The sequence below is a fragment of the Juglans regia genome, chromosome 11 (genome assembly GCF_001411555.2).
Source record: "Juglans regia cultivar Chandler chromosome 11, Walnut 2.0, whole genome shotgun sequence".
NCBI lineage: Eukaryota > Viridiplantae > Streptophyta > Magnoliopsida > Fagales > Juglandaceae > Juglans > Juglans regia.
This window is the reverse complement of record NC_049911.1, coordinates 33,842,942-33,912,864: the sequence shown is the minus strand read 5'-3', so window position 1 is coordinate 33,912,864 and position 69,923 is coordinate 33,842,942. Positions and strand designations below refer to the sequence as shown.

The window sequence follows — 69,923 nt, the reverse complement described above, 5'->3', positions numbered from 1 at the left end:
GGTGGCAATCATTTAGTACATGCTAAAGAGTTTGATTCACTCCTCCCAGCCGATAAAGGTGTGCCAGGTTGCCAGGTTACCTCATTATCCAATTATGGCCTCTCAAAACAAGGTAGATACTAAATTAGCAACAAAGAAATATTCTAGCAAAATATTTCTAATAAAGAGTCCCAAAAAGAGTTAAAGCATGAATGCAGCATACCGTAGGCACAGCACTGGCAACACATGCAATGGAAGCTGCCCTGAATCCGGCACGAACACCTTCTGCATATGCATATATATGCTAAGTGATGTAAATCATATACCAATATTCAAAAAAAAAAAAAGAAAAAAAAAAAAAGAGGATAATATGTGCGTGTACGTATATAATGGCGTACGTGATTGCAGAATAAAAGTAAAAAGAATAGAGAAAGAAATTGACATTAGGGATTTCAAAGTTCTCATTAATTAGGATCCAAGAAAAGAGATATTCCATCCATCAAAACTTAGATGCAGCTAACTTGATTTTTCTTACAAACAAACAAACACTCAAAAGAACACACATGCATGCCACAGGCCTCACACGCATTTCCAACTTGAAATCACAGGCCAAAGGGGAAATTGACCCTCTTTAACTGATGTTGCAAAAACTTTTAATTTTATAAGTAAATAGATAGCTTTATTGAATAGAATGAAACTAGGCAATGCCAAAGTACACAGGAAGTATACAAAGTGAGACACCTAATTACATTCTAGTGAGCTGAAAAGAAGATAGAAACTCATGGACACTCCTACCCTTCAGTACAATAGCAGAAAACCACTGTAAAAGAGATAATACAAAAAAATTCAATATTTCCCCCACTGCACGCTCCTTGTTGTTAAAGCACCTATCATTCCTTTCTGACCATAAACATCACATTAAGCACAAATGTATCATACGCCACGCTGCTGCCAATTGTGCATTGTTATGCCTCATGTTCCAACACGCTAGTAGTTCCACCACACTCTTAGACATTACCCAACTCAGTCCGGCTCTATCAAAATACCAGCCCATAATTCCCCCGCCACCTCACAATGTAAAAGCAAATGATCTATTGATTCTCCATTCCTTTTGCACATGTAGCACCACTCCATGACCACCATACCCCGCTTCCTTAAGTTATCAACTGTCAATATCTTTCCAAGCGTGGCTGTCCAAGTAAAAAACGTAACTTTAGGCAGAACTTGTGCTTTCCAAATACTCTTCCACAGAAAAAAGATGGGTTGTAGTGTTGTCAAAGCCTTGTAAAAAGATTTAATAGTAAAATTTTTTCTCCCTGTGCGAATCCACAAAATACGGTCTCCCCCATTTCCTCCTACCTTTGCTGAATACAAGTGGCTAAAAAAGGTTGTCATCTCATCAAACTCCCAATCCTGAGCATTTCTAGTAAATGTGACGTTCCAAGTTACCGTCTCATTGGTACAACATAGTACATCAAAAACTACCGCTTGATGATTTCCAGCCATGTTAAAAGCGACTAGAAAGATAATGGAAAGAGGACTCTCCCCACTCCAAGTATCGTGCCAAAAACGAAGTCTTGCTCCATCACCCACTCCGAACTTAATATGTTTTTCAAAAGTGTTCCACCCCTTGCTAATAAATTTCCATAAGCTCACTCCATATGACCCCCTACCCTCCTTAGAACACCATCCCCCCCACTCACTACCATACTTGTGTTCGATTACCTCTCTCCACAACGAGTTCCCTTATATTTGATACCTCCAACCACTTACCAAGAAGAGACTTGTTGAAGATGCTCAAGTTTCGTACCCCGAATCCGTCGTTCGCAATCGGACAGCACACCCTTTGCCAACTTATGAGGTGGAATTTAGTTTCCTCCCACATGTCCCCCCACAAGAAAGTTCTAAACAACTTTTCCATACGATTAGCCACTCCCACCGGCAAAGGAAATAGGGAAAGATAGTAAGTAGGAAGGTTGGAAATGGTACTTTTAATAAGTGCTAATCTCTCCCCTTTTGATAAATATAGTTGCTTCAACCCCGATAGTCTTTTCCCAATCTTCTCTACCACCCCATTCCAAATGCTCTTTGCTTTAAATGACGCCTCCAAGGAGAGTCCAAGATATTTCATAGGAAGTGAAGCAATGTTACAACCCAACAACTCAGCTAGAGAAGCAATATTACTCACAACCCCCACCGGTACCAACTCCAACTTCCCCAAGTTCACCTTAAGTCCCGAAATAGTTTCAAAACACAACAAGACCGCCCTTAGAGCTCGAATTTGGTCACTAGCAGCATCACAGAAGATAAGCGTGTCATCCGTAAATAATAAGTGAGAAATGGAACTGACACCATTGCTATTGTTGCCCACAGAAAAACCCATAATAAAACCCCCCCTAACGGCAGCCTCCACCATGCGACTCAAAGTCTCCATAACTAAAAGAAAGAGGAATGGTGATAATGGATCCCCTTGTTGCAAACCCCTCAAAGGCTTAAAAAAACCACAAGATTTTCCATTAACTAAAACTGAGAATCGAGTGGTCGAAACACAATGTTTAATCCATTCGCACCACTTGCTTCCAAAACCACATCTTCTCAACATATAAATGAGGAAATCCCAACACACATGATCATAGGCCTTTTCTATGTCCAACTTGCATGGGACCTCCGGAATGCCGTCTCTTAACCGGCTGTCCAAACACTCATTTGCTATCAAAACAGAGTCCAAAATTTGCCTCCCCCAAACGAAAGCATTTTGAGGTTTGGAGATGAGTTTGTCCATCACCAAACTCATGCGATTAGCTAACACCTTTGAAACAATCTTGTAGATCCCACCTATCAAGCTAATTGGCCAGAAATCTTTCAAATTATGGGCACCAACTATCTTGGGGATAAGAGCAATACAAGTAGCATTTAATGACTTCTCAAACTTAAGATTAGAATGAACCGCATGGAAAATCTACATCACTTCCTCCTTCACTATCTCCCAACATTCTTGAAAAAAAGCCATAGAAAATCCATCCGGGCCCGGGGCTTTATTCTTGCACATGCCTCTCACCACTAGATGCATCTCCTTTTCAACAAACGACCTTTCCAACCAACTTGCTACCTCCGAATCTAGCTAGTCAAACAATAAACCATCCAGTTTGGGGGCGCCACTCAACTGCTTCAGCTAGGAGCTCCTCATAATACTGCACTATATGGTCTTGGATCTCTTCGGGAGATTGCAACACATTCGAGCCTGAATGAAGGACTTCAATAGCATTGTGGTGCCTATGGGATTTGGCCACCTTGTGAAAGAACTTAGTGCATTTATCTCCCTCCTTCAACCAAAGCGCCCTTGATTTCTGCCTCCAAGATATTTCCTCCAACAACAACACTTTCTCTATTTCGGTTACCACCACTTTCTGTCTTGACAAAGAATCCTCATTCACCTCTCCTTCCTCCAATACTTGCAACTCATCCCAAAGAATATTTTCTGCAATTCCGTATGTCAAAATACATCTTCATTCCACTTCTTTAAGTCAGCCTTTAGAGCTTTGAGTTTGCCCGCCACTATGAAACTAGGTATTCCATCAAAAGAATAAGCTTCCCACCAAGCCCTTACCTTATCCACAAATCCATCAACTTCTAACCACATATTCTCAAATTTGAATGGGCGCCTACTCCCATGAATGCCACCACAATCAAGTAAAATTGGAAAATGATAAGAACATACCCGTGACAACCTTTTCTGACATAGTTCCGAAAAGTGCGTCTCCTATGAAGGGGATACTAGAAATCTATTCAACCTTGACCACCCTCGGCTATTGGACCAAGTAAAACGCCCCCCCCCCCTCCCCCAAACACCAAAGGAAGATCCACGAGATTCAGCTCAAAAATCAATTCAGAAAAGTTTTCCATTGCTCTTGTTGACGTAGATGTCCCCGCCCTCTCACTATGGAACCGAATAACGTTGAAATCACCACAAAAAATCCAAAATAAATCCCATAAAGAATTTAGACCCGCCAATTCCTCCCACAATAATCTTTTATCACAATCCACATTAGGCCCATACACACCCGCAAGATCCCACCTCCACCCATCCTCAGTATTCCTACAAGATACAGCCATGGAAAAGGACCCGATGCAGTCCTCTACCATCTCCACCACTCTTCTGTCCCACATCACCAACACACCTCCCGAAGCCCTCGACGAAGCTAAATAGCACCACCCCACAAAGGAACAACTCCACAAACTGCGAATTATGCTTCTATCAATACCACACAATTTAGTCTCTTGCAAACAAACAATATCACCTTTCCAACTTCGTAAAAGAGATCTAATGCGAAGACGTTTATTCATATCATTGATCTATCTTACGTTCCAGGACAATATTTTAGGCTTCATTAACAAAAATGGAGTCCTTCCCTTTTGATCTATCACTTCCCGAAGTTCCCTCCTTGTTATCATAATTGATAGAACATTCTAATCGTTTCAGTTCTCTCTCCTTTCTAACAGCTGACTTCATGGCCGTGGAACGGCCCGCTTCCATGGCTATTAGGAGAGCTATAAATTGTTCTTCGTATCCTTCACATGTTAATCCCACCCAATCTTGAAGTTTCCCGACTTTTTTTAACACACAATCTGATGCTCTAGGTGCGATCTGAGGAGGAAGTGTCTGTAGAGGAGACAGACTACCCATCTCCTCCTCCTCACTATCTTCAAAAATCAGAGACTGCTTCCACGGTATCCCCTCCTCCACTGACCTTACTTCGTCCACCGTATCCCCTACCTCCATTACCGGCACATAGGACACCATCTCCAATCCACCCGAATCTTCCCCAGAAACTGACAGAGCTTTTTGTGCCTGAGGTGAGGTAAAAAAATTGGGAACAGTGGCCAAAATCTCATCATGGGGACCAGCCGTGACAAGCTCGAGGACAACGGCCTTGTCGCTGCTCTCAGACACCTTATCTGACTTCTTTGTCGTTGTCTGTGCACCGGAAAGCTCCAGCGAAGTGGTCTGATCAAAAATCAAAACATCGTGACCCCACGACGCAGAGTTAAGCCCTCCACCAGCTTCGAATAGAACAAACTCTAGCGCCGGGACCTCCGTCGGAGCTTCTAACACCTTCTCTGAATTCTTCGCCGTTGTCTGTGCACCGGAATGCTCCGGCTAAGTGGTCTGAGCAGAAATCAAAACCTTGTGACCCCACGACGCAGTGTTAAGCCCTCCACCAGCTTTGAATACAACAAACTCCGATGCTAGGACCTTCGTCGGGGCTTCTACGGTCTTCGGCGGTGTCGTCTGTGGTATTGCCGGCGACGGCGACGCGGGCCAAGACGTTGATGGGCCACCAAGGTACAACGGCTTCTTCCTCCAGACAGGCTTCTCTGCCTGGGCCTGGGAAGCAAACAGGGCCTGGTGCTCCACCCGGGCCTGCATAGAAGGCCATTGGCCCGCTTGAAATCCCATCAAGGCCACTGGGCCATCAGAGGCCATTGCCTTTCCTTTACCCGGCCCATTACGTGAGCCTTCATCCTGGCCCATACCCCAGTCCTTCATCCCCTCTTCAACGCAGCGTTTCATTATCTCCATATTAATCTGCAAGCAACCCACTTGCTTTTCCATTTTCAGTCAAAGCGTGCAACAGAGATGCCACATTTGTCTCCGACACCTTCCTGCCATTCCCTTCACAAAACTGCGCTTTCACCAAAAAAGAAGAACCGGCTGGCCTCTCTGCATGTTTTGGGGCTCGAGACAAGACCTCCCTATAGGAAGAGGAGGCTTGGTGGTACTACGACGGAGGAGAAGGCATCAGTGGATAAGTCCCTCTGTTATTCCCTCCCAAAACAGAGGATTTTGCATAGAGCTCCTCCAACAAGTCTCCAAAATTAACCCCTTCCTCCCTTCCGGTATCACTAGCATCCCATGCCGCCTTGCTTGGCCAAACTCCGATAAGGTGAAAAAACTCCCATGAGAGTTTTGCTGCCTTTGCACCACCCAAACCTGAGACCCATATCTTGGTGTTCTAAGAAACACAGAAGGACCCCCAAAAGTTGCACCTTCCTTCACCATGGCAGCCAACCACCCCAAAGATGCTTAATCAATGGAAATATGATTTACCGCACGACAACTACTCTCCGTGATTCTCCACCACCCTTCATTAACCTTCTTAAACTCAAAGCACTTTTGATCAATGATAACATTCCTACTCGACCCCATGATGCAAACACTCATAACGCAATGAAGAAATACTAAGCTAATCACAAAATTATGTATTTTGTATACATACTTTTGCGAAAACTTATGATGAACATGCAAGCAAAAATTTAACATTTATTTTAACATAATTACCTCAACTTAACCAATCAACTGTATCAAACTTGCCAAAGGCCTGACCTGATTGGCATAACCTCATCATTCAAAATAGAGGTCTGGTCTGGAATTCGAAACTCCTCCCCAAAATAAATAAATAAATAAAACTGTATCAAACTTATTTTATGGACTCTGAATTTTTCTCTAAATTATCAGGTTCCAAAATATAAAAAACAAGGTAATAAAAAAACCACGATTCTTTTTCGGTTACAAACTTTTTCCAAGCAACCAACCAGATGATAAAGACAATTCCACGCATCCGGCTTCAGAATTTATGAGCTTCAGAATCTCGATTCCTTTGAATAATGAACAAGTCAGACTACGACCGGAATCAAAAGGAGAATATAAGATAACCAAACAAGACGATGCCGAGTTTCTTTTTCGACCATCTTTCATCAAGCAAGCCGAGTATTTTGGGGAGAGAGACAGAGAGATGACCCTCTTAATCAACAATGAAACAATTAATCAAATCATTGGCGCAACAACCAGACAAAGCATAGACCTCATTCAATGATATAAATTTTCCCTTATTTTCTTCCTGAACTAAGAAAAGAAAAGCTAAGTCCGAACCATTTGTGCAATTTCTGGCGTTCAAGATCTTCTGCTCTTCAACAGGAGAAGCAATCAGGAATCCGTTTCTTTTATTCACCCATGCGTCCCTCATTTCCAAGGGGATTCCCATTGCTCCGTGCCCGCCGTTCTTCAGACTTCACAGGAAGATAGAAAGGGTGGGGGAGAGAGTCGTGTTGTCGTTGTAATTCGCGACCCATTTTTTAAAGGAAATAATTGTTGAAGTTTTAAGGCTGGCAAGTGGCAAACTGCCAAGGTAGACAAACTTATAATTTACATAAAAAATAATTTTTTAACAATTGATATTGAATTTTACATTTTTTTAAAAAAAACATGCACTAGTAAAATAGATCATATTATAATAAGAAAAAATCAAGATATAAATCTCACACTCTTATACACCGTTTAAAAATATATAATTATATTCATTTATCCTCATATTTAATTAAATATGAAATATAAAGATAAAAAAATAAAATTATATGTTTTTTAAGTGGTATGCAGAGTGTGAAATTTTTGTGTAGCACTTCTTTTATAATAATATAGCATTTAATTGAAAATGATATTTATATTATAATATTATTATAATATAACATCTTTTTTAAAGTCTTCTTTTTATTCACAAAATATTTCAATATATCTTATCTCATATTATTTAATTATTATAATTTTTAAAAAATTTTAAACAAAATATAATAAAATATTTAATTTTTTAAATTCTAAAATCTGAATAATATTAATAAATAATATTTTTTTCTAATATTTATTTCATCTTATCTCAACAAACAGAATAAACCTCCACTAAAAGTATATATTGTCAGTTGTGTAAATTTACTTTGATTTACGCGTAATTGGTAAATAAGTACCATCATCCAACACTTGCAAGAGGTGATCAGACAAAACTCAAACCGGAACTCCCAGCATATTCCACCCCAAGATGGAAGTGTTGGTTTGCAGAGTCTAGTTTATTCTTATATCGGCTCAATTTAATGACCAAATCTGACATGGACTTATCACAATTTTTTTGTGAGATTTCAATGAGATTTTGGTTGATGTCGATCCTATTTGTGATTTGAAAATTGCTAGATAAAAAATTCGTTTGATACTCAATCGACTTATTATTCGAATGAATGTCAGATAGAGAGTTCATTCGAATAAACAACTCAATAATTATGAAATCATGATTTTCTTTATATAAACGTGTGTATATATATATATATATAAACATTATAATCATTTCGAGTAGTGTATTTTACCTTGCAATGTATTTATCACTCATGAAGATAATAAAATTATAAAATTCTTTATAATTTTGTGAATATAAACACATTAACGAATCATATAAATATTTATTTCGTGTGATTGAGTATTTGTTTTACTTTATTTTCTTACATTGTTTTTCACAACTGGAAGCACTCCTTTTACATTGCCAATAACCTTGGCAAAATAAATCATCGTATTCATTGCATTTAGAACCTTTATCTTATCTTTTAAACAATGTAATTCATATTTGCTAACAAAAGAACTTTATCTCAAGGCAAAGCTCTCTCTCTTCCAAGCGATTTGTCTTTCTTCACCGTATCCGTATAACCCTCCCATATCTGTCCAGTGGGAGCCCACCCTCCCCCTGTTCGGCCAATGTCGGACTTGTCTATTGATTTGTTTTCTTGATTTTTCTTTAATTTTTTGTCCATAGCATAAAGATGCACTAATCTATTGTTTGTCGGCCTCCTACAACCGCCATGCGCCCCATTACTAGATTATATAATTGTCGATCTATTCGATGCTAAAAAAAATGATCAAAAAAGTGGTGCGTATGTCTCATACGTTGCTCACACTGCACGTGAGCCTCACACGTCATGGGAAGTCTGTAGTTGACATGCACGAAACCATCGGGATAAGCGGCTTTAGATCTCTTTGTCCTCCGACTTTTACATTCTTTCCAATAATGGCGCACGAGCCACACGTGTCTCTACAACCAATGACAATCGTTTCTCAACGAATTGACCCATATTTCAGTTGCTACTTCTCTTTGTTCCTATTTTTCCTAAATAAGGATCAATATAAAAGTAGTTATGAAAGTCTCTTTTAGCTGATCCAAACTAGCAAAATGCAGCACACATCAATTCACTACAACTTTTAGTTATAGTTTGTTTATCAGACAATGTAAAAATTGTTTCAAACGATTTACTCTTTGTAGAAAATGGGTGGGAGCCAAATCTCTAGCTCAAAATCTATCTGTAATATTTATCTTGAGTTGTAGTTGTTTGTTTTATGATAATTGTTGGGAGCTCTCACTCCATTTAATCTTGTATATTATAATCGCTTAGTTTATCTAAGAAATGTTTTCTTGCTTACAAAAAAAAAAAAAATTTACCTTATTCATAATCATTGCATTTATAACTTACTTTCAGGAAGAATTATATGCACCAGTCACTGTTTATTTTTATACTCTACATCTATATTTTTTTTCGTAGGGTGTGAGAGTATTTTTCATAGGAAGTGGGTATATTTTTTATAAAATGTAAAATGTGAGATAGTAAATAATAACTGATAAGAATAATTCATCATAATTAGAATTATATTTCTAGTTCTTGGATTCACATGAGTCTCGAATAAATAACATCATAATTAATTTTTAGAAGTATTTATCATTTTATTTGTTAATAATGCACTCAAATAATTATAAAATATTCTATCTCTAAAGACTCGGGAGAGAACCTAAAGAAAAAAGTTCGAGTATGCAATAAAACACTAATGTATGATTTGGATAGAGAGACATTTTTATCTCGTTTAATCTCATAACATTTTATTTTAATATCTAAATATTATAAATATAAATATTTTTCAGCTTTAAAATCTTAAAATTTGTATCTAATTATTACATAATTATTATAATTTTTTCAAATTTATAAACAAAACACAACAAATAATTCAACTTCATCAAATATCAAAATAAAGTTAAAATTAAAAAATCATATTCCAACAATATTTTAACTTTATAATATTTGTATTCAATTTTTTTGTTCTCACTTCTCAAAATTTTATAAAATATTTTAACTTAAACTATTTATAACTCATCTCATTAGACTTATTTCATCTAAATTCAAATATTTAATTATTATTTATAGATCATCATAATTCATCTCATCTTAATTTAGTATCCAAACCAGTCATAAAACATTTAATTGGCCTGATGCATTGCTATTTTCGACTGTTAGAAAAATAAAACAACGTCGTCAAATTACAAAATCAAATAAATTTTTTTCATTTATGTGGAGAAAAAAAGTTAATTGAATTACATCATATCAATAAAATACGAAATAAGGGAAACATTTTCTTAATCTAAAAGAGAGAACGCGACAACATCAAATAATATTTACGTATTTTAGAAAAATTGTCGGTTTGATTTCTATATCGTTTGTTTGATTATTCTCAGTCCGCGGTCAACGAGAGTTTGCGTTGGGCATGGTCGCACGGATTCAAAAGTTCAAAACCACGACCCCCTTTCTCGTATTCCAGCAGTAGCCAGGCCACCTGTTTCAGCAAACCAGGACACGTGTAAAGAACAACGAATCTCAGTGAGTATCAGCTACGAGAAGAGTCTCGGTAAGCCTACTAAGAAACGATGATCTCCGCGGCGATCATCGACACGTGTTCGGATCGGCTGACGTCGCTTTCCATCATCAGACGCAGACTACCGAATTATGCTCCCAACATTTTCTTCAATTTGGAAATTTCTGCCGAATCAAAGATAGCACTGTAGTTAGTATTGGGATCACGCTATCCACGCTGAATCTACGGACTGTCTCGCTCTCTCCAAAATTGTATAAAAGCATTTGTGGTTGTGGAACACCAGATCTTACACTTGGCGTGATAGCACTTCGTCACTTCCTCAAATAGCGCCCTGCTATCATTATTCATAATTGTCCCAGACACGAATTTCACGGGGTCTCCGGTGCGGTACGGTTTCTGATACCAGTTTCTTCACGAGACGAGCGGGGATGAGTTGCTCTGAAAATTCGCAGTTGAAAATCGTTACCGGCGAGGCTGGTTACGTGCTCGAAGATGTCCCTCACCTCACTGACTACATTACCGATCTTCCTGTAGCTCTCTCTCTCATCTCGTTTTTTTTTTTTTTTTTTAATGTTTTAAGTTCCTTTAAATTATTGTTGGATCCATGTCGTTTCGGTGATTTCCAATATTTTCTGAGGATTTTTTAAATCCATCAATATAATTATCATTCCCGTTTCAATTTGTAGGATAGGTATAGCATTCCTTTCCTTTTTTTTTATTTGATAAGTACATTCCTTTCCTTTTTAAAAATACTTACTATCGTTATATCGTCTTCTAATGGGTGGTGGGTTATATGGCAGACTTATCCGAATCCACTGCGATTTAATCCTGCTTACTCGGTGGTTAAGTAAGTAAAAGAAGTTTTCTAGATGATGATTGTTTTTATTTTTGTGGATTTTTTAATGGTTTTCATTTTATGATATCATAATTATTGCGCGGATTTTTCCGTCTTCAGGCAGTATTTTGTTCACGTGGACGATACCGTTCCTCAGAAGGTCAATTCTGCTCTCTAACCTGATTGCATTCCTATATGTCATTGTGTGTGTGTGTGTGTATGCTTATATTTTGTGTATATCCAACATACTATAGCTTATCTGTTAGAGAAATTGGTATTATATTTGTGTGTGAGACTATAAGCGTTAGATGTACGAGAAACTTCATCAAATGCACGCCCATTTTCTATGTAACTGAATTCATTTTCACACGGGTTTGAGAGATTGGCATTCGATCGATATTACCAGTGACAATAATTTTAAAATTGGTGCGAACAAGTTTCATAAGAAAGCTTGCTTCCCCCCCTTTTAGGGTATTAATAATCCAAGCCAAGGTGTCTTTGGCATGCATTAAGCAGATTTCCTACGCTATTTCCTTCGTTAAGATTAACTACCAGAAAAAAATGTTGGCTTTTTCTATACAAGTAAAGATTTGTTGGTTTTACATGTTTTTAGATCGTTGTTCACAAGAATAGCCCAAGAGGGACACACTTTCGGCGTGCAGGACCTCGACAAAAGGTAATTCGTCCTATCTGAATGGTGTTGAAGTGATTTTAAATCATGTTCATGTTAGTAACATACACTTTTATGCCACTCAGGTCTATTTTGAGTCAGAGGAAGTGCACGCGTGTATTGTAACATGTGGTGGTCTATGCCCTGGGCTCAACACTGTGATCAGGGAAATTGTGTGCGGTCTCTATCACATGTATGGTGTTTCTAGAATCCTTGGGATAGATGTGAGTGTCTGCATCCACTGATACTATGCTAGAAGAAAACTGAGTTATTTTTGTGATTTTTTATTTGTTTTGGATGTGTATCTATGTTGCTTCTAGTTTTCATAATAAGAATTGCATAGGTTACTTATCAACAAAGAAGTTCAATAGGTTAATCTTTAAGTCAATTTAACAGAGAGTTTCTGACCTCCTACCCCTCCCCCTTTCTGCCTTAAAAAGGGAGAAAGAAAAGAAACAAAAATGGTTTATCTGCATGCCATGATGCCATCTATCAATATATTTATGTAGATATTTTGTTTGACAATAACAAACAACAACACACAACAACACAGGGATTAGTGGTTCTAATCAAGTCTGCATTTCCTATCAATCCAAATCATCCGGACGAAGTTTTGCTATTTCTTAACGTGCAATGTTTCTGCTGCATGATTTGAGACTCACTTCGTGATTCAGTGGCTTACAAAATTTTTTGTTTGCTATGTATTTAGGGAGGATACAAGGGCTTTTATGCTCGAAATACCATTACTTTAACACCTAAGGTTGTCAATGATATTCATAAACGTGGTGGTACCATCCTTGGGACATCACGAGGAGGCCATGATACCTCGAAGATTGTTGACAGCATTCAGGATCGTGGAATTAATCAGGTGTGTAAAGGGTTGCTTTATTCTGACTAATTGTTACGTGATGATTTTTGTATAGATCAATAAACTGAGAGTTCAGCTTATCTGTTTGTTAGAGCCAGGCACCATTCCCATGGTTTAAATATTCCATACTGCTTTTACTTATCCAGGTTTATATAATTGGAGGAGATGGAACTCAAAAAGGAGCTGCTGTCATATATGAGGTAATTTTATTGTAAATAGGAGGGAATAAGAGATCCAGGATCAAATTGATTTGATCCCACAAAATGGCCTTCTCAATTAGTGGAGATGTTGAATGTGAAAGTTAGATCCAAGTCCACTTAGCCCACCCCATTCTCTCTCTGTTGCTCTACACAACCCAACCAACGAACCTGCCCATTTTTGTTAAAGGGATCAGCTTGCAAAGGGTCAAGCTGACCCTCCTCTCCTTACCTGATAGATCATTGTGCAACTGATTATTGTAAGTGATATTGTGAACAAAATTTGAAAAATATCTTGATAATTTCATAATTTGATTTTATCTTTAGGAGTTCAAAGTGTTAATCATAAGGAAGAGGCGATCATAATTTTTTTTATCCTCTAGCTTTATTTTTGCAGAAATATTGGCTTCTTTAATCAATATATTATGAAATCTGAGATAATAATAAGACAACAGGTTATATCTGTTGGGTCCCATGTTGATGGTATCATAAACGGGTTGATTTTGAGTTTAGGCTGAATGACCAGCTCACTAAACAGGTCAGATCAAACATTTTTCTATATACATATAAATTGGTCGGTGTATAGTATATTCAGTTATTGTTGGTGATTGACCTGACCTGACCTGTAACCATGCTTTAGCCGACCATTTTACAGGTGTCTTAGTTATTCAAACAGTTTTGTTCCTACTGTGCGTGCAGGAAATTAGACGGCGTGGACTCAAAGTTGCAGTTGCCGGAATTCCTAAAACCATAGATAATGACATTCCTGTACTTATTTATCAACACTGAACTGGATTTAATGAATCTAATTTTTCCTCGACTTTTTTATTGCATTCTCTCTTCGACTAACTTATTCGGGACTTTCCATTAATTCAGGTTATTGACAAGTCCTTTGGTTTTGATACTGCGGTTGAGGAAGCCCAACGTGCCATTAATGCAGCTCATGTTGAAGCTGAAAGTATCGAGAATGGAATTGGTGTTGTAAAATTAATGGGACGCTACAGTGGTAAGCTCTGCATTTTTGTTTTTCATAAAGATCATAATGTAAATTACATAGCATTTCCATGTTTGAAACAATTATCATGATGCAGGTTTCATTGCAATGTATGCTACTCTTGCCAGCCGTGATGTGGACTGTTGCTTGATTCCCGAGTCTCCCTTCTATCTTGAAGGAAAAGGTGGACTTTTTGATTATATTGAAAAACGACTCAAAGAAAATGGACATATGGTTATTGTGATAGCCGAGGGAGCAGGACAGGATCTTCTTTCAGAGAGTTTGCAATCCATGAACTTGAAAGATGCTTCAGGGAACAAGCTACTACAAGATGTTGGGCTGTGGATATCTCAGAGGATCAAGGTATCTTTGTAAACGGGAAAATGTCCCACTTCTTTAATGACTTTGGTCTTAAACCTCTCATACTGAGACATGCACATCTTATCTATGTCTGCAGCATAGGTGTAAATATATTAACTTTTAGGTTTAGTGGATCGAGATAAAATCTGTGTCATCCGTATGTGGCCGATGCATGCACATCTTATCGATGTCCACACAAGGGGTGTAGAAAATATTCCATCTTTTTTTTTTTTTTTTACATAATTAACTTATTATGTCATCGCCATCAAGAGAAACTATTTGACATCTTTCCAAGTAGAAATTCTCCAAGAAGTTTCACCGTCTCATAAACTTTAGCCATTGAGTGATAGCTGATATGCATTTAAAAGTAGATAGTTTATTGTCTTATCATGTTGTGTTGTATTCTGCCTTGAAGAATTGCTGTATCAGCAGCATACCCTTATCCCATACCTGTAACCATGCTTCATCTACTGTCCTCCTATAAAGCAATATTTCATAAAGCTTTGCTTGGGCGAGACCTTCTTGCTTGGATTACTAACCCAAGCTGCTGCATCTGTTTAAAATTTGTTGAAGTAAAATCCTCAAAGTGGTTGAACTTGTACTGAGTTGTATTTTTTCCTCATATGGCATGCCATGTAATTGATACGAGTTTTCTGCAGCAAGATCTTTTTGTTCAACCACCTAGTCGCAGCCAGACTGCTAATTTTAGTTTTGGCAAAAGACATTGTTTTATTATCCTCCAATTTGAGAAACCATTTTACCTATTCTCATGGAGACAGTTTTTTATTAAGCAATCTAGTTAGTGTAAGATATGAGATGTTTTGGTCATTATGTGTTTTTTAAAGTGACATTTGTTTAATGTGTAACTTGGAACTGAACTAAAGCCAAAGACTCAAAAGAAGTATTAGATTGATTAAGTGTAATGAGCGAAATATCTCATATTTTGTACTAAATGGTCAAGATATATTAGTTGTATAGGGGGTCAAATATAAAATTCTTTTGGTTATTAACAGTCTCTTTTTTGGTTTGCAGGATCATTTTGCTAGACAGCATAATAAGATGGTTATTAATCTTAAATATATAGGTCAGTGGCCTCAAATTTGTCCTCCTTTTTGGGTTGATATGTGTGTCTGTGTTTCCTTTATTTTTAAATGGTTATTAATATGACATGATATACATATAACTATCCTAATCTAACCAATTGGTCTTGCAGATCCGACATACATGATCCGGGCAATTCCAAGCAATGCTTCCGACAATGTCTACTGCACGCTTCTTGCTCAAAGTGCAGTTCACGGAGCAATGGCTGGTTACACCGGCTTCACAAGTGGGCTTGTCAATGGCAGGCAGACATATATTCCTTTCAACGTAAGTAATTTGGGTGATTATAAGTAATTTGGGTCCTTAGATAATCACTATGGTACTTTTAAGACTGTCACAATCAACTCTCATTTTTACTAAACTCATATTTTGGTTAATAACACTTTCAAATCTAGGACTCGGAGGAAATCATGGAAAGAAATGACTTCTGCAAGAAAATATAAAGGAGTGGATTAAATGTAGAAGGAACACTTTTTAAGTGCTATACGTTATATCTTTTTAAATCCTCTCAATCTCTGATTATAGATATACCCATAATGTATACTTCTATTTTCCTTCAAATGGACAGGCATTCCATTTCCAGTGTGAAGCCAATAATTTCTTTAGACTTATTTTCTAATTTTGTGGTACACAGCGTGTCACTGAGAGGCAGAACAAGGTCGTGATTACAGATAGGATGTGGGCAAGACTCCTTGCTTCGACCAACCAGCCTAGCTTTCTGGACCCCAAAGATGTAACTGAAGTCAAGAAAGAGGAAGAACCTCAAACCCAATTGTTGGACGGGGAGAATTGTAAAGATCCATTGGCTAAAGACATTCCCAGTTTGACATAAAATGTAGGAGTGGACTCTGTTTTGTCCAACATCTTCTTTTAAAACCAGTAGCCAAGCTTAGTTGATGCCAACACCCAAATATTGGGTGATAGGAATTTGTATTTGACTAAATAATGACTTTGCTCAAATTATTTATGCTTGACGCTTGATATGATAATGGCATGTTTGAATGCTTATGGTATCTTGAAATTTTGGGAATGGTAATGAAATAATTTGAGTAAAGATGTTTTATCGAGTTTTGAGAAATGAGAGAAAAAGTTAATATAAAAATATGTATTATATTGAAGTTTGTGAGAGTTAATAAAGTTATATTGATTTTACATTTGCGTAATAATTTAGATGAAAAAAATTAAAAATTTGAAATTAAAGAGTGTTTTTTATTTGAGTAATGTTTGAAAATGAAGTTAAGAAAAATTTTGAGAATTTTGAAAAGAAAAATTCTGCTCATTATCCTCATACATAATTTCTTAATTTTTTAATTCTTTTTATCTTATCAAATGTGTGGTGGTGTATTGATGATGAGTACCGAAACTCTTTTGAAAATTATCATGTTTGCCAAACAGGTACATCCGAGAGGAAGGTTTAAGTTTGGTAAGTGAGAATTTTTTAACATTATAAAACTCAAATACATCCGAGAATTCATATTCTTTTCTGCAGAGCTAACAGACACTGCAATGAACTTGCATGGCAGGATTCAAATAAATAAGGTTTCAAATAAATATGCTTAAAATAATTATTTACCCCAAAAACAATTCATATTATGAACTGTTTTATGTCACAAATACAATGAAAAAGACAGAATCAAAAAGTTATGATACTCCAAAGAACCTGCTAGAATGCCAATGCCTTTGATAAGAAAATTACCAACATCCGACAAGGGATTTAAAGCCTATATACACCCGAGGGCTCAGCGTTCTGAACAATCCATGGATGTTCAAGAAGCTTGTGTAGTGGCAGGCGCTGAGAAGAATCCTTGACAAGCATCTGTTATTTTATTATTATTATTTTTTTTTTTTTTGGGAGAGAATCAAGAATTATTAAATGAATCTTTTTTTTTTTTTAAATATTATGCAACATAGAGTAGTTAAGCAAAAAAGTAAAACCTGACTAATGAGGTCCTTTGCGGAAGAAGAGACAATTGGTTTAGGAGGGAACTTGAGATCAACTTGCACAATCCTGTAAGCAATTTGAAAAACCTATAATATATACGATACTGATCAAATGCAAATCACTCTTCACTCTTCAGATGCACTATATATGTTCCTCATTTAGGAGTAACTTGCATCTTATAAGGGAAAAGACTCTCTTAAAAGAAAAAAAGAATCATCACTTCAAAAAACTTTGCATCTCCAGGAAAGAGATCACCAATTCTTTATGAAAAATTTACCATTCCATGCCTCTTTGAGCAAAAAGCGTTAAAAGGGGTAGTGAAACTTCTAAAGTCATGCTTACCTTCTATATGTATCTGAGTGCTCCTTAGCCTCAAAAGGTGGGACCCCATAAAGGAACTCATAACAAAGGACACCGAGACTCCAAATATCCACATTTGCATCATGCTCCACGCTCTCCACTGTTAAGGCACCACTGAAGTATTACTAAAAAAATTACCTTGCGTCAAGTAATTCTCGGCATTTGTTTTCTATGATATAATAACACATTTTTTACAAACAAAATCAATTTGAACCAGCATTGATTTAAAGAGATGAAACCAAACATTTGAGAAAAAAGAAATTGGAAATCATTGAAGCAACTCCATTGGAGCATTCACCATCTATTGATACATACCCATCTCAGGGGGGAGGTAATCCAGTGTACCACACATGGTTCGCCTACGATTGAATGTATGCACTGACCACCCAAAATCAGCAATTTTAAGTTCACCCTGACAAAGAGAACCCACAATGAGATCATAAATAAAAAAGTTCATCATATAAGTCAAAGGACCAAGAAACAGATAGTGGTCTAGATATTGGTCATCACCTGTGCACCAATTAGAAGGTTCTCTGGTTTAATATCTCTGTGTATCACATGCTTTCCATGACAATATATGAGGGCACGGGCTAATGATGCAACATACTGTCTTGTAACCCATATTGCACAATAACTTGTAATCAGTTTCAAATAAAAATATGTGCTGAAAAGCTTAGTTAGTCCCCACGCAATTTCACCAAAAAGACTAACAGTAAACACTACCATATATCCTCAAAAGTGAAATAATATTTTAGGAACTACACTTAATTGGTACTTAAATAAGAAAGGGAATCAAAAATCAGGTAACTAGCAAGAACCTTAACACCTATGACTTCAGAATTAATGGGGTGGGGGAAACAAATGAAGTATGAGAGCCTGCTGGCATAAATAAAACTTACAGTAGCAGCACGTCTTTCACTAAAGTATTTGCACTTCTGTAGTTCCTTGTAAAGTTCACCTTTGGCTGCATATTCTAATATCAAATAAACTCTTTTCTGCCATCACCACATTGAAATAACAAATGGTTAATAGCAGCCTATTTCCCCCACTTCAGCAATTCATGATTTTGGACAAGACTCGGTAAGAAAACATGACATTTTACCTGATCATAGAAGTATCCATAGAGACGTAAAATATTGGGATGTCGCAGATGACTTTGTATTTCAACTTCCCGGCGAAGCTGATGCTCAACCTGAGACTGTTGCAGCTGGCTCTTAAAGAGGACTTTCAGTGCCACAATATGATTGCTCTGTTTCAGAAATACCAAAGAGCAAATTAGGTTCCATAATCTCAAATAAGTAACCAAGAAGTATCAAAACCATGAGGTGATTTACACTAGAAAATAACTGAACAACTACTATGACAAAAAGTCATCCTTCCATCTCCTAGTTTGTGGCAAAAGAAAAAAGTGGAGCTGGTTCTGTGTTTTTTTTGAAAGACATTTTGGAAATTTAAATGCGAAATCCGGAAATTAATTATGGTAAAGGAGGAACCAGATACCATCATACCACGCTTATTACTGGGCTCACTGGAAAAAAGTCTGAACATTCTATTAAATGATTATGCGTTTTCATTTGCTCAATTTTTGTTAGCAACAACAAAAAGGACAAAATAAAGAACTAAAGTGTGCTCAGAATAGGACCCAAAATCCTTGACTACCAGAACCCAATATCAACTTGAAAGTTCTAAAATTCCACAATCAATGAATCACATGCTTAACAGATCTATCTATTTATTTGATTGGCACCAGGTGTCTAGAAACAACATCCCGACTAATCCCAAGGGTGCAAAGACCCTCGACAAGGAGTTTTCTACAAGTACACCTCTGGTAATTCAAGGAGAAGTTCTCCTAATCCGATGACCCCTATAAATTGTTTGCACCTAAGAGGATTCAAACATTGAACCTGGAGGGAGGATACCGCAAGGACCAACAAGGTCTTTACCACTTGAGCCAACCCCTAGGGGTTAACTTAACACATTTATTGAACCAATGTTATTGGAAAAAAGCAGAAGTGTCAACACTTACTCTCTTTTCTCTTGCCAAATAGACGTGACCAAACTTCCCACGTCCGAGGGGTTTTCCAATGTCAAAGTCATCAAGTGTCCATCTTCTTTTCTCCACTCCAGAAACATCTGAAGAAGCCTATACAAATAAAATACGGAAACCAAATTTCTAGTAATTGCCAATGAGGATAAGAGATAAGAAAAAATAGCAGATACTTTTGCAGAAACACAATAGACCGTTGAAAATGGAAGTTCCTGCAGACTCAAAATTAAAAATCAACATCCCAGAACCTCAGTATGAAAACCGTAAACCCTAATAGTCCGAAAACAAGGGAGCTCATATTTTTATAGATTGGATAAACCAGAGCCCCCCTCCGATGAGTAACCAACAGATAAAAGAGAGTCCTAGACAAGAGAAACCCTAAATCCGTTTGGGAGGTGGTTTCACAGTTCAAGCAAAGAACGAATTCGACTATTAAAAAGATCTCGGGAAGAAATTTTGGCTTTCAGATCAGGGGGCTCAAAATCTCCGAATATTGCAATTCCAACCTAAATTTATTCCCAATTTGGACAATAAAACTCTTCACATTTCACTAAAGAAACAACGATACCCGTTAATCTAACAAATCAAGCAAATGACGCATTATAAAATTCGAGAAAGAAAACATCGAAAAAGAGACCCTAACTTCCAGATCTGAGAAATCAAGTAACGCAATGAATACCCTATCTTAAAAGTACTTTCCATTCAGTTTACCTTCTCTTGTGGTTGGGTCTCCGCAGCGATCGCCATGAGAGATGATTCTAGACAGAGGGAGAGACAACGAGGGAGATGGCAAACAAGGAGATTATGAAGTAAAGGCTGGCATGCTTGAATAAGGAGCACGTTACAACGGTCGAGTTTGCAGGGGACGCCACGTGGTCCAATGCCGCCCGCAACGCTTTTCAAATTTTTTTTTGGCATTTTGTGTTTTTCTTGGAGGAAAGGACTAAGGAGCGTCCAGTAGGGTCCGTCCTATAAATAAAGGAAACTTAAAAAGAAAATGGTAAAGTTAAGGATACCGTAAATATTAATATAATTTTAATTCATCTTATTTTATTATTATAATTTTTATAAAATTTTATATAAAATATAATAAATAATTTAACATTTTAATCTTAAAATAATAATAATAATATTATTAAATTTTCATCTAAAATTATCTCATTATCTAAACCAATATTTTGAATACCGTTTCGATCGAGACATTAAAATAAAATATTTCAATACTAATACGATTTCATTTCAAAATAGTTTATATAAGAATAAATTATATATAAATTAAAAATAATCTGATTTGAATTAAAAGTCCAAAAATAACATACAATTTAAAGAAATGAAAAAAAATAAAGAAGTAAAGGTTGAAATCTGTATATCGGCCAAAATCTGATATACCAACCGGTATTGACCGAAATTCTGACCTATACGAATCAAAATTCAAAATATTGGTCCAAAACACCCCCAATCCCTCGGTTATGAGATTTTATGTTTTTTTTTTTTTTAAACTATGAAATTTCCAAAGATAAAAGTCCTTACAGTAGAGACAGTATATAGTGAAGATGATTCTTAATGTCTATAAAATATTCAGACAGTCCTAAGGCATTCTTTTCCAACATGTGTGCAATTACATTTACTTCTCTTAGAATGTGTTTGATGGAGCTGCTTTCAAAATAAAAAAGCTTGGTCTTTATATCTTTATATCTGTTATGAGGCATCCCAACAGAACTCAAATCTTCCATATGAGGTTTTATGTTGTCTATATGATTCTATTTAACATTTTATAAACTACATTTTGTCTATGGATGTTCTACTTATCCGTCGGTATATGAAAATTTAATTAATTTAATAAAATAAAAAATAAAAAAATTTGAAATATATATAATATGTGGTGTGAAATGGTCATATATCCTTGTTTTATTCAACAAACTTTTCACCTCGTTGCAAACAAACAGGTTGCCACGTGTTCTACGTTCCAAAGCTCGTATCCATGCAAAGGGGCCACGTGTCCCCCTCGCCTCCTTAATTTACAGCTCCGCAGAGCCTCCATCTGATCTCTTCACCCATGCACCTCTATCTCTGCCACTCTTTGATCGTTCGCAACGCCACTAATTAACCATGTCTGATCACTCAAGGCCTGTGAGCCAAGCGCTCTACGATCCTTCCTCAACTTCCTCACGACAGGCTGTCAAGTTCTTGACTGCAGTTACAATTGGTGCTACGCTCCTAATCTTGTCTGGGTTGACCTTAACCGGGACGGTGATAGCCTTGATCTTGGCGACCCCAGTTCTGGTCCTGTTCAGTCCGATCCTAGTCCCGGCAGGGATAGTCTTATTCCTGGTTGCTGCCGGTTTGGTAGTCTCTGGCGGGTGCGGGGTGGTGGCCATGACGGCATTGTCGTGGATATATAACTACGTGACGGGAAAGCACCCGATGGGGGCGGACAGGCTCGATTATGCGAGGATGAGGATCGCGGACAAGGCTAGGGACATGAAAGAGAAGGCCAAGGAGTACGGGCAGTTTGTGCAACATAAGGCTCGTGAGGCGACCCAGGGTGCTTGAAAACGACGTAGTGCGTGTGGTATATATATATCATGGGTTTCTCGAAGCGTAGTTTGATGGTGTTCCTGTTTTGTTTGCTTGCAGTACTTTGCATCGGCTATCTTGTTCTTTCTTTTGTACCGCACTTGGGTGCCTTGCTTTCAGTTGAGGGTATAGTTCGTTTAATAAACCTATCTGTAGCTAATTAAGCAATTTCCTTGTTAGGCTGCGTTATGCAGAAAGAAGAAAAGGCCTCCTAATGTCGTTTTCCTCACTTCCTCTTCCTGTCAGGGTGTTCAACCGGATCCAGATATTCGGTTACCAGATCCAGATGCTAAACCACCTGGATTAATTTAGAAATAATCCGGTAGATAACCGGATATTCCAATTTTTCAAATTTTTTTTCTTACTATAAATCCGGATATCCGGATTTAATCCAAGTTTTTAATATTTTTTTTTCTTAAAAAAAAGATTTAAAATATTTTCATAGTACTTTTGTTTTTTTAAAATAATTATGATATCATGTTTAAATTGTCGAGATTTTTTTTTAAAAATAATTTAAACATTTTAAAAATATTTTTATAAAAAAATAAATTAAAGAGCAAAATAAATAAAAATGTAAAATAGATAATATTGTTGTTATATCACAATGTAAAATATAAATTTATAAAGAATAAAATAAATAATAATGCATCACAACTAATTAAATTAATACATAAAAATGTAAAATAAATAATATTGTTGAATATTTTATGTACAAGTACTGATCAAACAACTTGTATTATCAAATTTGAACCAAAAATAATGTTTTTTAGAAAAGAAAATAATTCGAGCAGATAATACAATCGGATATTCAGATTTTTTTTTTCAGCTATAAATTTAAATATCTGAATTATAATCGGATTTAATCCGAATTTAGATATATGAATTGTAACCGAATTTAATCCGGATTAAATATTAATACTTATGATATCATGTTTAAATTGTGATATTTTTATAGCACTTTAAAAAAAAAAAAAATTATAATATCATGTTTAAATTGTCCAATTTTTTTTTAAAAATAATTTAAAGACTTTTTAAAAGTTTTTTTTTTAAAATAAAGAACAAAATAAATTATAATATAAAATAAATAATATTGTTGTTACATCACAATATAAAATATTAATTTACAAAGAATAAAACAAAGAATACTACATCATAACTAATAATAATGCAAAATAAACTGATATTTTGCTTATATCCAAGGTCCAATATTTTGTTTTCATAAACGGCAAAATCAACTTTGATACGTAGGAGACTTCAAATCTCCCTTCTATCTGAAATTATTGGCACCCTCTCTTTCATATTGTAGAGGTTTTTTTTTTTTTTCAAAGAAAAATCCGATTATGGATAATAATGTCGCAAAACCGGATCCAGATTTATCTTACTTGCCCGGATGCTAGATACTAGATTTTGGACCGGACCCAAAAAAAAAATGGGGTCCGGTTCTGAACCCCTACTTCCTGTAAGTTCATTTAGGACCATTCTCGGTCCAAACCCGCAAAGGTCTTCTTCCTTGTAGGGGCATTGGCTCGATAGAATCAATGATATCCCCTGCTGGGAACTTATGTACGCAAGTGTAAAAATTAAAAAGTTGATGGAAGTGTCATCGTTGAATATGGCCGGTGAAAGTAAAAAACAGGCAACAGATTAATTTGCTTCCATAATATGGTCGAGCACTAAATTAGTAAATTTTATCTACCTCTCAGAAAAAGTAAGAAGGATGACTCGGACAGTTTCATACAACCCTATACAAGCGGCAGGTAGAAGTTTTTCCATCCCCGGCTGACGAAAAACCATTTGCAATCAATTACGGAAACAGCAACCCTGCGCACTTTGCCAACCCAGCGCTAGGCTAGTATTATATACTCCTGAACTAATAGCAAAGTGCTCCCCAACAAAGGAAGACGGGAGGGAAATCCGAGCCAAACATTTTTCTTGAGCGGGGAGTTTCAAGAAACCTTGGAAAAATCCTGCTTTATTCGTGGGCTTTGGCTCTCCTGCAGCAGATAGGATGGAAGAAAAGATGGAATGATGAATGCCAATCCAAGGCAAAGAAGCACCAAGACCACAACCCACCAAGCTTTATGCGGGATGCCCAGCAGTAGTTCATCACAAACTGCAATGAAAACGGGGTTTATCAGAACCTAAAAAATAATAAAATGACGTGAAGCACATCGTACATGGCCGTGTATTCTTGGGGACAAAACTCCAATAATGGTGAGGTGTCATCAATGGTCAAGCAAAGAAAGCAATATTGAGTGGCACTTTACATTTCCAAATACTCTTCCAGGGAAAGTGGTCATTATGAAATCCCAAGGAAAGAGGTCAGCGCTTATGGATAAAAGCCCAATTGGCCTTTCTTATTCTATCATGCGTAGCTGCTGGTATAAAACCGAAATAACTAGTTATAATAGGCATGAAAGAGCTAAATGAAATACGTTATAGTTTAGGTTCATGATAAGGGCCATTATATGGAAAGAAAGCAGTAACATCAATAAGGGACAGAATTGAAGTGGCAACAGAATAAACTAATGCCAAAACATCATCTATTTTGCAAATAAGAACGTAATCATCTATCTTCTAATAAGTAATCAAAGATTTTATTACAAATTAGAGCATACAACTAGAATTATAATGCATGTTATGTAGCAAATTGGAGGCCATAAGAACTAATTCAAGAAGTTGTTATGAACGTGAAGCAAAGTACACAGTGATGTAAGTAGTAATGTGGACATTTGAGGGAGTGGTGAGTGGTAAGACTATCATAATCAACGTAATTTACCTATATTAAAGATGATGAACTGCCTCTCCTGAACATGTGGTACAGCAACAATACCCTCAGGTTCCACAGTCACCAACACATAGATACCCTCCTGAGCAAAAGAGCGAGTTTTTTAACTTTCTTGAAACATCTAAAAAAGGCATTCAAAAAGTACAGCAGAATAATCAGACCTCATTGCTAAGTGATTCGAGACTTTCAGTTCTGAACATGAGCTTTTCAGTATTGAGTAATCTTCTGTAGTGATTCAGCACCGAGTTCGATTTGCCTCTCTTCAGTTGTAAGGAAAAGCTAGCCGGTATCTGTAATTGAACAAGAATGACTAAGCTTCTAAGAAGATAATGCCGAGAAAGCAACAACTAAAAGATTTGAAAATACATACAGAAGTTGGATATGATATCTTCACTTCGTACCACGTATAAGGTTTGAGTCCTTGTAGCTGGTAAAGGCGCAAACCCATTTGTAGTGGTAGAGTTTCCCTCAACAGCTCCTCCCCAACGTTCAGAAATTTGCTGTCAGCCCTGTAATAATACAGAGCAGAGCACTGAACTTGTATCGCTTGCGAAAGCAAGAATAAATGAACCAAAGTATTACGTTGCATAGACGATAAAAGCTATCAGATGTGAAATTTGTGTTTCTGGATATTACTTACATTTGACCCTGGCTGGAAGTTCGACCATTGAAAATAATACTAAGAATGTAGAGCAAACTGAACGCACTACGCACTCGTAAACGCATGTTAAACAAATGGAACGGCCCGTCCGCTTCAACTTCTTGAAACTAGCAAATCTCGATTATACGTTTACACAAACCATGACTGTTTCTCAGATTTGGCTAATATGTGTGGATAGTAATCCTGCTTATCCATATATAACGAAGGCGAGAAGTGTTATGTAATAGTATCAACCTAAATTCACAGAAAGGCAAGGAAAAGGAAACCAAGATTGATAAGTCTATAGTAGGAGATGAATTGCAAGAGTTTGATATAAATGCATTTTAATTTATCCTAATTTAATTAACTCAACACAACATTACAGACAGTTCTGGCATAGAAATAAAAAAGAGAATAAAGGGGGAAAAGTTTGACCAATTACAGAAATTGGAGCAGTCACCAGAAATGACTCGAGGAAATCGCCGTAGCCGTGGGCATGCGCATGAAGATGAGTATAGGTAGAAGAAGAACAAGAGGAAGAAGAAGAGAAGGAGAAGGAGAAGAAGAGGAGAGAGGGAGGGGGGTGGGCGCGGCGGGCTGGGAAAAAAAAATTAAGGATGGGGAGAAAATTTGACTATATATCTCTAAGCAAAACGGGCGGGCGGGTACCCACCCGCTTGAGCTTCTAAAATTTTTACTCTCGGTTGGGCGGCCCCGCCCCCCACCCTAGAACACACCTCCCAACGACTCAACGAGAATCTCCCTCAGCTATCGGAAAGGAAAAAAGAAAGAGAATACCTAGACCCACTTGATTCAGTAGTGTTAGCCAAAGATCCAAACCGCCCTTCGTAAATTTCTTTGTAGCCAAGCCAACGGAACAAGAATTCCAAAACCACTTTCAGATATGGTGCAGTATTTTCAGTTTTTTTTTTTTTTAAATAATTAAATTAAATTGAATTTCTAGCTTTCGCCTAAGCAATTTTCTCTGGTTTTTTTTCCCCTTTCCCAGTTCTCAATTGCTGCTATCAATGATACGGATTCTAGAGGGCAGTGGGAACCCTTAGCACCTACCAAAGAAGCCCAGGCATGCCTCTCTCTCTCTCTCTCTCTCTCTATCTCTCTCTAAGTTTGAGACTAAGTTATTCGGACTACGAATGTATCTTCCATAATTCTTTCCAAATTTCGATTTAATTCGCTTTCCTTCATCCTCTTTATTCAGGAATTCCACGTTTCGCAAACTTATCATGAAGGACTCCTCAAGTTACAAGCTAAAGAATACGAAAAGGCTCGCGAACTCTTGCAATCTGTACTGCGAGATCCTCTTATAGCAAATGCACAGGTATTGCTTTCTAGTTTATTTTGTAAAGTAATATGTACGCATATATATTATAGATTTTGGCGTATAAATAGGTAGTCGTTGATGTTTTTCCTTTTTTTCAGGTGGATAACAGTGTCAGTGATGGTCATCTATTGCAGCTCAGGTTATATATATCCGCTAGTTATTTTCTATGTTATGCTTTGCCAGTTGATGTTTGTTTTTCTAGTGACCAAAGGTTCTTTTGGAGCTTTCAGGCGTTTAATTTTTTCAGTCTAGCATTTACCATCATTATGGCAGTTCAGAGCTGTTGTTCTTTGTCAATGTCTGTAAATTATCAGTTTGTTCGTCAATGCTTTGGGCATATCTTGTTTTTATAAATCATTGGGAGTAAATAATCAGTTTTGGCTTTCTTTTCGTTGTCTGTTTTCTTTTGTTGTATTTAAAGATTTTTTTATTAGGTTGCTGTATTTTAATGATTATGGTGCGTTCTAATTTGGTTGCATATATAGTAAAAATTGACAAATTTTGTTAACAAGCAAAAGCATAGACGTTCTGATATAGGACATGTGGTTTTAAATATCTTCAACAAAGTTCCTTACCTCAATCTTCTGCAGATTTTTGGCACTGAAGAACCTTGCCACTGTTTTTCTTCAACAAGGTTCTGCACATTATGAGGATGCTTTACGCTGTTACCTTCAAGCTGTAGAGATTGATACCAAAGATTCTGTTGTCTGGAACCAGCTGGGAACATTATCATGCTCAATGGGATTGCTCAGTATATCGCGTTGGGCTTTTGAGCAAGGGCTTTTCTGCAGCCCTAATAATTGTAGGCATTTGTTTAGTTCTATCATTTCATTAATTTTTTTCTTATTGTAGCCCTTCATTCTCTGCTCGTTCCATTACTGCTATGTGTTAAGTTATCATTCTTCTACATCTGTGTTCCTTATTTTCTTTGTGGTGACTTTTTTCTTTTTTCAAGAACATGCAACAAATTATTCCTTCTTCTTATGGAGAATTTTGTACAGGGAACTGCATGGAGAAACTATTGGAAGTTCTTATTGCTATTGGGGATGAGGTGGCTTGTCTTTCTGTGGCAGAGTTGATTTTGAGGCATTGGCCGTCACATTCTCGTGCTTTGCATGTCAAAAATACAATTGAAGAGCCGGAGCCAGTTCCATTCGCTCCAAGAGGTATAGATAAGCTGGAACCTAAACATGTGCGGCTTAAATTCCTTGATAAGAGAAAAGCAACTGATGAAAGTTTAGAGGAAAATGTTGCATTGAAAAAGCTGAACCAGAACATTGATGTGCACCTGACAGAAGCTTCCTGGGCATCTCTTGCTGATGCACTATTGGAAATCTTACTTCCATTGCATGGATGTGCTTCTGAGATGGGGGCTGAAAAAGGATATAAATCTTGGGATGTCAGATTAAATGTGCACTTACCTTGTAGATCAGAAAATGTTATGGGGAGGACTGTGGAAAGGAAAGGGATTGACTTAAACTTAGCCGGAGAAAATATGCCTGTTGGTGATTGTGACACCGAAAGAGCAAATGTAGTTAAAGAAAAAGAACCAAATATTGTGGAAGAACAACCACATGAGAGGCGGAGTACTCGTCTTGAAAGGCTTAGGAGTCGTAAACCAGGGAAAGATGAATTGGATTCTGGTACTCGTCAGGTGCTGGACAAGGTTGTAATTCAATATTTAGAACCATTTATCACTGGTGGAAGGGGAACTAAGAATACCGTTCATGCTGCTAGTTGTTCTAATCCATTGGATACTGAATATGGTGATGTTTCTAGATTTGTCACAGAAACTTCAAAAAATTATGGTGCTTACCATATGGGCCACTTACTTTTAGAAGAGGCAGCAAGAAGGGGCATTGTCCATCAGGATGGATTTGCCAAATTGCTGGAGTTGGAGAAGCTGACAAGACATTGGGCAAAGGATAGGAGCCCTGAATGTAGTCTTTTTCTTGCTGAGCTTTATTATGACCGCGGGTCATCCTTTTCCAGTGCTTCCAAACAGTCTGAATTCATGTATGAGGCGTCTTATCATCTTTGTAAGATCATTGAATCAGTAGCTTTGGACTATCCTTTTCACTTCAGTTGCGTCTTGGGAAATGAAGAAAGTTCTTCAATTCATAGTTTTCATGGTATTGTTGGACTGCCAACCAACCACCCTACAAACAGGGACACAGTTCTAGATAGTTCATTTCTAACCAGCAACAGTTCCTTCTGGGCTCGGTTTTTCTGGTTGAGTGGGCGATTGTCTATATTAGATGGTAACAAAGCAAAAGCTCATGAAGAATTCTGTATTTCCTTGTCACTTCTGACAAACAAGGAAAATACGGATGACTTTCTATGTGTTATCCAGATCCCATACTGCAAGGCTATTAAAGAGCTAACTGTTGATAGGCTTCTCCATGAAATTAATATTTTAAAAGTTGATTTCTTGATGGAGAAGACTTTAGGTGAGATGATTGAGAAAGAGATGTATATAGAGTGTGTCACCTTGCTTGCTCCACTTCTATTTCCTACTAAAGATGTTCACCTTGATGCATTGCCTTCTGCCATCTTGGATACAAAAGGTGAAGGGGTTGCTTCTCTTGAATTATCAGCACTAGACATTTTAATCAAAGCTTGTGAGAAGATAAAGTCAATGGACGTGGAGTTGTATTTGAGTTGTCACAGACAAAAGCTGCAGATACTCATTGCAGCAACTGGAATGGACGATTGTCTGGTTTCATGTAGACCCTTCCATCAGAAGTTAGGGTCAAAAACACTCTCTGGTTCTGATATGGAAGTAAAAGAAAGTTCAATTGAGCAGTGGAATTGTTCGGTTGCTGATGAAGTGAGGGCGATCTCTGAATGTGTGTCACAAGTGAAGAACTTCATAGATCAGTCTGGAGATTCTGTATGTCACCATTGCTTTTTTAGAAGTACCTTGTAAGAAAATTAATTAAAGGACAAATAATTCTGGTGTGGTTCAAATTTAAAGAGCTTGGAGCATCACGAAGCTCGTATCCACAGAACATTTATAAATAAATGGATCTCTTGTTGATTGTTACAAACAAAGAAAAAAACTTAGGGTTTTTTTGGGAGGGGGAATGTTTCTTAGTTTATAATCCATGAGTTATAAGTCTACCCATTTTTATTACTCAGTTTCCCTTTCATGGGGCGGCAATGTAGGTGGCCTAGTTAATCACTTGTGACGGGACAAGATCTGTGGTAACTGAAACTTCACCAATGCTTCATGTAAAAGTTTTCTTTTTTTCTCCCCACTAACAATAAATAGGGTTGGCTGAGAGTGATGTCTATATATGTTGCAATATGACTATTTTGGAGCTCTTGACACCTACTGGTTAGCCATTGTATTTTCTGGTGTAGTTTCTGGTTTTGTTTTTGTTTTTGTTTCTGTGCTGGATTAGGGGTTGGTAGCATCTTCTGATTTAAATTGTTTGATAATTATTGGTTTATGGTTGACTTCAACTTTGAAGTAAGCCAGTGAATTCCTATTCTTTAGGGAGATGGAAATGAACCTTGTTGAATGCTGTTTTTGTACTTTCACATGTTTTTCATCATTCTGAAATATCATTTATCAGAAAAATTCATGAATATGCTTGCAGAATGGTGTTATTGTCCCAATAAGCTGCATTGGTGATATTCAATCTTTGCTGTTGTCAGTCATGTGCAATGTTGCAAGTATATTATCATGTAAGAAATCTTCTGGGCTGGTAGTTGGTGATCAAGCTGAAAGATGCTGCTTTGTTGATTCAGCCATTGCATTCTGCAAACTTCAACACCTCAAACCTACTTTACCTGTTAAAACTCAAGTGAGTCATATCTCCCCTTTGTGAAGAATTGAACATATATGAGTTGGTAAAATCAGGGAAACAGTTTTTTTTTATCTGTTTCACCCATCGACATTATTATTATTATTATTATTTTGTTTATTTCTCCTGCTTCTTTGACTTCTCATTTTAGGTGGATTTAATTGTTGCAACACATGACTTGCTTGCCGAGTATGGGCTCTGCTGTGCGGGTGAAAGAAGTGACGGGGAGGAAGGGGCATTTCTTAAATTTGCTATAAAGCACCTCTTAGCCTTAGATATGAAGCTTAAATCCAACTTCAATACTTTAAATAGGAACGCAACTGAATGTCATGAGCTGGACTCCCATAATAGTCATGCCAAACCTTCTATAAGTGAATCAAGATCAGATACAATGGATGTGGGTAGGGATCAAACTCGACTTGATGAAACCACTTTCATGGAGAAGGATGCGTCTGAAGGGATAACTTCCAGAGACATTTCATCCCATAAAGCCCTAGATAAGGAGACTCCAGGGGTAGAATGTGGAGATCAAAGCTGTGATGGGTCTGATGGCCAGTTCAACAAAGGTGAAAAAGCAAACAATCAGTTTACTGAACGGGGGAATGAACTTACCGAAGACGAAAGGGAGGAACTTGAGTTAAAAATCGATAATGCATTGGATCAATGCTTCTTCTGCTTATATGGTCTAAATCTTAGATCTGATTCTTCCTATGAAGATGATCTAGTTACCCACAAAAATACTAGCCGTGGAGATTACCAGACCAAGGAACAGTGTGCTGATGTTTTTCAGTATATTCTTCCCTGTGCAAAGGCTTCTTCTGTGAGTACCTGTACTCTCTCTCTCTCTCTCTCCCTCTCCTCCTTTTTGTGATGTATGTCCCTTTAGAGAAGATATCTATCGGTGATTTTTATTTCCCAACATTTATATGTGCTTTTAAAATGTCTCTGTTTTAGAGAACTGGATTGGTGAAACTTCGCAGAGTTCTAAGAACCATACGGAAACACTTTCCGCATCCACCAGAAGATGTTTTGGCTAGTAATACGATAGATAAATTCTTGGATGATCCTGATCTATGTGAAGATAAACTCTCGGACGAGGCGGGGTCTGAAGGGTTTCTTGAAACCATGAAGAATATAATGTTACCTGGTGCAGGTAGCCTCAAACAGTATAAAACCTCGTCAGTTGGGAGGTACATGAGCATATGTAATTTTGTATCTGTGAAATTTTGTTTACTTCTTTGTATTGGCTATCTGTATGAGTAATTAATTGCTTGCAGCACCGAGCAATATTTGGAGGTCTATTGCAATTTGTATTATCTCCTGGCTCAGTCTGAGGAAATGAGTGCCACTGATAAATGGCCTGGCTTTGTACTAACAAGGGAAGGAGAGGAATTTGTACAGCAAAATGCAAACCTCTTCAAATATGATCTATTATATAACCCTCTACGCTTTGAAAGTTGGCAACGACTTGCAAATATCTATGATGAGGTAAAATGTGTTGTTGTTTTTTGGTTTTCAATTGCTAGTGCTGCAATCTGGTTTTCAAAATCTTTTATGGCAAAAGTTTGTTTTTTTTTCAAGAAATTCTCTTTGGTTGAATTCATACAGGAGGTAGACTTGTTGCTAAACGATGGCAGTAAGCACATTAATGTGGTGGGATGGAGGAAGAATGCTGCTTTGCCTCAGAGAGTAGAGATAAGCCGAAGGAGGAGTAGGCGGTGTTTATTGATGAGTTTGGCTTTGGCGAAGACATCAGATCAGCAGGTTTCACCTTTATCTGTTTTCTACATGTACCCATCAGGAAGGGGGCAGGGACTTTTTAAGTCTTAAACATGACTCTGTGCTTCATTTTTTCTACATGCCATTTGTAATAAAAAAGGGATGCGACAAGATGCAAGTTCCCTCCAAGGGTTTGGGGTGGATGCTTGAGATGTTTTCCTGTCTTCATAATGCTGGATATTTCTCACTCAATTTCCTTTTGAAATTTCTTCTTCACTTAAAATTTAAATGGAAAGAACACAGTATTGAGGATTTTGATGCTGAAATTGCCTAATTGGCGTAGATGGGGCCCAATGTTACCATACATTTTAATTTGCTTGAAAGCATAGGATAGAATTACATTTTGCTTTGAATAAAATGTTTTGAAGCATGCTGCTAATAATTCTGATGAACTTATTGTTACTCCAGTGTGAGATACATGAATTATTGGCATTGGTATACTACGACAGCCTTCAGAATGTGGTACCATTTTATGATCAGCGTTCTGTTGTACCCGCAAAGGATGCAGCATGGATGATGTACTGTGAGAACTCAATGAAACATTTTAAGAAAGCATTTGCACACAAGTATGATTTTCTGTTCGTAAGAGTTTTCATTTGATCTCCAGCTATGATTTATAAACTTGAACAAGCTCCTTTTTGCTCTGTTGTGGTACAGGCAAGATTGGTCCCATGCATTCTATATGGGAAAACTGTGTGAAAAGCTTGGATACTCGCATGATATGTCACTGTCATATTATGATAAGGCTATTGCTTTAAATCCATCTGCTGTGGACCCTGTCTACAGGATGCATGCTTCGCGCTTGAAGTTACTTTATACACGTGGAAAACAGAGCCTGGATGCTTTAAAGGTTTTTAGTTTAATTCAATTTGTTTTACACAAATCTCACTCTTGCTTTTAACCGGCCTTGTTTCTTTTTCTTTTTCTAGAATCAATGATTCTTTGCATCTTTCTTCCAAGTTCCAACTTCATTAATAGCCCACAGTGAATATTTTGAATTATTATGCTACGTGTTTGTTCATGCCAGCTTGTGTTCATTCTTCGTTGGAAGGAATTATGTTTTTTAATGACCGATAATCCTTCAGTTTTGGATTTGGATAGGTTTTCTATCTTACTAGACATCTACATTCACATCTTGAGATTTTGGCCCATTCCAGGTCCTTTCAGAATATTCTTTTAGTCAGTCAGTGAGAGATGCTGTCATGGATATCTTTGGTAAAATGGGCTCTGTAATTTCACAGTCACCAGTCCATAGAGAGGACAGCACTCAAGCAAAGGCTGATCAGATTATGCAAGAAAAATCACTTGAGGAGGCATGGTGCATGCTTTACAGTGATTGCCTTTCTGCCCTTGAAACTTGTGTTGAAGGGGATCTTAAACATTTTCATAAGGCCAGATATATACTGGCTCAAGGGCTGTATAAACGGGGTGAGAACGGTGATTTGAAGAGGGCAAAGGATGAACTCTCTTTCTGCTTCAAATCATCTCGCTCATCCTTTACTATAAATATGTGGGAGATTGATAGCATGGTCAAAAAGGGAAGGTAGAACTGTTACCCTATTTCCATTTTGTATGCTTTGAATCTTATATATAGGTTGTTAGAGACAAAAATATGAAAATTTTGTGAACGCTTAAAAAATTACACAATGGCTCATTTGCTTGATGTTTCATAATTATATAAATCATTCTGGATGGAGCTGAAAGGCTGAGAGTGTTTATAGCTGATTCCATTCAATCTTGTATATGGCGTTCTAATATGAGTTGGTAGCATGCAAGAACTATGAGGAACACTCAAGAAAGTAAATTTCCATATTAAATGAAGTTAACAATCTGTATCAATAAATTCTATTTAAACTCCTATGGTTTCTCATTTCAAATGTTACTGATAAAACAAAGGATAAAAGGGCTCAAATACAGTGGGAAAGAAAACTGAGTTATTTCATTTTTATGTGGTGTCTGGTAATTCGTTTTCAGCATTTCCTAGTTCATTTGGAGTCTATGCTGTTAAGTAGCTTTTGCACTACCTTATGGAGTAAGTAGCAATTAACCATTTATTGCTATCTATATCAGGCGAAAAACTCCAGGTTTTGCTGGGAGCAAAAAGGTACTTGAAGTCAACTTACCAGAGAGTTCTCGAAAATTTATTACTTGCATTCGGAAGTACATGCTTTTCTATTTGAAATTGTTGGAGGAGACTGGAGACATATGTACCCTTGACCGAGCATATGTATCTCTTCGGGCAGATAAGAGGGTAACAATCTCACCTACATCATTTAGTTAGCTCATAACATTCAAGAAGAGCCTTGCTAACTACATTAGATGATGAAAATAGGTTGATGATAAGTAGAATTTTGAATTCCTTTATGCTTCAGTTGTTTCCATGGAAGAAAAAAGAAAGTTAATGCTTTCGTTGACTGCCAGAAGGTCGAGTAGATAATGGCTACTTTCTCCATGATAAATCCCTCATTGAATTTTTTTTTTCTTTTGTGTGATAGAATTTGGGACTCTTTTAATCTCTGTTCATCCTCTCCTTTTTCAGAAAATTCCACTCGTATCTCGTTAAGACCATTTCATATTTCATTTTTAATATAGTGACGTGACATCACTTATGTCAATACTGCATGTCTCATTGAACTGGTCTTAAAACTGTTTGATATTTGATTTTGTTTTCTACCCATTTCTAATGGTCTCTGACTTCCAATGTAAACCCAGTTTTCATTGTGCATTGAAGATCTTGTCCCTGTAGCACTTGGAAGGTACATTAAAGCCTTAATTTCAACCATGCATCAAGCTGAGACTGTTGGCTCAGGTGCTGCAAGTGGTTCAGAGCATGTTCTGGAGAAATTGTTTGCTTTGTTCATGGAACAGGGGAACTTATGGCCAGAAATATGTGGTCTGCCTGAGATTAAGAGCATAGAAATATCAGAGAGCCGCTTATATGGGTATTCTGCATTGACCAAATTTTATGATTTTCTTTATAAAGAATTGACGAAGTTTGCATAGTGTTTTTTTTTATTTTTATATGTAACACTAGACAACTTGTTCATCATTCCAAATTCTCAATTCTGGAAACTTAAGCGTTTTCTTAAGAGTTGCATATGTTTGGCATATTAAATTGGAACTGATGATTTTCATGATGAACTGCAAATATCCCATTTGTGCAGATACCTCCATGAACACATTGTTTCATTAGAGAGAAATGGCAAGCTGGAAACGATTGAAGCAATAAATGAGAAGATTCGAAAGCGTTTTAAGAATCCAAAGTTGTCCAATAGCAACTGTGCAAAAGTTTGTCGGCATGCTTCTGTTGCATGGTGTAGATCCCTTATAATAGGCTTGGCAGTGATCACTCCCTTACCATCTGAAATTTCAAGTGATAATCCAGTCATCATGAATACATCAGATGCATGGTTGGAAAGCAGCAATCTGCTTTATGTTGATCTGCAGATGAATGATTTATGGAATTCAGTATTTGAAGACTCAATTCAATTAAAAAATCTGGAAACAAAATGGCACCCAGTTGTGTGTAAGATCAAGAATATAATGATTAAAAAAGCTTCAGATGATGATTTGGAGACTGCCAACGCTTTGCTTAGATCTTCTTACAATTTTTATCGGGAGAGCTCCTGTGTAACGCTCCCATCTGGTGTCAATCTATATTTGGTGTCATCTCGGTTTGTGGCAGGAACACAATTTCAGCCAAGCACAGATGGGGTTGAAACGCTTGATCTGAGCATTCCAAGGAAGCTTCTCTTGTGGGCCTACACACTATTGCATGGTCGCTGTGCAAACATTGCAGGGGTTGTGAAGTATTGTGAAGAAAATGCGAAGGTATGTATGCTAACATGTTCTCTCAAGTGTTCTTTTTTCTTTTCTGCATGCCCCAAAAAGCAAACATTAGTTTTGAGATGTCTCCGAGTTCCATGCCATCTCTTGCATTTTTTGTATACACATTTTTGTTAATGCGCATGAGCACGTGTTATTCTCATCACATCCACAGAAAAACAGATGGCAAATTTGAGTTGACTGATATACCCTGGGCTTGTGGTTATGTCTTGCAGTCAAAAATGAAAAAAGGAACTGGAATGTCGTCCGCACCTATAAATATACCTAGTACGGCAACTACTCATACAGGTTGTTACTCTTCTTCCTTTATCCTTTTTCTGTTTTTCTCTCGTTACTTGCAAGAAATAAATCGTTTCCAGTTTTTTTTTCTTTTTTTCCAAGGATATCGTTTCTCTCTGGCTCTCTGCAAACATTTTTTTTATGGTAGTTTTTAAACATGAAAATAGGTGAACAATGCATTGTTCATTGCAGGTGCAGGGAAAGATGGAGCACGACATGGTGGAGGAAGTGATGTGGAGGCTGCTCCATTGACCCCTGTGGCATCCGCACCGTTGTGTGAAGGTGATGGCAGAGCTTGTTTGAATCCACTTACAGCTTCAGGCGAGAGTCAAAGGGGTTTATTTTCAGCTCCACAACTGCATCAATGTAAAAATGCTGTTTTAGAGCGGAACAGTTCGATAGAGCGTGAAGCAGGAGATTCAGACAGAAGTTGACTTCATTTCGGTGCTGCAAGCCAGCCCAAGTGATTGTTGTGGAAACCATCCGCGTCCGTTACATTTAAATGTGTTATAGAACAAAAATATTATGGCGTTGTAAGTAAAAAGAAAAAGTCCCATCGTTGTTGGTATTGAGGGATCTTTGAGAAAGTGAATGGGTTTGTCCGAAATCTCTTATATGTAGATTTCTGTATTTTCTTTTTTTCTTAGAAAAAAAAAAAAAAAAAAAAAAAAACAAAAGCAGAGCCCCAGCTTACGCTGAAAGGAGCGTCGGATATATAGCTTGAACAAGAAGTGACATTGTTTAGGCAACTTGTCTCCTCTTTTCGGCGGTAGAAAATGACAAAAGTTTTGTAGTTACAATTTTTGACTCTAATGTGTAACATCTCATTTGTTTTCTCATTCATCTTATTTCATCATTACAATTTTTTTAAATTCTCACAAAATAAAATAAATAATTTATTTTTTTCAAATCTTAAAACAAAAATAATATTAAAAAAATATATTTAAATAATATTTTATTTAATTTTCATCTTAACTCATTTTATCCCATCTACAAAAACAAACAAAGCTTAAACGTATGAAGTGAATACTTGGGACTAGTAAGAATAAACACATTGTGATACGAGAAAATATAAGAATAGAAGAGAATTCAGATGGGTACACTGCACTAGATTTTTCCCTCGTAGGAATAAAGATTGCACTAAATAATTTCACATATATGCTCGCTTTGTTTGTTCAAAAGGGATTACAATAATGAATCTCTGTCTCTCTGTCTCTCTCTCTATTTCCTTTTTCTTTTTCTTTTTCTTTCTAAAGGACTCTCTCTAATCTATATGTCAATCATTCACCGACTCTCAAAAAGCATGCCGACGACAAAAAATACATGTTAATGCGGAAACGCCAACTTCTTTGACAACTATAATTATGACCGCCAGAACAGTTCAAAATCGTTGCTATACAATGAACGGTCTTGGATCTCCAGATTTGCCACATGCCAATTGATAAGTCGGGATTGCAAGAATTTACATAAAACCAGTCCAGCCGGAAAAATCCACCATTCACTTTCATCCCTGAACCCACCACCACCACCATGAAAATAGTCACTGTTAGTTGGGTGCTTTGTCAAAATGCCATAACTTCATAAGCAAATACTAAAATAAATTTTTTTTTCCAAGCTATAGAATCTCTCACATGCTAATATTCCATGGCTGAAAGTTGGGTTGTTTTCTACTTGTAGGTGATGATCGAGTGCTATAGTGGACATATCCACAAAGAAATGCAACCACCTGAAAGATCACAAGGTAATGTTTCAATTTGTTAAATCCAAATATGTACAAATGTTGTTACTTTGTTAAACGAGCACAAAGTAAGCTCCTCGATGCCTACATGTTCCTCATATGAAGGAAGAGTTTCAAAGCAGAGGCCGGATAAAGAATTATGTACCACCACTCAACCTGAAACTTAAAAGCTTGATAGTGCAACTTACAACATTAATCAAGGACGTAATATTCCACAATGCATAGACTCGTGCAAGGCCTGCAGATCGCCTAGGTCCATGACTGAATAGAGCATTGATTCCAGCAGGAAATGGGAGGAGAACACCGAGAGGTAGAACAAACAAAACCAGGAAGACATCTCCCAGTGAATATGAATACAATTGGAGCAAAGTAAGCAGTACTAGGCTAAAATCTCCTAAAAGTAGCATAGAGATGACCAAGCCAACAAGATCCTGCAATTAGATCAAAAAAGAAAAAGAACATTGTTAAAAGAGAAGAAATCAAAATAAACGTGAACCAATAAAATGCAATAATCCACTCAAGTATGAGTTATATACCTGGTGGCCAACAGGTTTAGTATTATGAAGTATAAAAGAGAGAAGATAAGATATCTCTCTCCTTTCCTCAACTACTTGTAAGCTGTTAGCGTCTATAATGATGCCATACGTCTTTTTCCGCCTCATTAAACTTTCACTGGTTCTGTGTGCACGGTTTAAGTGTGATTCTTCTCTGAGATGACTGGATGCATTTTCCCTGTAAGTGCTTTTCAGACTGTCAACCAACGGAGAGAGGAAACCACGTCAAATTCAATCTAATCACACCATTATATGCATCTACATACGTGTCATGAAGCATGGACGAGAGCGCTGTACACCAATTTACATTATCTTTCATATCAAAAACCCGCAACATAAGACTGGAGTTCTATAACTGATGCCATGTGCATACCCTTGTTTGATGTGACTTGAGTGCAAATTTGTGGGTCTGTACTGTGCAAGTGTGCACAAGCGTCTATGCTTTTAATATATGTATTCATTATTATGGTCTCAACTCAAATCCATCTCATCCACGGAACCACAATGTAAAATTGACACCCACCCAATTTCTGCAAGAATTTACACTTCAGAACAACCAATTCTCACAAGTCGAATTGTATGAGCATGGAGTTGACAAAATCAAAGGTGCAAAATTTTGGTTAAAAAGTACTTTATCACTCAAATCGCAGCAGGGCCATTACCGTGAATGTTGCTCAGTTTGAATAGCACCACCAAGGTTTCCAAACGAAGCAGAATCATTTTCTTCTTCAACGGCATACACAAAAAGTCCATACTGGAAATAGCCACAAGCTGTAGCTTGAAACCAAGCAAGATCAACACGAATGCCATGGCTCCTCAATGCAGGATTGGCATGAGTTTCAAGCCATCTGAGAACAGGTCGAAATGTTACTCTTATCCATCCACGACGAACTAAGCGCAATTGTGCATTCAAACCAGCCACTAACCGATACCATGTGGTAGGTGGGACTGACTGCAAGCCAAAAACATGCATTTAGCAAAATTTGCATGTGTTAGTTGCCTTCTTCTTTTTTTTTTTTGCAAAATTAATCAATTTTTTACACCAAGTTTCTGTGTATAGACTAACAAACCTGGCTCATAAGGCTTGTGAGAATGTTATCGCTGTGTAGTGAGAAAGGAGCCATGTAACTTCCATCGCCTCCAAACGGTAATGATATTGGAAATCTTTGATGCAAGCGAGGAGGAAGATCAGTTCTCTTTTCATCCCCACCAAGGAAGAAATCCATGTATGCTAGCATTAAATCAGAAGTAGCAGCTACCTGAATTAATACAGGAGAACATACACATGCTTAAAACTTTTCGCATTGTCGGGAATATTAGATTTTTCAGTGGATTACACAAAAAAAAAAAAAGCCTGTTGGCTGAACAATAAGCCAAATATAGGGTCATCTATCAAGATATAAATATGCCTATTCACAACGAATAATTCTAAACCCAAAAAAAACGATACAAGAAGTACAAAAGTATGAGCGAAAAATAAAAATGGGCATTGTAGATGGATAAAAGAATGAGAACATTAGCCATTGCCAACGATAAACACTTGATTATAAAATCAAAGCTACCAAATATACAATCTAAAGTCAATAAATTACTTCTGATTGTGGAACTAAATATAGAGCTGCACACTATTATAAGTTCTCACAAACATAACAGAAGGTACCACAGATGACGCATTGTATTCTATAAGCATGACAAAAGGTACCACAGATAAGATGAGCTGGAGTTCCTCCAAGAAAGGTAAATTCAGGGTTAGATCGTTTTACCAAGTTTTAACGAGCCCTAGAATGACTATGTTCCCTTGGCAGAGCATATGGCAGATAAAAGCTCCTTCAAAAGCAGCTTTTTTCGTATGGACAGCATCTCTAAAGATCCTCACCATAGATAACTTAAGGAAATGTCGAGTAATGGTGTTGGATTGGTGTTGTATGTATAAGAAGAATGCCAAATCAGTAGATCATTTGTTTTTACATTGCAAGGTGGCCAAGACCATGTGGGATGATTTTTTCGTGAGAATTGGATTGTTATGGGTCATGCCTCTTAGACTGGTGGATTTCCTTGCAAGTTGGAGAGACCTTCGGGGCAACTCACAAGTGGTGGCGATTTGAAAAATGGTTCCTATATGCACGTGTTGGTGCATTTGGCGGGAGAGATGATATAAGCTTCGAAGATCGTGAGATAATTGAATGAGCTTAAAGCTTTATTTTTTAACTTTGTTCTTATGGGCCCCGGGGGGGGGGGGGAAGAGATCTTTTTTCGATTGTAAACTCTAATTAGGTTTTTTCTCATGTATACACCCTGTGTACTTGGGCTTAGCCTACTTCTATGAATAAAATTTATTGAGTATCTATATAATAAAATAAAAGTTCTCCCAAACATTTCTCCCTTCCTTCTAGTATGAAAAAAATAATGGTACAAAAAATTTGACAGGCTATATGCATCTCATAATATACACAAATACAACCATTTTTTTTAATATTACGACGTGGTATTGATTGATAGTAAATAATTAGAAAAGGTCTCTTATAGGGAGTTCTTCCTTTTTCACTTCTTTCCATCAATTACATGCCCAAAAGAGAGAGAAAAACTAAATTTCACGGATCCGATAGTAGTAGTAAATCAGGACCTCTCTTACAAGGAGGCAGCAGGGACTCAGCAAAAAGTACAAAATCTCTGAAATCTATTCCTACATCTCATGTCTTGTTTTAAAAAAGCAATACAAATAATGTATTTATGCAAAAACATACCTTAATCCCTTCATAGAGAGCACGTGAACGGCAAGAACGTAAGCAAGCATGATCATACTCTGATCTAACGAATTCACGCAGGCGCTGCAATTTCAATCTCCGACGCCAATGTTGCCATGACCATGCAAGGGGATATGCAAGGACAGAAAGAATGTTGTATATTGCTCCCTCCCACCATTCATATGCAGCTATAGCATTAATCTCATCCACAAACGCATTGAATGCACCCTCATATCTGCCAGATCAAATGGATTAGGAAGAAATCTTTCATATCTGCCAGATCAATGGGAATAGGGAGAAATCCTTCAATCTCAAATATAATTAAACTGACCAAGAGATAATCTTACACAATCTCTTTTATTTGTACAGGAGGTCTGTGAGGGAGATGCCAAGGTTCACTGAAAGTATTAGGACCCATGAAATACATTCGATGCACATGACTCTGGGACTCTTCAGCTCTGTTTGTTTCCAGAACCTAGGATACAAATAGCACAATGTTAACCTCCAATGTCAAGGGTGGAGAGAGAGACAGCAAAGAAAGGCTATGAAACCAGAATGTGACAGACTTCAGTACAACCAAAAAAATATGACACGAGAACTTTTAGAGGAACACCTCATTCAAAGACTCTAGAAAAGGGAAGGAGTGATCTATTTGAGAGCCATGTTGAGTGGGAGCTGGTCCTGGTGATTCATCGACCCCGAAAAATTTCATTCTCGCAACACTAAGCACCAGTGCTAACAGAATGAGGAGACCCATAAGAAAAAGAATAAATAACCAAGGTCCACCAAATGTATAAATCAACTCTTCAAGAGCCGTATAACAGTGTGGCATGTGGTATCTGTCTGAGATGCATCTATAAGGACAAGGAGTTTCAGCTATACCTCCTGTTAAAGAGGACAAGTTATGAGTGCATAATTAGGTTACCAAGACTTCCAAAAAACTTCGGATGTGATTACTGAAGAAAATAAGAAACAATAAAGATATAAAGCAAATGAAACTAGAAGCAAGAAATAGTTCCTGTACAAGTTAAAAAGAACACAAAGCAATAAAAACTCAATATCTCAAAGGGATTTATGCTTTTTTGACCCTTTTGATTTAAAATATTTTTTTAATTTGACAACGGGTGCCCAGAACAAAGTATGTCACACGCCATGCTTAGAAATCTATTTGCTGATTTCTTCTGGGGAAGAATTGAAGGGAGAAGGAAGAAAAAACGGGTGGCATGGTCTAAGGCTTGCAAACCTACTGCAGAAGGGGGACTAGGTGTAAGAGACGTGGAAGAGGTGAAGAAGGCATTGCACATGAAGTTTGCGTGGAAGTTTATCTATGGTAATTCTCTTTTGACCTATGACTCATTCTTTTGGAAGGCAATTAGGCCACTCATTCCGGTGGTCATTAGCAATATAGGATGGCGATTAAAGGAAGGACAAGTCTCTATTTGGCATGATGACTGGTGGGGCTAGGGGCCATAGAAGAGTTGACAGAGGTAAAGGGACTCCCAAATGGTGTGGTGGCTGATTTGGTGAACCAAATAAAAGTCGGTTGGAACATGCAACTTCTGATTCAACTCTTAGGAGATGAGCTTAGCATGCATATTCTAGACAAACAACCCCCAATGAGAATGGGACCAGACATCCCCATATGGAAACCAGAGGCTAATGGGATATTCTCAACTAAATCGGCCTGGCAGGTACTTAGAAATAGAGGTCAGCAGACTTGGTGGGGTAAATGGATTTGGCATAAGCTGTTACCGCAAAAAATGTTTTTTGCAGTTTTTACGTGGAAAAGCTTCCATAAGGGCCTCCCTCTAGACTCTAACACTCAGAAAATGCAGATTGCACTGGCCCCCAAGGGTGATTGTTGCTCTTCTCCTTCTGTAGAGATTCTGGACCATGTCTTGCTTGAGGGTGAAGTGGCTAGGTCTGTGTGGAGTTTCTTTGAGAAGGCTTTGGGGATGCGGAGGGGCCTGTACCAGAATTGGACACAGAATATTGCATGGTGGTTTTGAAAGGCCAGGTTCCTTGCTCATTGGCCTCCTTCCATCAGTTATTAGTTGATTTCTCTGGATTAGAAGATGTTGTGCACACATGGAGGGTAAATCGGATTCAGGTAACGTGGTTTGCATTAAAATTAAGCCCCGGTTTGGATTGGAAACTCACCTCAACTATTCTCATCTCATCATTACAACTTTCTCAAATTCTCACACAAAATATAATAAACAATTTAACTTTTTCAAATCTCAAAACAATAATAATATTAAAAATAATATTCTAACAATATTTTATTCAACTCATTTCTGAATCCAAACGGGGCCTAAGTGTTTGGCAGAGAGACTGATAGCTTTGGGGATGGAAGTACAAGTTCAGCACATTTACAGGGAAGTGAATTAAGGCGCAGACAACCTGGCTAAGATAGGGGCTCGGGGATTTAGCTTGGAGATACTACAACAGCGAGACCTGCCCCAGGAGGTGAGAGGAGCATGCATTTAGGCTTAGACAAGGCAGGACTTCCTTGTTTACGTTGTAAATGAATTTTGCCGACATAGTCTAGTGTGCATGTATGCACCTTATCCTTTTCAAGGCCGTTTTTCTTTCAGTGTAACTACGGCCATTTTTCTTTCAGTGTAACTACGGCTTTCCTCCGCTAAAAGTGGGGTTTTTATATACTCTTTTTTCTTTAAAAAAATAAAAAAGTGCTGACTAATCCTGGGATGCACAGGCCCTCGGCAAGAACTTTCCCACAAGTGCACTTTGGGTAATTCAAGGGAAAATTCCCTCAGTAAAATGGCCATTAGAATTGTTTGCACCTAAGGGTTTAAACCTTAGACGGAGCATGCCACCAAGACCAAGGCTCTTACCATCTTTTATTTAAAATGAATTAGCCACCATTAACATAGAAGTACCTCGGACAGCAATGTAAACAGCACGATGGGGAAGCTCTTGATCAGGACAACGTTGACAAAGTGCTCTATCAGATCCGGTAACATTCTTATATGTGCCGGCGGGGCATTCCTGAAGATAAACAAAGAACGCAAAATCCAAGTGTCACAAAATCTGCAAGATAGAAATAAATATGATGCATGAGGAGGTTCCTCCATCCAGTAAATAAAAATTAGATGGAGGAACCTACCCCATCACGTTGAAATAATAACTAGCACCCCATAGTTTTCATCATTTTCTACTAACATAGCTAGTTGCAATCTTGAGCAATTCATGAATGTAAAATGTATCCCACAAACTGGAAGCAATGTAAAGATAAAACAGATGAAAGAAAGAAATCAGCGTGCAGACAAAATCTAAAGTTTAGATATGCCAAACAAACAACGGTTTACAAGCACAAAAGAAATGAACGACATCTCAATGTCATAGAACTGAGAAATGTACCTCACAAAAAATACCATAGAGCCCTTTAGGGCAAGCTTTACTGGTCACCGTCCCATTTTCTCCAGCACCACCTTCATCTCTACCAACCCCTCCCCTATAACATTTAACAGAAAACATCAAAATGTGACAAGAAAGATCACAAGATAAAGAACCAATGGGGAACATCAGCTGCATATTACCTCAACAGAAACCCCCCCTCCAAACCGATAAAAAGGGGGGGGGGGGGGGGAGTAGAAGACTAGCTAAACATAGTGATGATATTATAAACTGAAGTGATGTATAGAGACTGCATCTCTTAGAAAACTTAAAAAAAATTGCACACCGCAAGTACACAAGTAGTATACATAAGAGGGATCTATCCAGAAAGAGAGAAAGATACAATAAATTCATATAAACTAAGCCCATTAAAATCATATAAGCAAGTTCATTATGAAACGGCAAATTCTTTCTTTTCACAACATTGAAAGAACAAAAAAAAGAGAGAATTTGCAGGCATATAGATAAATATGCATCAATGAATATAAATATCCACGAATATTTAAAAATATATATCTATTATTGATCATCAATAAATCTCATCTTACTTGAAAAAAAAAAAGCAAAGATTATCTACCGACCTTGCATGGAGGCTTCCTTTCACCGTAGCAATGGGCTGGTATACATCTCCAGTAGGAATCTCAGACCAATGAAAGTGAATCCTTCCACCACCACCTCCTCCACCCCCAATGGGACCACCAGACCCTCCAACACTCGAAAGAATAGCAGACTCATCAAGTTCTAGTGTATGCAAAAACATAAGTATTGTTCCACCAGACCCTCCTCCAGGGCCTCCATTTGAACCATCTGCAATAGCATAATTTACCTTTCCCCTAGTTCCTTTAAAACTTTCTCCATCGGCAATCACCGAGCCTTCAATGGACAAACTTGATAAGGGATGCTCCAATGAACCCATTACTGCAGTGTAATGCATGAACATGGAGTAAGCATTAAAGGCATAGCAGGAATCAATTCAATAAAGGTTGTATATAACTGAACAGAGCCATCCATCATTAAAATTTTTTTACAAGAGCCATTCTCCATTTAGTAGTAGGAGGTAATCATTAAATCATTTTTCCATCAACTAGGCACTTCTTCATGTATACTTCCTGTGTACTTGGGCTTTGCCTATTTTTATGAATATATTATCTTTGATTACTTATCAAAAAAAAAATATAAAGCATTAAATATGTGCAAAAAGGAGCACAACCCTAAAGTTAAACAACAAGATTAAAAAATGTTAAAGAGGAAAAAAGACATTCTTAATAACCCAGAGCCTGCCTCTTGTCAATATGAATATGTAACTAGACCATTAGGAGCTACACATTTAAAGAGTGTGCCTTCACAATTATCTCCAATTCAGCCCAAGGCAAAAGCTAGTTGAAACAAAAAGTAAACCTAAGAAAGTATGCCCACGAATGAATGGGGCCACCTCAACTACACCGAAAATTTGGCTACATAGAATCATCACTATTTTTAATATAACACATGATGGAGAAAACATCTTCGATGGTTGCAGCTATAATGTAGTTCTTTATCAACGTCTCACACCATTTAATAGAAACAGTGTTAACACGTTGAATTGACCCAAAATATAAGCTTACCTATGACACCACCACCTGCAGTTGAACCAGCTGAGCTCTCATCTCCACTTCCACTACCAAGTTCACAGGGCCAATCTGCATTACCATATGTGATACCACCCTCAACACAATGACCATCGTAGCAACCGGCCCCACCTTTACCACCATGCCCACCACCACTGCCAATACCATTGCTCAGAACATGTCCTCTGCCCACACCACCTGTGCAGCCTGAAAAAAAAAAAAAAAACAAACTAAGGTTTCCTTTTGTTTTCTTAATCAATCATAGGAAATTCAACAGACCACTTGAAACTGTGATGAGTGTGTATGTCATACCAGGTGTGTGTGGTCATTTTGTTCATAAAAAATCTATTTGCGAGCCTTTTTTGACACACCCAACACATTACTGAAGTCGGTCCCACAATGATGAAAAATTAATGGGTTTTTAACTTTTTTTATAACTATAATGGGTCCCACAACAAGTGGTGTGTTGACACATTGGCTTGTTAAGTAGCAAAACTCTTTTGTTCAAGAGAGTTAAGAGGGAGAGACTGAAGCAAAGTGGAGGGAGCATAACTACTAAGTTACTCATGGTCATTATAAAATCACTGGTAAGGGGAAAAAGTACCCATCCCAGATGCACTAATCGTTCCAGAAGACTGCACATTAATAGTTCTTGCTCTATGGAAATGAACAACAGATCCTTTTATCAGGCCTTCAACAGATATATCTTCAACTCGACAGATCTGAGAAAAGAAAATTGACAAAGCTGCTAAATATTCTGGTGACTAATTCAATTATTATCATTCAGCAGTTCGGCACAAAAAGCACCTGAAGGGTGAAGGACAATGATGAGTTCATATTGCAGTCTTCAGGGGGTTGAAGCAGTTCAACAGGACAATCTTCGTTTTCACAATGGAGCCTCGGTACCCTATAGAGATTAAAATAGGATCTTAAAGTAAAGGTTTGCTAAAAGATAAAGCATTAGACAAGTTCAAGCGAGTGACGATACACCTAGATTCATACTTACACAGCATCAGTTGTTGCATTCTCTAAGGGACCACGCAAACCAGATCCAGGTCCAACCTTCAAGGTAATAAAATAAAAAATTAAAAAAATTAGAGAGAGAGAGAGAGAGAGAACTTTATTGATAATTATATAAATCAAGTCCCAAGGTAAGGGCATGTACAATCCTCTACTATAACTCACAGGGATCTTTGAACAGTTTCCATAACTTCATTTATATAAATGGAAAATTTTATAAAAGAGCACACGGTGCAACCGAAGTACAATATTATCATGAACAGTAGTAAATTATTCCTCATAATCGAACAAGAACACTTCTAATTCGAGCTGAGACCATTAGCATAAAAATGGGGACAAGACTCAAAACTATAATTTGAATACGAAGGTGTCATGTTTCTCATAAGACAAACTAAAGAGAGCTTTATTACATCATATATCTAGAATAAATCTTTACATTTCAGGAAAGAGGGTTGAACGGACCTATTACCTTAGACTCAAGGTAATAGAACATATTTCGCTGATGGTATCTAGGAAAAAGGTTTTGAAACTTGACTAATATTAGAGCTTGAACAGCATATATTGCTTCGACTGAATGGCTATTAAAATTTGTTTGTTATGGGCTGTTAAACTGTTTTCTAGAAACTTGCAAGTGAAGAAATATATTAGCTTCATACGGAGGTTATTCAGAATTTCAGTCTTTCATTATGTGGATCTCAATAAACGTTTTAATGGAAGAGCCACTTACATGAATACTGTAAAATAGCGATAGAACCAGCCGTTGTGCTTCAATCCGATCCCCTCGTCCTGATAAATTCAGCAGACCTTGTCCATTAACTCCTAGATTTGCATTAGAATGTATGACAGACGATTCCTGTTATGCAAAAACAGAAAATTCACATTTTTTTATATGCAAAGCAGAAAAATCACATAAATGCAAGTCGAGTAATATGCTTTGAAAATCCAAATAATAGACAGTCACACACCTTGAGAACGATTAAATTACTAGCCTCAAGCAAAGATGTGGCTAGTGTTGCATCATCGCCACCGTCTATGAACATTGTGGAATTCCACATCAAGAATATTTTCACAGACATGCGTAGAGCCCCATACACCTTAAGTTAAATAAACCCAGTATCATAACACACATTAGCAAATTTTAAACACTTAACATCAAACCGCATCAAATAGGATGAGATCAGAAAGCAAGCCCTGTGTGTAGCACAACCAGGGCAGGGGGAGACTAAGCAGATAGATGATACTAGTAAAGAATAATCCAGCCATGCGTTTGCTAATAGGTCATTATCAAGACAAGGAATAATGTTGTAAAATTAGCAGATAGCATCTGAAATTTTTTTGGCAGAATTACAAGTATGAGCAATACAAGCAAGCATATACAAGTTCTGCAGATCAGTAGAACAAGTACATCAAGATGCGTGAGATCTTAGGTAATACCACAGAAAAAAGACTTTAAATTGTCACCTTGATCACAGAATCACTCATCAACAGTTCTTCTGCCAATAACTCAAACTCAGATGAAGCATAATGTGCAAGCCCAAAGCTCAACACTCCACCACGCAACAGACTTATCTGTCCTTGAACCTGAAAAGTGCATCAGCAGGAGTTCACCAAATTAAATCCAGATATGCAACATAATTGCATTTCCTGAAAGGATATACAGTCAACCAAACTGTCTTTCTTCAGGAAAATAACAGCTGGAGAAAACACTGAAGAGATGCTTAACCATTCAAGAAAATCCTCAAGATGCAGATGGTAATGGAAATCGGGAACGTCCACTTTGATCCCACAATCTCCTTGATCTCAATGCCCATACTTTGAAATTTATAGTTGATGAAAAATATTATATATTCAAAACATTCTCAAGGGCTCCATGACAATATGACGAAAATTTTGTGATCTTGATTATAAATATCAAATCTATATATAAATCTAAAACACCACACTCGCAGCAAAAGACTGAATGCGATCTCATTACAATGATGGTAGCGTTAAAATTGAACATGCCAAGATGCAAAGATCTAAATAATAACAAAAACTGCATTAAGTGTCAAAAATCATGTAAGATCATGAAAAAACTCCAGAGAATCCATTACTAGTAGCTCACGTGTGCAACATGTTGGCGAAGCACCACGTAGATAGCAATCCCACAACATAATGGTCCACAGTATTAGATTAAATCTTAACTAGTTAAATAAACTGAATATATAATTTTATTACATTTGCTACTACTTTTATATTTATTATTAGTAAATTTTTAATGTTTATAAAATCTTATTTAACGTATAAAAAACAATTATTTGTTATGTTTATTATTAGTATGTCATTTATAACAATAATTACTCGAGCTCGATTTTAAATGTGTACATATACGCTGGCTAAAAAGTAAGAGCAAGTTATAACTAAAGAAAATGCTCTACCAGGATAAATTAACAATCTGAGTTTCACAAACCTGGACACGACTCCAAAGCAATGGAACAGTAGCCCTGGCATTATTTTGAATATAAACATTAGTCCAAAGAGGTAAATTGGGAAACTCCAAAAGAAGTGTCTCCGTATTTGTTGATATGTTATGATTGTTGACAATAAGGCTCCGGAGAACAGCATCATATAAAGTCCCAGCAGCACCTGCATTCTCTGGACAGCTAAAACTACTTCCTCCTGCAAATAACAATAGAGTTTGCAGTTGCAAAATAGTTTCACATATTGACGACAGAAATTTGAAACAAAGCATAATGTACTTAATTTTCTCATAGATATACAAATATTTTACTACTAACTGATACCAAGCCAGCGACTTGGCACCCATAAATGGAACATTTTTTTTTTTATTGGCACCGGGTGTTCAGGAACAGTATCTCGACTAATCCCAGGGGTGCACAGGTCCTCGGTAAGGAGTTTCCTGCAAGTGCACATCGGGTAATTCAAGGGAAAAATCCTCCAATCCGATAGCCCCTAGAGATTGTTTGCACTCAAGGGGATTTGAACCTTAGACATGGAGGGAGCACACCCCCAAGCCAAAGGCCTTTACCACTTGAGCCAACCCCTAAGGGTTCCCATAAATGGAACATAGACACCTGAACACGCAACTGATAAAAGGAAAGTGTTCCACACAAATGCCTAACATGGAAAGAGAAAAATAATGCAAAGGAAACAAGCAAATTCATGGTAAGAAAGGCATTAGATACAGTAAAAAGAGATTTCAAATGACATGGTGGTATCTTTTTCTTAACCCTTTTCTGTTGGTAAGTAAATATAATATGCATGCCCATACACAATCGTTTAATTTAAACCCATGGGCTCAGCTTCCAACCCTGCTTATGAGGGGTGAAGATGCCATTTGGTTTAGATAATTGAAAACTAATACCCCCAAAAAATGCAAAGACACTCATATACACACAAAAAGAAACTGAAGTTAGAACGGAATTGTATAAAAAATGGCAAGGTATATTCACTTCAGGTGCGCTTGGCAAACAATTGTTCTTAAGTATTTTCAGATATTTCATTCTCAAACACAAAACACTTTCAATTTCAAATCTTCAACTTTTTCATCTAATTATTACCTAATCATTACAACTTTTCAAAACTCTCAAACAAACCACAAAAAATAATACCACTTTTTCAAATTTCAAAACAAAAATTATATTCAAACAATTTTTTAACTTTATAATATTTTTAATCAATTTGTTTCTCTCTACTTTCCCAAAACCAAATAAAATATTTTAACTCAAACTATTTCATTACTATTCACAGATATACTGAGATATTCCAAGTATCCAAATGGGCCCCTTACTGAGAGTAGTTCTAAAACAATGGTTGCATCGCATTAAAAATAAATACATAAAAAAGTGAAAAGAGCTTGAGGAATTCAAAACTAGATCGTTGGCAGGGACCCCATTGAATAAACACACTAAGAAGGTATCAAAAACCCCAAATAATACTCATTTAAATTTTGCATCCATTACAGCCAATTGCAAGCCACAATCAGACCCCATGGAACAAAAACCAATCCCTAATATTCAAGAAAGCTCAAACGCCACCCAGTATCACTCAACGTCCAAAACAAGGATCGGAGCAAGTAGAGTGGATACAATATATTGGATATATATGAGTAGCCCAGGTACACTATAAGTATACATGTGAATACATCTATTTAAGAACTAGAAACAGTTACAAGGAAATCATAGAAGCTCAAAACATTCAAATCAAGAGCAACGGCCCACAAAAACAAAGTCTTCCAGAAAAAACTCCTAAACTCTTCCAAGGAGCGTTCATGATCCTCAAAAAGTCTCTCGTTTCTTTCATTCCAAATACACCAGAGAATACATATAGGGACCATCTTCCACACGGTTGCAATATGTGGTGTCCCTATGATCCCTTTCCAACTTGCTAAAAGTTCAACCACCCTACCCGGCATCACCCATGTTATACCCATTCTGCTGAGAAAGTCCAAATATCTCAAGCAAACTCACAATGTAAAAGTAGATGGTCCACCATTTCACCACTATTTCTGCACAAACAGCACAAGTCCATAATAATAAGGTCACGTCTCCTAAGATTATCAATGATCATAATCTTCCCTAGAGCTGCCGTCCAGACAAAAAAAGCGGCCTTTGTAGGTGTTTTAGTCCTCCATATGTTCTTCTAGGGGAAATTGTGCCTTTGATGCATAGTAATAGTCATAAAAAGAGCATACCGAAAATTTCCCTTTCCTAGAGGGTCGCCATTCCATCATATCTTCCATTGTGGTAGAGTAGAAGTGTTGTACAGCAAGTTCAGAAATTCCACTAGAACAGTCACTTCCCAGTCAGGTGTGTCCCAAGTAAGGCTGATGTTCCACTCCTGTGAACCTTGATTAAGTACCCGTAAGTCGGCCACCATAGCTTCTTTTTCTCAAGCAATTCTGAAAATTATGAGATAAGCATCCTTCAAGGCCGTGTCTCCCACCCACACGTCTTGTCAAAAGCTGATCCTACTACCATCACCCAAACGCAGCCAAATATTACTAGCTAAAGAGCACCAACCTTTTCGTATATACTTCTATAGCCCCACTCCATATGTCCCCCTACCCTCTTTAGAACACCAACCCCCCCTTTCACTTCTATACTTCATGTCAATCACCCATTTCCACAAAGCTCCCCTCTCATGGTTATAACGCCACAACCATTTTCCTAATAATGCCTTATTGAACACCCTCATATTCCAGACCCCCAATCCACCATCTCTCAAAGGAGAACATACATTTTCCCACCCTACTAAGTGAAATTTAAACTCATCTCCTAGCCTACTCCACAAAAAATTACGTTGGAGCTTCTCTATTCTAGAAGCAATACTAGCGGGGGGAGAAAATAAAAATAAGTAATATGTGGGGAGGTTGGATAAGGTACTCTTGATAAGTGTGATTCGCCCCCCTTTAGAAAGATACAACCTTTTCCACCAGGCCAACCTACGCTCAAATTTTTCCAGCACCACCTCCCAAATTGTCATAGCTTTGAAAGAGGCCCCCAACGAGAGACCAAGGTACTTCAATGGCAACGAAAAAACCCCACATCCCAAAATATTTGCCAACCCTCTAATATTGCTAACATCGCCAACAGCAACCATCTTCGTCTTGGCAAGATTAATCTTCAATCCGGATACCGCTTCAAAACAAAGTAAAATGGCCTTCAAAGATTGGATATGCCCTGCATTTGCCTCACAAAATAGCAAAGTGTCATCTGCAAACAAAATGTGAGAAATAATGATGGAGCCGTGGATATCTCCCACCAAGAAACCTGAAAACAATCCTCCCTCTATTGCCGCCAACACCATTCAACTTAGAGCCTCCATTACTAGGACAAATAAAAGGGGTGATAATGGGTCAACTTGTCGTAGGCCCCACGAACTATTAAAAAAGCCCACGGGATCGCCGTTTACCAGAACCGAGAAGCGAGCCGTTGACACACAATGTCTTATCCACTTCCTCCATTTTTCCCCAAACCCACATCTACTCAACATATATATCAGAAAATCCCAGTTAACGTGATCATATGCCTCCTCCATATCAAGTTTGCATAAAATACTTGGAGCTCCCAACTTGATCCTACTATCCAAGCATTCATTAGCTATAAGAACCGAGTCCAAAATTTGCCTCCCTCTCACAAAGGCATTTTGGGACTTCGAGATAATTTTCTCCATGACCGTGCTCATCCTATGAGCAAGAACTTTGGCAAGTATCTTATACACACTGCCCACAAAACTAATCGGCTTGAAATCTTGTACCTTTGTTGCACCAACCTTTTTAGGAACTAATGCAATAAAAGTAGCATTTAAGCTTTTCTCAAATCTGCCATAAGTGAAGAATTCCTGAAAAACCAGCATTACTTCCTCTCGCACCACCTCACAAGTCCGAAAAAAAGACATAGTGAATCCATCCAAGCCTGGAGCTTTGTCTTTATTCATTTTCCTAATTACTTTTTGTACCTCTTCCTCTTCAAATGATCTCTCCACCCAAGCCATACCATTTTGATCAATGACCTCAAAGGCTAGTTCATCTACGGTAGGCCTCCATGCATGAGGTTCCGACAACAAATGTTCGAAATGCCCTGCCACATGCTCCTTTATCTCAACCTGATCTAAGGATACATCTCCATCTATGTTCAAGGACTCAATGGAGTTAAACCTCCTATGTGCATTGGCAATACGGTGAAAAAACTTTGTGCTTTTATCCCCCTCCCGAAGCCACAAAACCCTTGACTTTTGTCTCCACAAGATCTCTTCCATTAGAGTCGATATTTCTAATTCAGAAACTACTTGATCTTTTCAGTTGTTTTCATCCTCTACACCCTCCAAGCTTTGTAACTCTTGAAACAAACTCTTCTTCTATAAGGTTACATCACCAACTACCTGTTCATTCCATGTCTTCAAGTCTTTCTTCAAAACTTTTAACTTTCCAACCAATACATAACTCGGCTTCCCCTCAAGTAGGCATGAATTCCACCATTGCCTAACCAAGTCCACAAAACCATCCATCTTTAACCACATATTCTCAAACTTGAACGGCCTTCTACCCCCTTGAATACCACCGCAGTCTAACATTACAGGAAAGTGATCAGAGCATATCCTTGAAAGCCTTGTCTGACTTACATCTAGATATTGTAGCTCCCACGAGGGAGAAATGAGAAATATGTCCAGTCTTGACCAAGTTTGATTATTAGACCAAATGTAATCACCTCCCATTAAAGGTAAGTCCATAAGACCTACCTCGAAAATGAAATCTGAAAAATCCACCATAGCTAGATTTTGTCGTCCCTCCCCTGATCTTTTGCTAGAAACTCTTGTCACGTTAAAATCTCCACCAATACACCATGGGACCTCCCACCAAGAACATAGGCCAGCAAGCTTATCCCAAAGCAACCTCCTCTCACTGTCAAAATTAGGAACATATTCCCCAGCAATCACCCATAAAAAATCATCATCAAAATCTTTAAAAGAACACCCCACCGAGTATTCTCCCACAAACTCATCAATATTCTCCACCACCCTCTTATCTCACATAACCAAAATTCCACCCAAGGCCCCTTTCGAGAGTAAATATGACCAGCCTACATATTGACAACTCCATATATTCCGAATAATTCTTCTAGTGATAAGCTTCAACTTTGTTTCCTGTAGACAAATTATGTCCATTTTCCATTGCCTTAATAAAGCTCTTATTCGAAGGCGTTTATTAATCTCGTTCAGTCCCCTAACATTCCAACACAAAATTATGGGCTTCATTTATCAATTGTTCCAGCCCTCCCCTTGTTTCTTCCAGGACTTGCACTCCCCTCATTTCCATCATAATTAATGGATCACGTCAACCTCTTCAGCTCCCTATCTCTTTTTTACCCAGCACCATGTTGTTCTGCCTCAATGGCTATAATCAGTGCCTTAAATTGATCTTCATAGCCCTTACACGAAATCCCCATGCAATTTTGAAGTTCTACCTTTTTCAATACCCATAAGCTGAAACAGTAGGAAGAATCATACTTATTGGGGTAGGATCCACTCCTGCAAACTCCTCCCACTCTGTTGAGCCTTTACTTGGATCAAACAACATCAACGGATCTTCCCCTTCTAGCTCTCCCTTATCCGATGTACTCCCACTCTCTAAAGCATCAATAGTATCTGATCGAGCTCTCTCAAAAGGCTCACTGTGGGCCAGGTCTTCCCCCCACGCCCTATCTAAGCCTGTCCCAAGAGTGACAACAAATCCAGAGGCATCCCATGGCTCACCGTGAAGTTCTGTGGCAGCCCATATGAGGTCAAATAAACATCATCATAAATACTCAGTTCCAGGCCTTCACCTCCACCTCCACCTCCAAATTTAAGCACCATCCACCAAGTATACCAATGTTGCTATGTTCAATGACGGTTAATAGTGCATTGTGACATAAAGTACATACATTAACTTCAATAAAACAATAAACAAGACTTCAGATCTCTGAACAATCTGGATGATTAAATCTAATGAAAAAGGAGCAATTATTCCTAGCCTCAATTTGTTGCGTCTAGACTACATCATAGATTCACCACATTACATGCAAATGGTAATATTTTTTTTTTTTATAAGTGCAAATGGTAATATTACTATACTCAAAACTAAATGGAGACCCTTAAGAGTCTATATAACATGTCATCTTCCATTTAATTAGTTGTTCCTAAAATGTTTCAGAAATATGAACGGAACTAACCCTCGCTAAAGAACATAATGAGTCTCACCATGCACAAAAAGTTTTGGATCATAATGCCGGCTGAAAACATCAACTGAAACTCTTCCGCCGCCACCGCCGCCATAACCATTACCTCCACAGGCACTTATCCTGCCACTGCCAGTCCTGTTCTTAAGAAGAAAAGCACTTTAGTTAACTTTCACATGAAATGAACTCTTATAGATGTAAATTAAGGCAGGCGCACATCTGATGAAGTTACTTAAAGGAAAAGGGGATAAAAAGGAAAAGAAATTCGAATTTCATTGAGAAAATAAACCCCACACTCAACATTTGGATGTGGAAAATAACAGCTAATTAGGAGGAGTGACGGATACAAGGAACTCATGAAAACTGACTCCATTAAAATCAACAGCTATAGCCCACAGGAACAATGTATTAAAAAAGAGGCATTCCAATTCTTTCAAAGAAATAAACAAAACCCCTCAAAAAATAGCATGTCCATGCTTGTTCACAGAATTTCATGCTTGAACTAAATTCCACCTATAAAGACGGCGTATGTGCACATACAAGTTGAAAAGATAAAGTGGAACGAAATAGTTTTTTTTTATAAGTAAAGAGGAACGAAATAGTATCTTAGTTTACTTGATGAGAAAACATAAAACCAAAATAGGAAAATTTCATAGCGGTCGCTTTTTTGAAATTTTCCAGAAATCTACAGAGTAAATTCATGCAGAGACAGATACCGTTTGTTGTTCGGTGAAGCGTAGCCAAATAATATAGAGCCTTTTCCATTAAAACCGTTTCAGACAACCAAAAAACTAAACCAGTCTAGAACGTATATTGGGATCAGTTGTGATAAGTTCATCTTTTTCTGCCATCTGTAAAAGACAAAGACCCATTCTCTCTCTTTTTTTTTTTTTTTGTTTTTTTTTACAAAGTATGAATCCCCATTCTATTACTTCCGTATTTTCTCTAACCACATAACCGGAGCCAAAACTCATGTTTCTGAAATAAAATAGTAACGACTAATTTATCCGAATATTTCCCCACCAACCAAATGACGCCAAACACATAATTCCATAGAAAACTCGTAATACCCATTCTAGTTACGAAAAAAACAAAGGAGTGTGACAGATTTAATTACATTCTATACGCCTTGATAAGGATGCTGCCGCCAGAGCCACCTCCACCTTTCGTCCCTCCATCACCTCCATCGGCTAAAATACTCCCCTCCACCACAACATGCCCCAAAATCTCCATCTTCACCCGCCCACCGCCTAGCCCACCATAGTCTGCCTCCTTGCTCGTCGTCCCACCCCTGCTCCCGTAACTAGTCGGCTTCTGCAGCGAGGACCACGAGTACGCGTCTCCGCCCCACACGTCCTCCGGGAGCTTCGTCTCGTCTACCAAACAACATGCACCCCTGCCGCCGTGTCCCCCACCCGCTCCACTTATCCCCTGGGGCGTTCCGCTGGTCTCTGGCGGCGGATTGCCCGCCAACCCCGTCGTGTTCACCACCGAACCATTAAAGAAGCTCGCGTTATGCGCCCCGAGCTCGAAAGCTCCGGTCACAATCGACGAATTGATGCCTAAACTAAAAATACCAGTAATGTTGATCGTTATTGCACAACCAGGACTTGGACAATGGAATTTCACCCCCGGTAGGACGTAAAAATTGCCCTTACCAGCTATGTACACGTCGCGGGTGAGATTCAAATCGCTGACTATCTGACACGTGGTGTCGAGGGAGCCGATTCCACCGAGGTCATTGGCGCAAGAAACTGACGGCGGGTGAGGTGGCGGTGGCGGTGGGGCCGGGGGGGAGTAATCCTGGTGGAAGAGATTCGAATCAAAATTGACAATGGAGAAATCACCACCGTCGGAGTCGTCGTTTGTGGATGCGAGGATAGGGTTTGTGGCGAGGGCTATAAAAGTGAAGAGAATAACGAAATGGGAAATACGGCAGTGCAAACGAGCCATCCACCGGTGAACAGAACAGAATCATTACAACGGAAGGATGGAATTTAGCACGGGAAACCCACAGGAAGGAGCCGTGGATACCACCATGGACGGAATAAGTCTGTAAATTTCCGTATCAATTTGTTTATGTCCTCGACAGTCGTCACCCACCGGAAAGCGAAAACCCTAGAAATCACCCGAGCACGAGAGCGAGAGAGAGAGAGGGGAAAGAATGTTGGACAGGAGGGGAGAGCTTTATTTAGTTATGGGAGGATAAGGAGATTATCAGAAAAGGTCAGGCTCACGGTGAGGTTGAGGTTGTGTGGTGCCTTTATTGGCGTCCGATTTCCTGACTGTTCATGGCTACCTCACCAGATTAGAGCACCTGTCGAAAGGGTATTGGATAGCGTGCCTCCGTATTCAATCTGTCTTAACTCTACCTGATACAAAGGCGCGTTATAAATAACACTTTCATTATTAGGGCATTGGATAATTTGATTAGCTTTATCCGAATCCTATTTCAATTAGTTTATCTCCACGCGCTCTTGGAGAGCGTATGTAGTGCCTGGAGAGACGTTAACCAATATCTGGCGTGCACTGATCGAACCACCCGCGTAGGAACTACGCTGTGTCACCGACGGAGCAGTATTCGGCCAGCAATGACAAGTTGATTACAGAATGACTTTTCTGTCCACCGGAAGCTTCATGTCGGTCGGGGGTCTGTGCCTTTTTTGCGGGTGACGGAGTCCTTTTCTCAACGGAATTGCTGATCTTACTGAAAATAAAAACTATGGAGACACGTGTATCGATGAGCCTAAAATATCAACAACAAAAAAGCGGAAGCCCACTCAGGACTGCTTGGCTGTGAAGTAGTTTGGTTCCTTGCGTTCGGTCGAATCGGTCCTTTTCTCTTTTTTGTCTTAGCCAACTTCTTTTTAAGTTGTCCAGAAAATATTTTATGTAAAAACAGTGGAATTTTTTAAAAAGATTAAAAAGTGTTTCAGAAATTGTACGTTTTACCCCCAAATGGCCATTTATTCCTCTTTAATCCTGCTATGATTAAACAAAATTTTGAAACATGTTCACAGAATCTTCTGCACGAAATCTCATCATCTTCATCATTAATTTTGGCTTTCATTTTACGACACGAGAGGGAAGTTGAAGATGTATAATTTTGCACAACACTACACACAAACACCATCAATCTAGTTAAATTAATGCATGAGTTGCATATAATGTTATTCGCACGCTCCTAGGATGTCGTTAAAACAATTCAATCATGTCATCGTGCCGACAAGAGGATAAGGAGCGCCGTGGAATGGGGCCTGTTTAATATCTTAACCTTTCGAAAAATTAGGCAAGAGTGAATTTTGGGTCAATTGTAACTATGTCCTTTGCCGAACAACACACAAACAATAAAATGTCCAAAGTTCACCCCCTAAGTTATCCAATTGACAAGACTTACCATCCCCAAATAAAGAAAATGAAAGAATTTAACCAAACAGTACATCTTTTTTCTTTTTCTTACACGTGAAAGAATAAAAGGGAATAATGGCAAAAAAAATACATTGATAAAGACCGACCGGAAGGATGGTGATGATCTTTGTGTCGTTTTAGGTATCTTCCTGAACATAGCTCTCTTGTTTTTAGGAAAATTCATCTGGCTTGAGAAAGTTGAAGTTTAATTATATCTGTTGATGTCATGTTTCGCAATCCTAGTAACTTCACGAGAGCCCAATTCGTCCACTTACTACTAGATAGAAATGAGAAATTCAAGATGTTGGGAGACACATTTGATACTAAAATCAGTACGATTTATTTATGAGGATTATGAATTGAAGTGTTAAAGTGTCTAAATCCCCACTCGCTGAGGGAGGAGAGATATATATACCTCGTTGGGCGATCATTGGAAATGAGATGGTGGGAGTGCCGCTCTGTATTGGGGTCGTGTGTCCCTACCATCTTCCTATAGTGTAGCAGGCTTGCCAAGCTCGATCATGGCTCCTATTGATAACTCAGAAGATACGTCGTGGCGTGTACAATCTCAGGATTCATTAAATGTGACGTGGCTCCATATCGTGACGTACATGTTTCCATTTCCATTAAATGCAGTGTGCCATCGGTCAGGTGCGTCCATCTCCTGAATCTGTCTAGATGACGTGGTTCAGGAATAGTCATGAGATGTCGGCCCGCAATGATGTCAGATAATTATATCTTCTATCATCTAGCCAGCGCATATAGCCAGACTGCTTTTCCTCTTGAGCCTCTTGGGCTGGCCAGCCTTTATCCTCGAACTCTGAGACTGTTCGAGCCTTGTGGGCGGGACCTGCTCCCCCAGCCCTGGGGATTACCCTCACAAAGCCCATGCCCAAATCAAAAGCAGAATACATTGGAGCTTTGAAAGTCAAAATGAAACTATTAGTTGAAAAATTATCCGTGCATTGAATAATAAGTCGGGAGCAAGGAATTTTACAATGAATAACTTCGAGAATATTTTTTTTTTTTTCTTTCAAGAAACCTCGAGACACTTTGAAGATTTGTTTTCTTGCAGGCAGAATTCAAACTAATAAAAAGAAGACAAGTGAATGAGTTTTAGACATTAAATTGTCAGTCTATTTTTTTCATATTTGAATGGTGTGTAGTTTAAAAAAAAAAAAAAATTGAAACGGAGGAGTTGAAAAATGTTTGGTTTTTCATGTTTTGTATGTTTAAGAATGAATATACGAGAAATCTGAAAAATTGGTGAAAAAAACCTATAATGTAGAACCAGTTGGTAACTTTAGCTATCTTCCAATCTCAATTTACATTGTAAAAGGATTATTTGATCGAAATTTAATATTTAATTAAAAAATATTAATGCTACATGCATGATATTGCGTGTCGTCACTCGTCACTCACATTCCAGAAGCAAAGGGTCCAGAACTCGCGTAAAAGGCAGCATAATAATATAATATATTAACGAAAAGTCGTTCCAAACCCGTCCGAAATGAGTATGGATCATCGACGAATCATCCCTGAAGGCTGAAACCCCAATCTTGACCCATTGACCAACGTAAATCCGTAAACAAGTCAAAAACCAAGGATGGTTTGCTCAATCGGGTCAGGTGTAGCGCCGGCGGCGGCTTCTTCTTCTTCTTCTTCTCGATGGTCGTGTTCAATGTTGGGACCCACGGTCGGTCCCATCCGAACCAAACCGAATCTATAATATGTAACCACTTCCAACCACATTACGCCCCACCGCGGTCCTCGACTCCCTCCCTGCTTCTCAACGTCATACGCAAACCAAAACGACGACCCCTCAGTAAATCTCACTCGCACACTCCATGGCTTCGGTGGATTTGGAAGGGGTTTCTTCCAAGACTGTAAGCAAAATGGAAGTAAATGGTGGAGGAGGAGAAGGACCGAAGGAGATCAAGTTCGGAGACAAGAGTGACAAGAAGACGACCAAGAAGAAGGACAAAAAGCCGTCGTCCTGGAAGCTCGGGTTTGGATGTCTGAAAACGGAGTACGATCGGGAGGGAAATTTCGACATGGAGGTTATTGGCGGTGATGGAGAGCGTCGCACTTCCTACCCCACTCATCTTGTTGTAATGGTTAACGGTCTCATTGGCAGGTAGCCATCAGCCCCATATCTTTCTGTTTGAATTTGGATTAGTTTGATTACTCTCGGTTATGACTTAATGCGTCCCTGCAGTGCTCAAGATTGGAGATTTGCCGCAAAGCAGTTTTTGAAGAAATATCCCGAAGATGTTATTGTTCACTGTGAGTTCCATAATCCTTTCACCCCTTTTAATCGGTTTTTTCCCAATGCCTGGCATAAGTATTTATGATAGATAAAGGCACATAAATTTAGTCTCATTATCGATTGCGATTTACATTGTCGTTATGCATCTGTTGGCTTTATGTGATGTAATTTATTTGTTCATATCATGGCTACAGATATGTTTATAAATATCATAACATTATCATTTTATTCTCTTGCAATTCTGCTCAAGCCTCCAATCAACATAATTCCGTATTAAGAATATCATCTGATCACTATTGGGGTCCATTTATAGCAGTTGTGCGAATTATTCAAGGAGGGTGGAAAGTATGGCATCATAAATTGGATTTAACCCGGAGAGGTAGCTTAGCTGGCCCGGCCTTGGGTTTGCTCCCAAATGATCACTAGTTTGAGTCCCCTTAGGGCCACTGGAGGTTTACCTGGTCGTTAACTTTAGGACTCCATGGGATTAGTCGATGTGTGTGCAAGCTATCCCGAACACCCACGGTTATAAAAAAAAAAAAAAAAAGGATTTCATCATGGAAGATTTACTTGATTCATCATAGTGGGATTGGGTCTATGAACTCGTGCAGGCACACACGCACACACTAACACATTCCTCCGATACATTTTATACATGGTATCTTGTATCTTTTAAATATTTGAAGGTAAACTGTTTTCATGTCCACTTTCGTTCTACTTTTTACACATGTAGTCCTCTATTATGGTTCTTTATTTATTTCCCCTCCTGGTTTGCGATTTCAAGCCAAACAAACTCTTGTTTAATGAACATGACAATTGAAAAAAGATTTTCAAGTTTAATGAGTACAAAGATTGAAAGAAAATGAAGGGATGTAAAGTTCAAAGTATCCTATACGTAGGTCAAGAAACATCTACTTTAAGAAGCTGATGCCTGCACTATCTTATGCCCTGGTATTCTCTTAACTTGGCGTGTCTGGAGATATTATCCAGTTAGTCATTCATGGTCGCTTGTCTGCCTTCTGCAGAAGATGAATCATAGTATAAATATTGGATGTTTAAAGCATTTAAAACCTGGTGCTTATTATCCCTGAAGTATAATAATTGGTTTCCATATCTAAGCAAAAGAAGAATTATGACTCACTTTTCATAATGTTGATGGAATTTCCTCTAGGGATAGTTCGTTCACTCCAACCCTGCTGGGGGTGCATTTCTTTTCTATCTCCAATGGGCTTAATTATATGTAATGGCATACACATGTCATAAGGCTATTTTTCTAACTGCATGGTGATGTCTATTGGTGTTCTCAGTTTCTGCTAGAAAATGAATTTTGTATGGTTAATGTGCAACGCAGGCAGTAAATGTAATTCTTCAATGTTGACATTTGATGGTGTTGATGTAATGGGAGAAAGATTAGCAAAAGAGGTGGGTTGTGGTTTGGCCATTTAAATGACCAATTTTCCTTCTTCGCGTATTTTCTTTTCCTTGGCAAATATGATTTTCTTCTCTTATTGAATAAAATCACTCTTTACCAATTTTCTGTCAGAACCAACTACCACCATCCTTTAAGGTGGTTTTCCTCTGTTTCATTTGTGGCTCAAATGTGTTCAAGAACGCTTATTTCTGTTTGTAAAGCACTCCTTGAATTGAAGTTTCTGCAACCTTAAGATATAAAAGAACACTTATTTACAGGTTATATCAGTCATAAAACGTCACCCAGGAGTTCAGAAGATTTCGTTTTTAGGTCATTCGCTGGGTGGCCTGATAGCAAGGTATGCTATTGCTAAGCTTTATGGAAGAGATGTCATGAGGGAGTTTTCAGAGGGAAATGGAGAGTGTAGGTGTGATGGGTCTGGAGATCCATGCGTGGAGGAGAAATTCAAAGGAAAGATTGCCGGACTGGAACCAATTAATTTTATAACCTACGCAACCCCACACCTTGGTTCAAGAGGGCATAAGCAGGTGGTTCATTTATCCCTTGCAATATCATTCTCAGTTGTATTATTATGAAGAGTTCAATTAGATGTTAATAGATACCTTTCTTTTTTGTGCTACTTAGTATGTAAACTATGTTAATTCTCATGAGACGAAATTTAAGTTTATATTCTCATATTTTTCAGGATATTTTATAAAAGTAAATTCTCATCCCAAAAAAAGACTTATTTATGGACTCCAAGAGGGTGTTCCTGACAGCAGCAACGTATATTTAATTTTGTATCAACTACTTGATATAGTTTTGAGTTTCTTACTTTCGAATTTTCTTTGGGCAGACTAGCATCATTTTCAGATAGGTGTCTCTGAAAGAGGCACTTAAAAATGCAACAAAACTAATGGCATTTACATGCAGAATATACGAACATCAAGGATGGCTTCTTGTTCATAGAGTTTCTCAATTTGTACAGGGTTTTGTTTTCAGGTTCCTATGTTTTGTGGCTCTTACACTTTGGAAAAAGCTGCATCCCGTGTGTCGTGGTTTCTTGGTAAAACTGGAAAACATCTATTTTTGACCGACAATGATGATGGAAAAACTCCCCTGCTTCTTCGGATGGCTAATGATGATGAAGATCTTAAATTTATGTGAGTTCTTATGCAACATTTGTGTCTACTGACAGCTCAAATTATTACAGAATATGTCATTATATCTCATCTTGTCTCTGCAGGTCTGCGTTGCGGTCCTTCAAGAAACGTGTTGCCTATTCAAACATACGATTTGACCGTATCCTTTTACTGTTATTCTCTCTCTTTTTGGACATTCTTGACGAAAAATCTTTGGGAGACAGATATCTGGAGGTTCAGATATGAAAATCAAACAGTTAGAGGATGAGTCTGATCATTAGGTTCTCTCACTTTTTTTTTTTTCTTGGAAATCACACTCACTGCTTACATGAATAACTTGACACCTTCAATAGAACTTGTGGGATGGAGTACATCGTCTCTACGGCGTCGAGATGAGCTCCCAAAGGTAATTTTGAAACTTGTCATGGAAATTTGAATTTTATCTTGAATTAATCTAACCACCATTCCCTCAATCAGCATTTGCGTCGTTCTAGAGGTGACAAATATCCGCATGTTGTAAATGTGGAGACAGCAGAGACTTCCAGCAACCAACAAGAAATCCCGTTCGAGGCTAAAGTCAATGGACACAAGAATATTCATTTAGAAGGTATACTTATTTTTTTTTTCTCTTCTATCTGGCTGCCAAAATACTGGTTACTGATATATTGTGAACTCTAGCCAAGACTACCAGGAAGGTTGTGATAGATCTGTCTTGGCCTGTAGTAGTATTGGTTTGAAGGAAGTGCCAAAGCGGAGTCCTAATAAATTTAATGATTAGGAGGCCAGGCAACCAAAGAAGTTGTCGGATTATGCTTTTTTAGGCATGGATCTGAATTATTGTCCCTCTAGGGAAGGCAGGCTTAGAAATTATTAGCACGGTTTGTTACTAATTGAGTTCAATTCCTCCTCTTGGGTTGGGATTTGGGAATTACAGAACAACATTAACGGTGGTATCTGAGGACAAACTAGTTGAAATAGGTATAAGATGTTATGATTTCCCATTCGGTCCATTTTTTGGTCAATAATTTATAACATGGAAAACGAGGGAAGGGTAAATATCTCCAAGCTCTTATTAACCGTTAAAAAATGAAGGGGTATCTCCAAACTCTTATTAACCGTTAAAAAATAAAGGGGGGACCCGCGCCCCGGGGGGGTGGGGGAGAGGATGGGGATTTGCTGTTGGTGTCGGTTCATTATCTTATAGAAGATAATTATAAGAATAGCCAAGTAAATGACCCTTACATGTGTGTAATTTCAGGCCAATGATTTTCTAAATATTCGAAATTTTTAAGATATTGATTGATTTGGAAACTGTCACTTCGGATATTATTTTCACTCATCGTATCATTTTACAACATTTGTAGAGGAAATGCTAAGAGGTTTAACAAAAGTGAGTTGGGAACGGGTTGATGTTAACTTCCGTGGAAGTAAACAAAGATATCTAGCGCACAGTACCATTCAGGTGGGTTTTTACTCTTTAAAGTCATCATGTAGAAGTAGAACAATACTTTTGTTTCTATGTGATCAGATCATGAATCAGTTTGTTCCACCATCATTAGTCTAATTTATTTGTTCTATTTTTTTTTTTTTTACTTTATTGCTATTAATTACTACTATCGTTATTATCATTATTTTGAAGTTGCAATTTATTACAAGTGAGCTCTTATTCGAATGGTATCTCCGCTATAAGAATAAGGTAAAGGGTGGCCATGGATGCATGATTCATTGAATATGTAACCTAGCAACAGGGAAAAAAAAAAAAAAAGGGTTAAAATACGATTTTGGCTCCCGGATTATGTCAGTTTTTAAAATCATTATTGACCATCGATTGCTTTCACCCTCATCAAAATCATTGTTGACCATCGATTGCTTTCACCCTTATCCTCTCATACTGTCACCATTTACCAATTATATATATATAATATTTTTTCCACAACTTTACTGATCAAAAAAATATTTTTTCCACAACTTCGTTGCCTTGCTTGCATGGCATTTTTGTCCTCGCACAGGTCTCACACTTAATATTAGAAAAGATGGAGACACATGACATGCACGTACATCGTTTGTGGCTGCTACAGATGTGGAGTCACGTTCGTGTCAATATATTATAGTTTTGTAAGACTTGGCCTCGCAAGTCACGTCAACAATGTAAAAAAAAGAAAAAAAAAAATCTACATGATGACGGTAAGACGTGACAAATACTGAATAGGGTAATTCTATGCATCAACCTACACACTTCACACACCATACATTCAATTTTTTTTTTTTTTTTTAAACCTCAATACACTAAGTGTGTTAAGTGTGTGATGAATAGTAGGTTGATGCAAATATTTTTCCTACTGAATAGTATTAATTAACAATGGGACTTTTTTCGAAATTAGAAAGATTAAGTTGGAATAATAGATAGTTGATTGACAAAATTAGAAACTTCTCTCTTTTTTTCAGGTGAAAACGTTCTGTATAAATTCTGATGGAGCAGACGTGGTCCAACATGCGATTGACAATTTTCTCTTATCATAGCTGCTGACTTGCCATTGTAGCAGACTCGTGTGTGGATCATCATGTCTCCATCCGGGGAACGAGGGAATAAAGTTCCAGAAGAGAATTTTAGGTATGATATTCTCTTTACTTGGAGAGGGAGTCTAGTTGTCTCAAAAGAAGCTAGGTACCCAGGCAGCAGCATGTAGATTACACACACGCATGTTTAAATAGTTTTAAAGTACTTAAAAAGTCTGTTGTATTAACTATATATATATATGTCTCTGGAAGAGGGATATATCAGCATAGTAGATTTGTTCTCCCCAAATATGTTAAGGGAGTTGTATTCACAATTAATTCTAAATAATAAACACGTCTCAAATTTTTTTCAATAAATTCTGAAAAGTTCATTAAACTAAAACATGGGCAACGTTTCATTAAACTAATCAGGCCGTACTAAGCAGAAAATTAAGTCCTCCAATAATTTAATACGAAAACTGAAAATATGATAGGGCATCCTCTCTAAATATCTTGAGATTTTTTTTATTTTTTATTTTTTTTTCAACCCAGTACGTATGGGTTATCGGTATCATTAGATCTGCTTGTTGTTCTCTCCTGATCGAACGCTGGCAAAAAGATATATAGTGGATTGGTCAGGCATGAACTAAGAATCATAAGTGTGGAATACAACAACTTCCTTTTTCTTTGATATCTAAATTTAAATATTACTCGATCGATCAGGAGACAACTAACTCATGATGATCAAGTAAATTAATTAAATTGACAAATACATTATAGTCGAATTAAGGGCGTCATTGTAAAAATTCATAGTCGAAAATATATTTATAATTCTTTTCCTAATTAATGTATAAATTAATGTTTAATTTGTTTAGGTCGGCAATTTTAATTGCGACATTTCTCTTATATATATATATATATATATTTATATAGGAAAACTCTACTCCCACCCTTAGTCTTCACCCATTTTTTTACCGATTTGCTTTTTTTTTTTTTTTTAATTCTTACATAATGATGGTGTATGTGTGTATATATATATAACTTATATAAAAAAAAAATATATGTGTATATATATATACATAAGCTAGCTAGCTGTTAGCATAACTTATATAAAATATTATTTGTTTATTCTGAAAATGACATGAGAAATTATTATTCAGTTGTCACTCCTACCTTTCCAAATTTCTATTAACATAATTTTGAATAATTTAATGTATAATCGTAAACGTTGTATAATTATTTTAAAAAATAGTTAAATTTATTACTTAAAAATTAATTTTTTTATATAAATTTTATATTTAAATTTATTATTTTATATGATAATTATATAATTCACGATATAATTTATATCCTGTGAAAATCATTAATTTATTGAATATCCCCCACATGCATATATGCTGCGTGAAATCGATGCCGGCCAACAGCAACCCTAGTGATCTGTACTGGGCGTACTCTTCCAATGCAATGACATTTGTTTTAATTTGCACGTCTTATAATTGCAGTAGCTATATACGCATGCATGCCCTTGATGAACGATTCAGTGATGCAGCTGACGAGAATCGCAGGAGTCACGAAGTACACGAGGTATATATACGTAGACTGATCATCCTGTATAAATCAAACGTTCGCGCGCGCCGTACGTACTGCTCCTTTTCTCTCGATTTTCCAGTACTCATGTCACATGTGCCTGAATGAATTTATAGTTTGCAGCTAGCTGACGTCGATCGATCCCGTGCACCCGTCATATTCTTTCAGAAATATATATATATATATATATATATATATATATATATACCCTAAAATACAGTATAGATCGATATTGATCTTTTCCAGATTGCTGATACGTAGGTTGTAATATACAAGAATAATGTTAATTACAAATTTTAACATTTCTCATAATATATGTTACTATTTATATACCCTAAAATACAGTAGTGTCTTGAGAAATATTCACGTGCGTAGTACTCTTTCCGATCGAAAGAGATAAAAGAACTTTAAAGAAAGCGATCGAGGGTATTTGCCGTGTCAAAATAGAGTTGGTCAAAATCTCCAGAAACAAACAGAACCAACGTAAGGGACATTCTCAGGTAAATATTTCCAACGAAAACGAAAACGAAAACCCATGCAATAGCCCGCCCAATAAACTAAAGGCAGGTTTGGAGGTGGGATAAGATATAAAATTTTTATTTTATTTTATTTTATTATTATATATTTTTAAAATTTGTATATAAAATATAATAAATAATTTAACTTTTTTAAATTTTAATTTAATTTTTTCAAATTTTAATATAATAATAATATTAAAATATAATATTTTAAACATTAAAACAAAATATAAAATTCTGATGTCATCCCAAACCTGCCTAACCACTAAATAACGAAAAGTGATACATGTATAAAGATATTATATAAAATTAAATATATAAATTGATATAATTTTATATAATTTATTAGATTTAATTAATAATAAAATT

The 69,923-nt window shown here is 37.5% G+C and overlaps 8 protein-coding genes across 15 annotated transcripts in view; 4 read left to right on the top strand and 4 right to left on the bottom strand.

Annotated features, from left to right (window-relative positions):
* LOC109009466 (early nodulin-93-like) overlaps positions 1-7,117 on the bottom strand; it is a 9,034-nt gene extending 1,917 nt beyond the window's left edge. Inside the window, exons 1-2 of the mRNA XM_018989929.2 lie at positions 6,911-7,117; positions 203-264 (exon numbers count right to left, since the gene is read on the bottom strand). Of these exons, the coding sequence (XP_018845474.1) occupies positions 203-264; positions 6,911-7,022 (174 nt within the window). The 5' untranslated portion in view covers positions 7,023-7,117. The remainder of the gene's footprint in view (positions 1-202; positions 265-6,910) is intronic.
* Positions 7,118-10,654: 3,537 nt separating this feature from the next.
* LOC109009465 (ATP-dependent 6-phosphofructokinase 3-like) lies at positions 10,655-16,524 on the top strand. Its single transcript, XM_018989927.1, has 13 exons — positions 10,655-11,016; positions 11,287-11,333; positions 11,442-11,481; positions 11,935-11,997; positions 12,078-12,215; positions 12,701-12,859; positions 13,006-13,059; positions 13,756-13,824; positions 13,933-14,062; positions 14,148-14,413; positions 15,443-15,494; positions 15,624-15,778; positions 16,146-16,524. The coding sequence occupies exons 1-13, from the start codon at positions 10,915-10,917 to the stop codon at positions 16,341-16,343; spliced, it is 1,473 nt and encodes a 490-aa protein (XP_018845472.1). The 5' UTR covers positions 10,655-10,914; the 3' UTR covers positions 16,344-16,524.
* A 449-nt stretch (positions 16,525-16,973) lies between these two features.
* Positions 16,974-20,676, bottom strand: LOC109009463 (serine/threonine-protein kinase Aurora-1). Its single transcript, XM_018989926.2, has 9 exons — positions 20,572-20,676; positions 19,840-19,956; positions 18,916-19,062; positions 18,713-18,808; positions 18,324-18,419; positions 18,129-18,225; positions 17,796-17,913; positions 17,447-17,519; positions 16,974-17,327 (listed from the first exon to the last, which is right to left on the bottom strand). Exons 1-9 carry the CDS (start codon positions 20,605-20,607, stop codon positions 17,226-17,228), a joined length of 882 nt encoding a protein of 293 aa, XP_018845471.1. The 5' UTR covers positions 20,608-20,676; the 3' UTR covers positions 16,974-17,225.
* Positions 20,677-21,886: 1,210 nt separating this feature from the next.
* On the top strand, positions 21,887-22,666 carry LOC109009462 (oleosin). Its single transcript, XM_018989925.2, has one exon. It carries the CDS (start codon positions 21,970-21,972, stop codon positions 22,411-22,413), a length of 444 nt encoding a protein of 147 aa, XP_018845470.1. The 5' UTR covers positions 21,887-21,969; the 3' UTR covers positions 22,414-22,666.
* Positions 22,667-24,063: 1,397 nt separating this feature from the next.
* Positions 24,064-26,473, bottom strand: LOC109009461. Of its 6 annotated transcripts, none has more exons than XM_018989920.2 (6): positions 26,308-26,473; positions 25,866-26,069; positions 25,596-25,734; positions 25,387-25,515; positions 25,217-25,307; positions 24,064-24,550 (listed from the first exon to the last, which is right to left on the bottom strand). In XM_018989920.2, the coding sequence occupies exons 2-6, from the start codon at positions 25,949-25,951 to the stop codon at positions 24,384-24,386; spliced, it is 612 nt and encodes a 203-aa protein (XP_018845465.1). In that variant the 5' UTR covers positions 25,952-26,069; positions 26,308-26,473; the 3' UTR covers positions 24,064-24,383. The 6 variants fall into 6 exon arrangements, with proteins under 6 accessions (XP_018845465.1, XP_018845468.1, XP_018845466.1 ...); XM_018989923.2 differs by having other exon boundaries at positions 25,866-26,120; positions 26,326-26,473; XM_018989921.2 differs by having other exon boundaries at positions 25,866-26,120; positions 26,301-26,472.
* A 109-nt stretch (positions 26,474-26,582) lies between these two features.
* LOC109009460 (calcineurin-binding protein 1) lies at positions 26,583-37,595 on the top strand. 2 transcript variants are annotated; one of them, XM_018989917.2, is made up of 19 exons: positions 26,583-26,772; positions 26,875-26,949; positions 27,085-27,204; positions 27,306-27,346; positions 27,798-28,009; positions 28,209-30,100; positions 30,813-31,019; positions 31,171-31,839; positions 31,974-32,209; positions 32,297-32,507; positions 32,628-32,783; positions 33,207-33,364; positions 33,456-33,648; positions 33,956-34,341; positions 34,869-34,902; positions 35,511-35,740; positions 35,963-36,629; positions 36,860-36,932; positions 37,116-37,595. In XM_018989917.2, the coding sequence occupies exons 1-19, from the start codon at positions 26,770-26,772 to the stop codon at positions 37,355-37,357; spliced, it is 5,805 nt and encodes a 1,934-aa protein (XP_018845462.2). In that variant the 5' UTR covers positions 26,583-26,769; the 3' UTR covers positions 37,358-37,595. The 2 variants fall into 2 exon arrangements, with proteins under 2 accessions (XP_018845462.2, XP_018845461.2); XM_018989916.2 differs by having other exon boundaries at positions 34,869-35,049.
* Positions 37,596-38,001: 406 nt separating this feature from the next.
* Positions 38,002-58,928, bottom strand: LOC109009459. Of its 2 annotated transcripts, none has more exons than XM_018989915.2 (22): positions 57,841-58,928; positions 56,746-56,861; positions 50,456-50,664; positions 49,468-49,587; positions 48,972-49,100; positions 48,734-48,859; positions 47,993-48,048; positions 47,794-47,893; positions 47,591-47,708; positions 46,984-47,193; positions 45,961-46,297; positions 45,344-45,437; positions 44,863-44,971; positions 42,573-42,844; positions 42,307-42,434; positions 41,960-42,194; positions 40,286-40,474; positions 39,878-40,167; positions 39,198-39,393; positions 38,850-39,092; positions 38,555-38,649; positions 38,002-38,433 (listed from the first exon to the last, which is right to left on the bottom strand). In XM_018989915.2, the coding sequence occupies exons 1-22, from the start codon at positions 58,674-58,676 to the stop codon at positions 38,286-38,288; spliced, it is 4,356 nt and encodes a 1,451-aa protein (XP_018845460.1). In that variant the 5' UTR covers positions 58,677-58,928; the 3' UTR covers positions 38,002-38,285. The 2 variants fall into 2 exon arrangements, with proteins under 2 accessions (XP_018845460.1, XP_018845459.1); XM_018989914.2 differs by having other exon boundaries at positions 39,198-39,411; positions 57,841-58,925.
* A 2,725-nt stretch (positions 58,929-61,653) lies between these two features.
* LOC109009457 lies at positions 61,654-67,800 on the top strand. The gene is made up of 10 exons (XM_018989913.2): positions 61,654-62,268; positions 62,350-62,417; positions 63,752-63,822; positions 64,090-64,359; positions 64,814-64,974; positions 65,058-65,113; positions 65,307-65,359; positions 65,431-65,560; positions 66,318-66,415; positions 67,399-67,800. The coding sequence occupies exons 1-10, from the start codon at positions 61,979-61,981 to the stop codon at positions 67,471-67,473; spliced, it is 1,272 nt and encodes a 423-aa protein (XP_018845458.1). The 5' UTR covers positions 61,654-61,978; the 3' UTR covers positions 67,474-67,800.
* The last annotated feature ends 2,123 nt before the right edge of the window (positions 67,801-69,923 follow it).

Coding starts and splice junctions, on each gene's coding strand:
- LOC109009465 (XM_018989927.1), top strand. CDS start 10,915: ATGAGTTGCTCTGAAAATTCGCAGTTGAAAATCGTTACCGGCGAGGCT. Junction 12,216..12,700: donor CTAGAATCCTTGGGATAGAT/GTGAGTGTCTGC, acceptor CTATGTATTTAG/GGAGGATACAAGGGCTTTTA. Junction 14,063..14,147: donor ATTAATGGGACGCTACAGTG/GTAAGCTCTGCA, acceptor ATCATGATGCAG/GTTTCATTGCAATGTATGCT.
- LOC109009463 (XM_018989926.2), bottom strand. CDS start 20,607: ATGGCGATCGCTGCGGAGACCCAACCACAAGAGAAG. Junction 18,420..18,712: donor GTGAAAGACGTGCTGCTACT/GTAAGTTTTATT, acceptor GTTACAAGACAG/TATGTTGCATCATTAGCCCG. Junction 17,328..17,446: donor CAAAGGACCTCATTAGTCAG/GTTTTACTTTTT, acceptor ATAAAATAACAG/ATGCTTGTCAAGGATTCTTC.
- LOC109009462 (XM_018989925.2), top strand. CDS start 21,970: ATGTCTGATCACTCAAGGCCTGTGAGCCAAGCGCTCTACGATCCTTCC.
- LOC109009461 (XM_018989920.2), bottom strand. CDS start 25,951: ATGCGTTTACGAGTGCGTAGTGCGTTCAGTTTGCTCTACATTCTTAGT. Junction 25,735..25,865: donor ACTTCCAGCCAGGGTCAAAT/GTAAGTAATATC, acceptor GTATTATTACAG/GGCTGACAGCAAATTTCTGA. Junction 25,308..25,386: donor TCGAATCACTTAGCAATGAG/GTCTGATTATTC, acceptor TCTTTTGCTCAG/GAGGGTATCTATGTGTTGGT.
- LOC109009460 (XM_018989916.2), top strand. Junction 27,205..27,305: donor CTCTTATAGCAAATGCACAG/GTATTGCTTTCT, acceptor CCTTTTTTTCAG/GTGGATAACAGTGTCAGTGA. Junction 27,347..27,797: donor GGTCATCTATTGCAGCTCAG/GTTATATATATC, acceptor AATCTTCTGCAG/ATTTTTGGCACTGAAGAACC.
- LOC109009459 (XM_018989914.2), bottom strand. CDS start 58,676: ATGGCTCGTTTGCACTGCCGTATTTCCCATTTCGTTATTCTCTTCACT. Junction 49,101..49,467: donor TGAGTGATTCTGTGATCAAG/GTGACAATTTAA, acceptor ATTTAACTTAAG/GTGTATGGGGCTCTACGCAT. Junction 47,709..47,793: donor CATTGTCCTTCACCCTTCAG/GTGCTTTTTGTG, acceptor TTCTTTTCTCAG/ATCTGTCGAGTTGAAGATAT.
- LOC109009457 (XM_018989913.2), top strand. CDS start 61,979: ATGGCTTCGGTGGATTTGGAAGGGGTTTCTTCCAAGACTGTAAGCAAA. Junction 62,418..63,751: donor CGAAGATGTTATTGTTCACT/GTGAGTTCCATA, acceptor TGTGCAACGCAG/GCAGTAAATGTAATTCTTCA. Junction 65,360..65,430: donor GTCGAGATGAGCTCCCAAAG/GTAATTTTGAAA, acceptor TCCCTCAATCAG/CATTTGCGTCGTTCTAGAGG.